At 49.1% G+C, this 72089-nt stretch overlaps 1 protein-coding gene across 1 annotated transcript; it reads left to right on the top strand.

Moving 5' to 3' along the window:
• The first annotated feature begins 9606 nt into the window (after positions 1-9606).
• Positions 9607-51793, top strand: LOC141264814 (5-beta-cholestane-3-alpha,7-alpha-diol 12-alpha-hydroxylase-like). The gene is made up of 2 exons (XM_073677155.1): positions 9607-9735; positions 49676-51793. Exon 2 carries the CDS (start codon positions 49684-49686, stop codon positions 51217-51219), a length of 1536 nt encoding a protein of 511 aa, XP_073533256.1. The 5' UTR covers positions 9607-9735; positions 49676-49683; the 3' UTR covers positions 51220-51793.
• The last annotated feature ends 20296 nt before the right edge of the window (positions 51794-72089 follow it).

A 72089-nucleotide genomic window follows, 5' to 3' on the forward strand; every position in this document is an offset into this window, starting at 1 on the left:
TTGATTTCGAAATGTTGCTTCAGGATTTTTAGAATGTTTTCTTTATCCCTTTCTTGTTTAAAACAAATCAAAATGTCGTCTACATATATGAGTACATAAATCCATCTATTAATCAGCCTTTTTGTGTACAAGCATGGATCAGCTTTGCTTCTTTGAAATTTTTCATTTGTAAGTACTTCCGTGATTTTGTCATTCCATGCTTTAGCTGCTTGCTTTAAACCATATATGCTTTTCTGTAGTTTGCAAACTTTGTTTGGATTTCTTTCATCTTTGAATCCTGGAGGTTGTTCCATGTAAATGTCTTCTGTTAAATCTCCATTTAGAAAAGCTGTCTTTACATCCAGATGTCTCAGTTCCATCTGTTTCATTGCTGCAACTGTAAGTAAAGTTCTTATTGTAGTGTGTTTGACAACTGGAGCAAATGTCTCATCATAGTCTTCTCCATATTTTTGAGAATACCCTTTTGCTACGAGTCTTGCTCGGTATCTTTCAGCTGTGCCATCTGTTTGGTATTTTACTTTAAAAATCCATTTACATCCTATGGCTTTTCTTCCTTCTGGCAAATCTGTTAGTGTCCATGTATTTGAATTATGCATGGATTTAATTTCTGTTTCTGTTGCTTCTATCCATTTATTAGCTTCTTCTTCAGGAAGTTTAGAAATGTCTTCCCAAGAGGTAGGCTCATAGATTTTTCTTATGCTTTATTGTATGAGAGACGTTTTGGTGGTTTTCCTTTGTTCTCTCTCATTGAACGTCTTGGTTCTGTGTCTGTTTGTAGTTGTGATTCTTCACTTTCAGTATTTTGTTCTTCATTGATTTCTACTTCTTTCTCATCAGATATTTCTTCAGTTATGTCACTATTGTTTTTCTCATTTTTTGTTTCAACTGAAATCATTATGTCTTCATTTAACTCTTCAATGAATGTCACACTGTTACTCACCGTAACTCTGTCTGTTTTGGGATCTAGGATTCTATAGCCTTTACAATTTTCACTATATCCAACAAATATTCCTTCCATGGATCTGTTTTGAAGTTTGGAACGTTTTTCTGTTGGAATGAATATAAAAACTTTACATTCAAAAACTGTTAAATGCTTGACACTTGGTTTCATACCTTGCCACAGTTCATATGGAGTTTTCGTCAGTTTTCTGGAAAAAAGTCGGTTCTGTAGATATGTAGCTGTCATTGCTGCCTCACCCCAATATTTCTCTGGTAGTTTGGAATCGGTCAGCATACATCTTATCATTTCTGTTAGAGTTCTGTTTTTCCTTTCTGCTACTCCATTTTGTTCAGGTGTCCATGGAACAGTTTTCTGGTGTTCTATTCCATTTTGTCTTAAGTATTCTTCTATTCTGTGACCTGTAAATTCACCTCCATTATCACTTCTGATGACAATTGGCTTCCTTTGAAATTTGTTACTTGATCTTGTTACATAGTCTACAAGTTTATCAAAAACTTCACTTTTGTTCTTAATTAAGTATGTGACTGTGTATCTTGAGTAGTCATCTATAAAAGTCAACATGTATCTATTGCCTCCTGATGTAGTCACTTTCATGGGTCCACATACGTCAGTATGCACCAAATCAAGTGGTCTTTCGCTTTTCATCTCACTTTCTTTTGGAATAGATATCCTTGTGGCTTTGGATTTTATACAACATTCACATCTTACGGTAATTGAGCAATCTGATATGTTTAAATCTTTTGTCAATTCTTTTCTCTGTAGTTCACTTATACTGTCAGGGTGTCTATGTCCTAGACGTCTATTCCACATATGAATACAGTTTTTGTGATCATGTGTACATACTTTCATCTGTTCCTTTGGTATGTCAAAATGATATAATTGTTCATCTGCCTTGACTTTGGTTATCACCTTGTTTCCTGCAATAATTGCACACTCATTGTATTTGAATTTTACTGTAAGTCCTTTTGCTGTTAAACGTTTCACAGATAATAATCCGCCTTCCAATTTTGGAACATACAACACATCCTGTACAAGTATCTTTGAATCTTGTCCGAACTTGTTTGAACAATTTAGCATACCTTGTCCGATACCTTCTGCGGTTATTTTGCTTCCATCTGCAAGATAAATGGCTTCTTTCTTATCTAAATCAAGATCAGTAAAGAAATTCTTGTCACTTGTCATATGACTCGTTGCTCCTGAATCAATAAACCAACCAAGTGATGATTTCTTGTCTGTTACTTTAAATGTGCCATTCCAATTATTCTCACATGAATCGGAAATTGTGTTTTTTACTTTCTGTGTATGCTTTTTATGTTGTAATTTTTGTTGTTCTGCTTTCCATATGGTACAGTCTTTCTTTAAATGACCTTTCTTCTTACAACTGAAGCATTCTCTTGTCTCTTGATTATAGGGTTTTTTAAATTCTGTAGCTTTAAGAGCGTTTTCACTGTCCTTTTCAGTAGAAGAATCATTTATTTGTTCTTTTCTTCTCTGATATTCATCTATTAGTCTTGTTTTCACAAAAGCTAATGTAATGTCAGTTTCTGGTCTCGTCTCAAGGGCATTTATCAAGGCTGTATATGAATCTGGTAAACTGCACAATAATATAGTTGCTACATGACTTTCTTTAATGTCTTCACCAATAGATCTTAGCTGTGATATCACTTCCATCATTGAGAATATGTGCTTCTGCATGTCGTCATTTGCACTCAATCTCATACTGTAAAGCTTTCTTAATAAAAAATAACTTGTGATTCAAGCTTTCATACAGTTTTCTTAATTCTTCCCACATTCCTATTGCTGTTTCTTCATTTCTTATATGTATTAATTGAGCATCATTAATGGTGGCTCTCGCTTGTCTATTCTTCTTATCCCATGTCTGATTATCTTGATCTGGTCTTTCTGTAACAATTACTTCCCATAAATCATCCTTAGATAACAAGAGCTCTACTTTGAATTTCCATAACTGATAATTTTCACTATTCAGTTTAGCTACTGTGAATTTCAGTTCTGTGTTATTCATCATCTTTATATAATCTTACTTGTTTACAGAGTTGTACTGAAGATATTCTCCTGTTTTTTTTTCTTGCTGATAGTTCCTGTATGTCCTGCCTGTGTTGAATTCTCTGTAATTATATCCAGCTCCTGGGATCATGAATTCCTCTGTCACTCTGTATCTGGATTTATTTCCTTCTGTTTACAGAGCTTATCACGGGTGCTCCGTTATCTGGGGTTATAAACCAGGATCCTCTTGTAGTGCGGGCCTGTAGTGTCTGGGCCCATAACCTGTCGCAGAGTGCGTCTTCTGTACTTACGAGAGCTTCAATCAGCAAGATATCTTGAGTAAACAGTATTTACTTCATACTGGTTAAACATGAGATACAATTCAGCGTCACACAGTCCGTGTGCTGCTGACATAACATAACACATTCAGGAAAGAAAGAAAAAAAACAATACAGGAAGTAAGAACTACCAACAATTGAGATCTTTCCTCCCCCACATTACAGCAAGCATATAACTATACACACTATCACCATCTGCTGTCTGGTTAGTATAAAGTCCTCCTTTCACTTATAATTAGTGTTGAGCATTCCGATACTGTAATATCGGGTATCGGCCGATATTCGCGGTATCGGAATTCCGATACTTAATTCCGATACTTTTACAATATCGGATACCGGAATCGGAAGTTCCCATAATGCCTGCGCTCTGCAGTGTCTGTGAAGGATGACAAGTTGGATGGCAGCGCGATCCAGCCTGTCATCAGAATGCCATCCCAGCGGGGGAGAATTCTCCTGATTGTTTAAAAGCCGGCGCGCGGTAAAAAGCCGCCGGCTTTTAAACAATCACACAGCCCCATACTGCTTCCCCGCAGCCTCCGACCCCGATCCTCCGCTCCCCTCGCCACCTCCCATCCCGATCGTAAGTTAGGACCGGGCGGTGAGCGCAGCACCAAGGAGCGGGGAGTGAAGGACCCGGGCAGGGAAGCCGGCAGTGAAAAGACTTCACCGCCGGCTTTCCCGTTCTGTGCTGCGCTTTCCCGCCGGTTATTTCAAATGAACAGCTGAGGTATCAGGTGATGCCGATCAGCTGTTCATTTGAAGTCGCCGCGTTGCCCTCAGAGGGTTCATGTGAGTTCATGCTTGACTGCATGAACTCACATGAACTTTCCCACGGCCGCACAGGTCAGCCTCACCTCCCAGACCCGTCATGATTAGTGTGTGTGCGGGGTGTGTGTGCGGGGTGTGTGTGCGGGTGTGCGCGGTGTCTGTGCGATGTGTGCGGGTGTGTGCGGTGTCTGTGCGGGTGTGTGCGTGCAGGCAGACATAGGCCGATGTGACACTACTACTCCCATCGGCCTATGTCTGTCCCCCGTCCACTCCTGCCAGCAGGATCAGCTCGATGGGAGCAGTAGTTCCCATCAGACTGATCCTGCTATATAAATTGCCCTACTGTGTCCCCAATAAATGTTAAATACATGTCATTGGTGGCCAGTGGTTGCCTACAATAAATTAGTTCATACATTACCTGTCCCCGCCGATCGCCACCTAAAATAAAGTAAAAAATAAAAAACTACACCTATAGTCACCAAGACACCTAATTCCCCGAAGCCATCGATCTCCTGTAATAAAATATAAAATAATAAACCACAACCTTATCCTTACCCCTCCGTAGTAGTCCACGAGTGTCCCACGAAGATCTCCAGTTCAGAGCAGCCACATAGAATGTGACCGCTCTGAACCGCTGCCGCCGCTAGAATGACGGGGCCGTAAGGGTTCACCGGAGTTCAGGCACCGCTGCTCCGGTTAGCTCCTTTACGGCACTGCTGTATCGTGAGAAATTCCCACGGTACAGCAGTGCCGTAAAGGAGGTCTCCGGAGCTGCGCTGACTGAATGCACTCCGGTGACCTCAGTCAGTGGCTCCCGCTGCCGGGAGCGGACGTGTTCCCGGCAGCGTGAGCTTACAGCAGCCATGCACAGCTGTCACCATCTCCAGATGTGACAGCTGTGCATGGGAGATCAGCGCAGGAACGTGGACAGGGAACTATTATTTTTAGTAAACTAAGAATTAAATAAAATTGTGTGTTTTATTTCAAATAAATTATTTTTTTCTGGGTGTAGTGTGTTTTTTCTTTTTAACACTTTGTAGGTTAGTAATGGGGGTGTCTTATAGACGCCCATCATTACTAACCTGGGCTTCATGGCAGCTGGCGCTTACATGAACCCCACCACTATTACCCCCTGCCACCGCACCAGGGCAGCGTGGAAGAGCGAGGCTAAGTGCCAGAGTTGGCGCATCCTATGAATGCGCCATTTCTGGGGCGGCTGACGGCTGGTGTTTCTAGCCTGGGAGGGGGCCAATATTCATGGCACCCTTCCTGGGCTATTAATATCAGCCCCCAGCTGTCTGCCTAGCCTTTGCTAGCTAATAAAATAGGGGGGACCCCACGTCATTTTTTTGGGGGGGGTCCCCCATTTTAATAGCTAGTAAAGGCTAGGTATTCAGCTGGGGGCTGATATTAGTAGCCTGGGAAGCTCCGTGGGTTTTACCCCCTTCCCAGGCTTCAAACATCTGCCCCAGCCGTCTGCTTAACCTCCGCTAGAGACTAAAATTATGGGGGATCCCACGCCATTTTTTTTTTTAAATAAATCCTTTATTTTAACACTAAATGACATTTGAGGAGTTAATAAAGATGCAGTCCCTAAATTATTATTTATTTTTTAATTAATTTTTCCCAAAACTTTTGACGTGGGCTTCGCCATATTTTTGTATGCCAGCCAGGTACAGCATCCAGCTTCTATGAACGCGCCATTTTCCGGGGCGGCTGCGGACTGCAATTTTCAGCGGGGGGGGGGGGCAGAAAGCTTGGGCCTCCCTGCGCTGCAGATTCCATCCCCCAGCTGCCTAGTTGTACCTGGCTGGACACAAAAATAGGGCGAAGCCCCACGTATTTTTTTTTTTAATTATTTCATGAAATTCATGGAATAATTAAGAAAAAAAGGGCTTCCCTATATTGTTGTGTCCGGCTAGGTACAAATAGGCAGCTGGTGGTTGGGGGCAGCCTGTTCCTGCCTGCTGTACCTGGCTGGACCCAAATATAGTGCAAAGCCCCACGTCAATTTTTTTTTAATTATTTCAGGAAATTCATGAAATAATTAAAAAAAAATACGTGGGGCTTCGCCCTATTTTTGTGTCCAGCCAGGTACAACAAGGCAGCTGGGGGCTGGAATCTGCAGCGCAGGGAGGCCCAAGCTTTCTGGGCCCCACCCGCTGCAAATTGCAGTCCGCAGCCGCCCCGGAAAATGGCGCGTTCATAGAAGCGCCATCTTCTGGCGCTGTACCCAACTCATCCAGGGCCCTGGTGCGGTGGCTCACTGGGTAATAAAGGGGTTAAGGCCAGCTTGGCATTATCAGCTGGCCCTAAGCCCGAAATTCATGGGGTCACGCCAATATTAGACATGACCACCATGAATTTCTAGTAAAGTATTTAAAAAAAACACAAACACCCAGAAAAAAGTCCTTTAATTGAAATAAAGACACAATTCTTTATTGTTCTAAATTAAACCATACTTACTGTCACGCCCATTCCAGCTGAAGCCAACGATCTCCTGCAATAAAAGTAAAATAATAAAGCAACCTCATCCTTACCTTTCCATGGTTCCCAGGACAGCTTCAGCTCTGCTACATCGAGATGACAGGCTGGACCGCAGCAGAACGCTGCCATCCAGCCTGTCATCCCGCAGACACTGAGAAGCGCAGGCTTGCTTGCGCTCCTCAGTGTCTCGCTGTGACGGCATCCAGATGAGCCGAGGTCATGTCCAATGAACTCAGCTCACCTCATGCACGTCACTGACAGCGTGGGAAAATTCTCCTGCACTCAGCGCTTCAGCGTGAGAATTCTCCCACGCTGTCAGTGACGTACATGAGGTGAGCTGAGTTCATTGGACATGACCTCACCTCATGCACGTCACTGACAGCGTGGGAAAATTCTCACGCTGAAGCGCTGAGTGCAGGAGAATTCTCCCACGCTGTCAGTGACGTACATGAGGTGAGCTGAGTTCATTGTCGGCTCATCTGGATGCCGTCACAGCCAGACACTGAGGAGCGCAAGCATGCCTGCGCTTCTCAGTGTCTGCGGGATGACAGGCTGGATGGCAGCGTTCTGCTGCGGTCCAGCCTGTCATGTGAATGTAGCAGAGCTGAAGCTGTCGTGGGAACCATGGAAAGGTAAGGATGAGGTTGCTTTATTATTTTACTTTTATTGCAGGAGATCGTTGGCTTCAGCTGGAATGGGCGTGACGGTAAGTATGGTTTAATTTAGAACAATAAAGAATTGTGTGTTTATTTCAATTAAAGGACTTTTTTCTGGGTGTTTGTGTTTTTTTTAAATACTTTACTAGAAATTCATGGTGGTCATGTCTAATATTGGCGTGACCCCATGAATTTTGGGCTTAGGGCCAGCTGATAATGCCAAGCTGGCCTTAACCCCTTTATTACCCAGTGAGCCACCGCACCAGGGCCCTGGATGAGTTGGGTACAGCGCCAGAAGATGGCGCTTCTATGAACGCGCCATTTTCCGGGGCGGCTGCGGACTGCAATTTGCAGCGGGGGGGGACCAGAAAGCTTGGGCCTCCCTGCGCTGCAGATTCCAGCCCCCAGCTGCCTAGTTGTACCTGGCTGGACACAAAAATAGGGCGAAGCTCCACGTTTTTTTTTTTTAAATTCATGAAATTCATGGAATAATTAAGAAAAAAAGGCCTTCCCTATATTGTTGTGTCCGGCTAGGTACAAATAGGCAGCTGGTGGTTGGGGGCAGCCCGTTCCTGCCTGCTGTACCTGACTGGACACAAATATAGGGCGAAGCCCCACATCAATTTTTTTTAATTATTTCATGAAATAATTTTTTTAAAAAAGGGCTTCCCTATATTGTTGGGAGGGAGGTAGCTGCTGGGTCCTAGAGTGAGACAGATCTAAGAAGGTGTTTGTAATGCCAAACAAAGAGAGCTCCTGCAATCAGCTGCAGGGTGACTGTCTGTCACATCTGACACACCCGTGACACTACTGATCTCCAATGAAGTGAAACGTATGCTGAATCTCGGAGTCATTGGGGAATCTAAGAGCGAGTGGTCTGATTGTCCTTGTTTCAAACCCGATGGCGAATGGATATTCTGAAATGATTATCGTAAGCTGAACGAAGTCTCCAAGTTCAACGCATATCCAATGCCGTGCGTCAATGAGCTGATTGAGAGACTTGGGCCAGTAAGGTATGTAGCCACCTTGGATCTAACAAAGGGATATTGGCAAATCCACTCCCAATGGGTGCTTCGAATATGTCCGAATGCCATTAGGACTGCAGGGAGCTACAGCTACCTTCCAGAGAGCCATGGACTGGATCCTCTCACCCCATAAAAATTACGCTGTGGCATACCTGGACGATATCACAATCTTCAGCCCAGATTGGGTAAGCCATCTGGAAAAGGTCCAGGCGGTGTTTGATTGTCTCAGGAAGGGATTCTCTATGAATGCAAAAAAATGTGCCACTGGGAAAGAGGAGGCCAAATATCTTGGATAAGTAATAGATAGAGGCGAAATCAAACCCCAGATCAATAAAGTGGACAAAATCCAGAACTAGCAGAAACCACTCTCAAACAAGGCAAGTTAGAGCCTTTCTGGGAATCGTGGGGAACTACAGGAGGTTGCTCCCAAACTTTGCTATGGTGGCCGCACTCCTGACCGACCTTAAGAGGACAAAATCAGTTATGGCCATATGGTTGTCGGAAGGGGAGATGGTCTTTCAAGAACTGAAAGTAGCTCTGTGTAAAGAGTAGGTCCTGGTAGCCCCCGATTTTAAGAAAGACTTTGTACTCCAAACGGACACCTCAGAAATCAGACTAGGAGCGGTCCTTTCACAGGAGATACACGGAGAGGAGAACCATATTCTCTAGCTGACTAGGAAACTGTTGGCATGTGAGAAAAATTATTCCATCATAGAAAAGGAATGCTTGGCCATAAAGTGGGGAGTGGACACATTGTGATACTATTTGTTAGAGCAAACATTTAAACTAGTGTCAGACCATGGTCCACTCAGATGGATAAGGGAGATAAAGGTGAAAAATGCTTGTGTCACCAGCTGGTTTCTAGCCCTGCAGGATTTCAGCTTCCATGTAGAACACAGAGCCAGGAAGTTACATGGTAATGCCGATGCTCTCTTGAGAATCTCGTGTCTAGTGGTAGAAGGTGCCAAACCCCATGGCTTTAGGCAGAGGGGGAGGTATGTAAGGTGGCTGCCGGACACATAGTGAATTGGAGATATGTATTTAAGTTTACAACGTGGTATATGATGAGTGAAATAAACCAGCTGGACTTTTTTTTGTATATAGAAACAGTTCCTGTGATACCTTATCCCGCTCCCAAGTGAGTAGCATTGTTACATTTGGTGGAGAATGCGAGCAGTGTTCTCTATACATGGTGGCATATCAACAGATGCCACTTCTTACCACAGAACCTCAGTCCATTAACTCGCATCGAACCTCATACACGCTGAATCGAATCTTCACTTGTACTGTATCACCCCGCGTTCTGCCGGATTGGCAAGGCAGTCTGGATCAGGTGATCGGTTCCAGACTTTGCTGTATATTTTTATTCTTCTAGTGCTGATCTCCTTGTGACTGATGTCTACTCCCAGAACAAACACTACGAGTGCTTAGCTGAAATACAGGAGCTGCCGTCCCCCGAGACTCACTGCAGCTGGGGAGAGTCCAAAAGAGAAGCGGTAAGGAGGCACTGACACACTGTAACAGCAGGGAGACTGAGCCAGACACACTGTAACAGGAGAGAGACTGAGCCAGACACACTGTAACAGGAGGGAGACTGAGCCAGACACACTGTAACAGGAGAGAGACTGAGCCAGACACACTGTAAAAGGAGGGAGACTGAGCCAGACACACTGTAACAGGGGGGAGACTGAGCCAGACACACTGTAACAGGAGAGAGACTGAGCCAGACACACTGTAACAGGAGGGAGACTGAGCCAGACACACTGTAACAGGAGGGAGACTGAGCCAGACACACTGTAACAGCAGGGAGACTGAGCCAGACACACTGTAACAGGAGGGAGACTGAGCCAGACACACTGTAACAGCAGAGAGACTGAGCCTGACACACTGTAACAGCAGAGAGACTGAGCCAGACACACTGTAACAGGAGGGAGACTGAGCCAGACACACTGTAACAGGAGGGAGACTGAGCCAGACACACTGTAACAGGAGGGAGACTGAGCCAGACACACTGTAACAGGAGGGAGACTGAGCCAGACACACTGTAACAGCAGAGAGACTGAGCCAGACACACTGTAACAGGAGGGAGACTGAGGAAAACACACTAAAACAGGAGGGAGACTGAGCCAGACACACTGTAACAGCAGAGAGACTGAGCCAGACACACTGTAACAGGAGGGAGACTGATCCTGACACACTGTAACAGCAGGGAGACTGAGCCAGACACACTGTAACAGGAGGGAGACTGAGCCAGACACACTGTAACAGGAGGGAGACTGAGCCAGACACACTGTAACAGCAGGGAGACTGAGCCAGACACACTGTAACAGGAGGGAGACTGAGCCAGACACACTGTAACAGGAGGGAGACTGAGCCAGACACACTGTAACAGCAGAGAGACTGAGCCAGACACACTGTAACAGGAGGGAGACTGAGCCAGACACACTGTAACAGCAGGGAGACTGAGCCAGACACACTGTAACAGGAGGGAGACTGAGCCAGACACACTGTAACAGGAGGGAGACTGATCCTGACACACTGTAACAGCAGGGAGACTGAGCCAGACACACTGTAACAGGAGGGAGACTGAGCCAGACACATTGTAACAGGAGGGAGACTGAGCCAGACACACTGTAACAGGAGGGAGACTGATCCTGACACACTGTAACAGCAGGGAGACTGAGCCAGACACACTGTAACAGGAGGGAGACTGAGCCAGACACACTGTAACAGCAGGGAGACTGAGCCAGACACACTGTAACAGGAGGGAGACTGATCCTGACACACTGTAACAGCAGGGAGACTGAGCCAGACACACTGTAACAGGAGGGAGACTGAGCCAGACACACTGTAACAGGAGGGAGACTGAGCCAGACACACTGTAACAGGAGGGAGACTGGTCCTAACACACTGTAACAGGAGGGAGACTGAGCCAGACACACTGTAACAGGAGGGAGACTGAGCCAGACACACTGTAACAGGAGGGAGACTGAGCCAGACACACTGTAACAGGAGGGAGACTGAGCCAGACACACTGTAACAGGAGGGAGACTGAGCCAGACACACTGTAACAGGAGGGAGACTGAGCCTGACACACTGTAACAGGAGGGAGACAGAGCCAGACACACTGTAACAGGAGGGAGACTGAGCCAGACACACTGTAACAGCAGAGAGACTGAGCCAGACACACTGTAACAGGAGGGAGACTGAGCCAGACACACACTAACAGGAGGGAGACTGAGCCAGACACACTGTAACAGGAGGGAGACTGAGCCAGACACACTGTAACAGGAGGGAGACTGAGCCAGACACACTGTAACAGCAGAGAGACTGAGCCAGACACACTGTAACAGGAGGGAGACTAAGCCAGACACACTGTAACAGGAGGGAGACTGAGCCAGACACACTGTAACAGGAGGGAGACTGAGCCAGACACACTGTAACAGGAGGGAGAATGAGCCAGACACACTGTAACAGGAGGGAGACTGAGCCAGACACACTGTAACAGGAGGGAGACTGAGCCAGACACACTGTAACAGGAGGGAGACTGAGCCAGACACACAGTAACAGGAGGGAGACTGAGCCAGACACACTGTAACAGGAGGGAGACTGAGCCAGACACACTGTAACAGGAGGGAGACTGAGCCAGACACACTGTAACAGGAGGGAGACTGAGCCAGACACACTGTAACAGGAGGGAGACTGAGCCAGACACACTGTAACAGGAGGGAGACTGAGCCAGACACACTGTAACAGGAGGGAGACTGAGCCAGACACACTGTAACAGGAGGGAGACTGAGCCAGACACACTGTAACAGGAGGGAGACTGAGCCAGACACATTGTAACAGGAGGGAGACTGAGCCAGACACACTGTAACAGGAGGGAGACTGATCCTGACACACTGTAACAGGAGGGAGACTGAGCCAGACACACTATAACAGGAGGGAGACTGAGCCAGACACACTGTAACAGGAGGGAGACTGAGCCAGACACACTGTAACAGGAGGGAGACTGAGCCAGACACACTGTAACAGAAGGGAGACTGATCCTGACACACTGTAACAGCAGAGAGACTGAGCCAGACACACTGTAACAGGAGGGAGACTGAGCCAGACACACTGTAACAGGAGGGAGACTGAGCCAGACACACTGTAACAGAAGGGAGACTGAGCCAGACACACTGTAACAGCAGGGAGACTGAGCCAGACACACTGTAACAGAAGGGAGACTGAGCCAGACACACTGTAACAGGAGGGAGACGGAGCCAGACACACTGTAACAGGAGGGAGACTGAGCCACACACATTGTAACAGGAGGGAGACTGAGCCAGACACACTGTAACAGGAGGGAGACTGAGCCAGACACACTGTAACAGGAGGGAGACGGAGCCAGACACACTGTAACAGGAGGGAGACTGAGCCAGACACACTGTAACAGGAGGGAGACTGAGCCAGACACACTGTAACAGAAGGGAGACTGAGCCAGACACACTGTAACAGGAGGGAGACGGAGCCAGACACACTGTAACAGGAGGGAGACTGAGCCAGACACACTGTAACAGGAGGGAGACGGAGCCAGACACACTGTAACAGGAGGGAGACTGAGCCAGACACACTGTAACAGGAGGGAGACTGAGCCAGACACACTATAACAGGAGGGAGACTGAGCCAGACACACTGTAACAGGAGGGAGACTGAGCCTGACACACTGTAACAGGAGGGAGACGGAGCCAGACACACTGTAACAGGAGGGAGACGGAGCCAGACACACTGTAACAGAAGGGAGACTGAGCCAGACACACTGTAACAGAAGGGAGACTGAGCCAGACACACTGTAACAGAAGGGAGACTGAGCCAGACACACTGTAACAGCAGGGAGACTGAGCCAGACACACTGTAACAGAAGGGAGACTGAGCCAGACACACTGTAACAGAAGGGAGACTGAGCCAGACACACTGTAACAGGAGGGAGACGGAGCCAGACACACTGTAACAGGAGGGAGACTGAGCCAGACACACTGTAACAGGAGGGAGACGGAGCCAGACACACTGTAACAGGAGGGAGACGGAGCCAGACACACTGTAACAGGAGGGAGACTGAGCCAGACACACTGTAACAGGAGGGAGACTGAGCCAGACACACTGTAACAGGAGGGAGACTGAGCCAGACACACTGTAACAGGAGGGAGACTGAGCCTGACACACTGTAACAGGAGGGAGACTGAGCCAGACACACTGTAACAGGAGGGAGACTGATCCTGACACACTGTAACAGGAGAGAGACTGAGCCTGACACACTGTAACAGGAGGGAGACTGAGCCAGACACACTGTAACAGGAGGGAGACTGAGCCAGACACACTGTAACAGGAGGGAGACTGAGCCTGACACACTGTAACAGGAGGGAGACTGAGCCAGACACACAGTAACAGGAGGGAGACTGATCCTGACACACTGTAACAGGAGGGAGACTGAGCCTGACACACTGTAACAGGAGGGAGACTGAGCCAGACACACTGTAACAGGAGGGAGACTGAGCCTGACACACTGTAACAGGAGGGAGACTGAGCCAGACACACTGTAACAGGAGGGAGACTGAGCCTGACACACTGTAACAGGAGGGAGACTGAGCCAGACACACTGTAACAGAAGGGAGACTGAGCCAGACACACTGTAACAGAAGGGAGACTGAGCCAGACACACTGTAACAGAAGGGAGACTGAGCCAGACACACTGTAACAGAAGGGAGACTGAGCCAGACACACTGTAACAGAAGGGAGACTGAGCCAGACACACTGTAACAGAAGGGAGACTGAGCCAGACACACTGTAACAGGAGGGAGACTGAGCCAGACACACTGTAACAGGAGGGAGACTGAGCCTGACACACTGTAACAGGAGGGAGACTGAGCCAGACACACTGTAACAGAAGGGAGACTGAGCCAGACACACTGTAACAGGAGGGAGACTGAGCCAGACACACTGTAACAGAAGGGAGACTGAGCCAGACACACTGTAACAGGAGAGAGACTGAGCCAGACACACTGTAACAGAAGGGAGACTGAGCCAGACACACTGTAACAGAAGGGAGACTGAGCCAGACACACTGTAACAGCAGGTAGACTGAGCCAGACACACTGTAACAGGAGGGAGACTGAGCCAGACACACTGTAACAGGAGAGAGACTGAGCCAGACACACTGTAACAGGAGAGAGACTGAGCCTGACACACTGTAACAGGAGAGAGACTGAGCCAGACACACTGTAACAGGAGAGAGACTGAGCCAGACACACTGTAACAGGAGGGAGACTGAGCCAGACACACTGTAACAGGAGGGAGACTGAGCCAGACACACTGTAACAGCAGGGAGACAGTCAGCAGTAACAGCAGGGAGACAGTCAGCAGTAACAGCAGGGAGACAGTCAGCAGTGACAACAGGGAGACAGTCAGCTAGTAGACTTTTTGGCGGTATTATTTCAGCACTATATGCAGCCGTTATTTCTGGGTTACATGGACGGCGCTGCACTTGCTCCGTATAACGCTCTTTTGATACTGTATGCCGCCATTCTTTTGGTGCTGGCACTGGATGGCAGTATATCTGGTACTGTAGGACATTGTATAGGACGGTATATTCAGGCATTAGTTATCCCTGTTATCTGGACATTCTGGTGGCACTATGAATGCACTGGATGGCAGTATTATTAGGGCACCCCATGATGTCTCCATTATTAGGGGCCATATATTGTGGTATTATGTCGGTTGTGTGCACGGTATGGGAGCACTATTTGGTGGTACTTGAGGCACTGTTACATATAGGCATTGTGGTGTTCCTGTTGTGTATGATGTAGACCCTCTATAGCGGGATTATTTATGCACTGTCTGGTGATACAGGTGTATACGGCTCTGTGGTAGCGCCACCTGCTGGTTTGGGGGGGTTTTAGCTCTGGTATTTGGGCAGTTTACTATGTGGCCACGGTTTGGTGTTGTTATTTGTTGGCGATGCTGGGGTCTCTGGATTCCAGGGGGCCGATGTGGGGGCAGTTACCCGCGCTCCGTGCACAGGAGGCCACTTAATACTGACCTGTTAGGCCACGGTCCCAACATGAGCACTTTGACTTTGTGTCTTTTCATTTGTTTTTATCGTGTTTTTCACGCTGCGATGTTTATCTCTTTTTAGCATCATGTTTTGCTTTTTTAGATTTCCTGGTATTTGGCTTTGACTGCACTTTATTGTCTGGTCATGTGCAGATTACGGGGGTTTTCTCTCACTTCTCTCCTCTGCTTCTTGCCTCCGGCCACACTCGGGGCCCCTCAGGCTTCAACTCGTGCTGTAGGCCTTGGCTCGCCTAAGCACAGCAGCCAGCGTGCTGCATCTTCACTGATCTCCTAGTGTCAGCACACTCTGACTACCTAACTCCACCCTCCAGTATATATATCCCTAACAGGGCTCCCTCTGGTGGTATCAGGTGGAGGTGTCTGTATGTAGTGAGGGCCTCTTGTGGAGAAGTCCACCCATGCACCCTGGGTCCAGTGGTACCTGTGAACAGCAGGGTGCCACATTCCCCCCTAGTACAATTCAGTACTCCTGGACTGAAGCATTTTGTAACAGGTTACAACAATAATTATAATAACAACAAGTATAATAACATTAATAAAGTTACAGTATGTCCCGTAACCAGGTGTCCATTTCACCGATGAAAGTGTAACAGGGAGAAACATGAGGGACCCGCCTGAAAACCCTCAACGTAGGCCCTGGGCGTGGCTACAGGGCATAAGTGATCCAGGTGCTGGACCACGTCTTCGGCCACGCCAAACGGGTTTTTGTTCTGTGGTCAAATAAAGGGGGGCACTTTTGATGAGTGCAACTATTTACAGGAACCGCTTTTGGCTGCTCACAGTCCTCAGCCTACAAGTCTCTGTACCCTGACGGGTAACTAAATGTACATATATTTTAAGTTTACATAATAAACAATATGCAATACCTACTGGGTAACTATTTATAATGTAGGCACTTTGTGCTTATTCCCTAAACCGGGCAGGGATTTGTCCTTGTGTGCTGCATGTGGACCTTCGTAGCACTGGGGTGTCACTAGTGTCTATGCATGCTCTCTCTGGTAATCTAGCAGGTGTACGTGCTGGTAGATTGTAGAACTGCCTTAATCTCTCTATGGGACTGGCAAGTACACTGTCCACTGGGCCTTCAGTCTCTGCTTCAACGGGTGATCCTCCTCTTACTGGGGACTCTTCCTGTTCCTGAGCAGGTTCTTCTAGGGCGCTTACAAGTTCTTCTTGTGGCTGATAGAAGTGTATTACGGGTATAATCACTGCTCCATCAAGTTGAGCCCAGTCCACAGGGAAATCTCCTAGAACTGTGTGAAGCACAATCGTCCTTGGGTTCTTCTGGTGCTATAGGAGGTACTTCTTCCTCCGTTGTCTTCAGTAGACCTGAGCACACTTTCAAATGGTCTCTTGAGACTGTTGCGGTTGTTTTACCTCCATCTTTACTGATCAGGCAGGTTTTACTGTTGTCAAATCTGGAGTTCAGCACTGTATAGGGCTCTCTTTCCCTCTGGTCATCGAGCTTGTGACCTCTCCTTTTCCGCTTTAGCACTATTTCTCCAGGTGCCAAGGGTTCTGCTGGTGCATGCTTATTGTACTGTTCTTCCTGTCTTTTCCTCACCTTGTTTAGACTGTCTTCGACACAGGCCTGTACTCTCCTGTTCTGCTCTTGCCGATTTGTATCCCAGTCTTTAGTGGACATATCTGCTTCCGGTTCTACCACTCCGAGTTCCAGGTCCATGGGCAATTTTCTAGGTCTTGCTCTCATGAGGTACGCTGGGGTACAATTAGTAGAACTCACAGGTATGTGATTGTACAGATCTACCAGGTCAGGTAGTTTGTCTGGCCACTGGTTCCTTTCTTCCAAGGGTAAGGTTTTCAGCAGGTCTATGACGATTTTGTTCATTTTCTCACACAAACCATTGGTCTGAGGGTGGTACGGCATAGTCCGGATCTTCTTGCACCCATACAGATGACAGAATTCTTTAAATAACTCGGCTTCAAAGGCAGGGCCTTGATCCGTCAGCACTTTGTCCGGGTATCCATGGGGCCTGCAGAAGTATGCTTGGAACGTTCTTGCTGCAGTTTCTGCTGTCAGATCCTTGACAGGGGCTACCACCAGGAACCGGGAATAGTGATCCACCATGGTCAGGGCATAGGAGTAGCCTGACCTGCTGGGTGACAGCTTGACGTGATCCAGAGCGACGATCTCCAGGGGTTGGTTTGTTTTGATGGACTGCAAGAGTGCTTTCTGGCTGCCGTAGTCTTTTCTTCTGAGGCTACAGGGTCCACAATTCCGGCACCACCTCTCTATGGAACTCTGCATTCCAACCCAATAGAACCAGTCCTTCAGCAGGGTTTCCAGCTTCTTCCAGCCAAAATGACCTGCCTGGTCGTGGTAGGCCTCTAACACCATCTGGATATCTGTTCTAGGTACAACAATCTGCCACACCATTTCATCGGTCTTGGGGTTGACATATCTTCTGCACAGCTTCTCTCTGTAGATGAACAGCCAGCTTCTCTCATTCCACAGGTGTTTGGCTTGTGGGGAAGCATTCTTCTCCAGGTGAGAACCTTCTTGGGTTATCAGTCTTTTGATGAGGCTGACAACCGGGTCACTATCCTGGGTCTCCCTCCAGCTGTGATGAGGTAAAGGGTTTGGCGTCCTACCATTACATCTTCTGGAGGCGTGCTGCTCGTGGACCCTTCCATTTCTGTGGAAAGCAGGTAGTTCGATTTCTTCGAGATCATCCACTTGATCCTCGGTGTCTAACTGGTGGAGCATCCTTGACAGGGCATCGGCATTGGTGTTCTTGTGACCTGCCCGGTACTTGATGGTGAACTGATAATTCGACAGTCTGGCCACCCAACGCTGTTCCATAGCTCCCAACCTGGCTGTCTCCAGGTGTGTCAAGGGATTGTTGTCAGTAAAGGCTGTGAATTTCGTTGAGGCTAGGTAATGCTTAAATCTTTCAGTGATAGCCCAGACCAAGGCCAGGAACTCCAGCTTGAAGGAACTGTAATTCTCCGGGTTCCTCTCAGTAGGGCGTAGCTTCCTACTGGCATATGCAATTACCTTCTCTCTGCCGTTTTGCTTCTGGGACAACACAGCTCCTAGTCCCTCGTTGCTGGCGTCGGTGTACAGCAGAAAAGGCTGGCTGTAGTCAGGGTAAGCCAGGATTTCTTCACCAGTTAGGACTTCCTTCATTTCTGCAAAGGATTCAGCCTGTTCCTTACCCCACTGGAATGGGGGACTTTTACCTCTCTTGGACTGTCCTACCAGGAGATCTTGTAGAGGTGCTGCCTTTTTGGAATAGTCCTTTATGAACCTCCTGTAGTACCCGACCATTCCCAGGAATTGCCGTACTTCTTTGATGCTTCTCGGTTCAGGCCACTTCTGGATGGCAGTGACCTTCTCCGGGTCTGGTGCTACCCCTTCTGAGCTGACCACGTGTCCCAGGAACTGAACCTTCTGCTTGAGCAAGTGGCATTTGGAAGGCTTTAGTTTCATCCCATACAAGGACAATGCTTCAAATACCTCCGCCAGGTGCTTCAGATTGTCCTCATACGTCCTCGAGTACACGATAACGTCATCCAGGTACAGCAGTACTGTCTCAAAGTTCCGGTGTCCCAAGCAACACTCCATCAACCTCTGGAACGTTCCGGGTGCGTTGCAGAGTCCAAACGGCATGCTGTTGAATTCGCATAATCCCATCGGGGTGGTGAAGGCTGTCTTCTCCTGGTCTTCCTCAGCAACAGAGACTTGCCAGTACCCGCTAGTGAGATCCAATGTAGAGAAGTAATTGGCAGATTTTAGTGCAGCCAGGGATTCCTCTATACGGGGCAAAGGGTATGCATCCTTATGTGTTATGCGATTAATCTGTCTATAATCTACACACATCCTCATGCTACCGTCCTTCTTTCTGACCAGGACCAGGGGAGCTGCCCAGGGGCTACAGCTATCCCTTACTACCCCTGCCTTTTTCATGTCGTGTAACATTTCCTTGGCTTTCTGATAATGTGCTGGTGGTATGGGTCGGTAACGCTCCTTAATGGGTGGATGGTTACTGGTGGGTATGTGGTGTTGTACCCCTTTAACCCTTCCAAAATCAAGTGGGTGCTTACTAAACACTTGTTCATATTCCTGAACCACTCTGTAAACACCGTGTTTTTGATGGACAGGAGTGGCGTCAGTCCCAACACGGAGCTGTTGACACCAATCCTCCAGCTGAGCTTCGGAGTCATTGTCCTCCACTGTATCTGGTGGGGGTCAAAGATTCCACTGTGTGTACGGCATCATTATTCACAGTACACAATCTGGCAACAGTGGAGTATCTTGGTAATTTAACTTCCTCCTCCCTACAATTTAGGAGACGTACGGGTACCCTTCCATTGCGTACATCAACAACCCTTCCAGCAGTTAGGAGTGTAGGTCTATGCTCTGAGCTAATGGGCTCCACTACCGCCTGGTAGTTTTGTCTCTTGAGACCTATTGCTGCCCTACAGCAAATCAGCATTTCACTCATTGGGGGAATCACAATGGGTATCGGGTCTGTCACCCGTACATTACCAATCTCACCACCTGTTAGCTTTACCTGTTACTGGTACAGGAGGGCTCGAATCTCTCTCTGGAGCACCCTCCTCTGTCCTGGTTTGGCAGTGTCAGCAATCTGTTGGACTAAAAACAACACTTCTCCAAAACAGTTACCAACAACATTTGTACCAAGTATCATATACAAGTCTGTATCATCAGAGTTAGATTCTATGACAATTAGTCCTTGGTCCTTTAGTTCCACTCTCCGCACCTTCACTGTCACGTCCTTAACCCCTACTAGGTTAAGAGGAAGGCCGTTAGAGGTATACACAGAGAGGTTCGGGGCTGGTGGCTGGAGTTCATCTATGGACCATACCTTTTGTAGAGGACATCAGGTATGATGGTTACCTGTGAGCCGGTGTCCAGTAATACAGGTGTGGCTATACCGTCCAGCACGATGAACAGGAAAGGCCTTCCTCCTACAAACCGGTCGTACCAGCTGGATGGGCTTGGTTGATTTACTCCTGGGTGTCGGCCCTTGGCCCCAGGGTTTGCCCGTTTAAAGGACAGTTCCGCGCGGTGTGGCCTGCCTTGTGGCAACAGTAGCAGATGAATTCTCCCGGAGGGCGACGTTGGTCGTTGGTCCTCCCAAGGGGTGGCATTGTCCTCCTACGGGGTGGCGTTGTCCTTCTTCTTCTCCTCATCCAGGGGACATCCTCAGGACTGTCGGGCTCCGTCTGTAGCTGCAGGGTGCTCAGGACAGTGGCCAGGGTTTTAGCTAGCTGACGCACTTCACAGCGCAGGCTGTCCAGCTCGCTAGGGGGCACTGTTTGCATTTTTGTTTCTGCCGTTAATGAAGGAGCAGTGAGTGCTGCGGGCACTGGCGTGGCCCCACCCTGGTAACGCTGGATAGAAGTATCTGATGGTTCCAGGGGCTGCAGACCCTTATTAGCCATGTCCTTCAGGGTGTCAAAGGTGGCATTTGGATGATCTAAGGTCCACCACCGTACAGTTCTGCTCTTGACGCGCCCCCTGGGCCAGTGCTGTTTGGGGATTACCCGGAGCCGGATCTGATGGGGGTTGTAGTCTCCGAGTGGCGGCGACCCGGTCCGTGCCCAGGGTGTGAAACTCAGTGTGTGGCAGTCTTTACAGATGTTATTAGTTGTTCTTAGTGTCGACTACGCCACCCGTTGATTTGCGGTCAAAAGGCCGCCGCTGCAGCAGGGTCCGCTGAGGCTGGTGGTATATGTGCAGCTGTGGTAGTATAACCCCCAACGGGAGGGGTATAGCCTCAGGGGGTCAGGTGTAGAGGATGGTGGTAGTGGTGGTGCAGTGTGGATGGTAAGAAGACTCAGAGTCGGGCTGTGCAGTTCAGGGTTTTTACTTACTGCTGTTCTGTTGGTCACTCTGGCCTTGAGTGACCGCCCGAGCCGCGCTGCGTCCACCAGGTCCTGGACTCGGCCAACCCCCAAGCAATTCTGGAGCGTGGTCCTGAGCTCCCTTTCTGACTGTCCTCTCTACTGGCCGTTCCCACCAGGGGTCCACTTATGTCCGGCTCCCTTGGGTCTCCTGTTGGGTGAACCTTCTTTGGCTTCCCTGACCCTATGCTCGGTGTGCCTTCTTAGTGGACTTGGTGAGGGGCTGCTCCACATGTAATGTCGCAGCCTCCGGTTCTTAGTTGAGGGTAGTTTCTCTCCTCCACTAATTTGGGATCCGGTTCCCTTGCGTGCCAACCCTTCACCCTTCTGGTTATATACTGGGTTCTTGGGGTTCCTTCTTCTCCCCCTCTGGGTCCTTCTCTTCTCCTCTCTCTCTTCTCTCTGCAGGCGCTCCTGGACCTCTCTCAGGACTGACTGACCCTCTACAGAAGACTGACCCTGATCTAAGATGGTGCCCACCTTATATACTCCCTCTATGTGTGAGCTCAGGTGACCAGCACCCAATGAGCTCCTAGCCTTACCCAGACTGCTCCCCCTATCTGCCCCTACACTACTGGGATGTTCCACCCCCCCTCCCACTCCAGCCAGGGACAGACTCTGTCGTACCTGCACATATACTGGTGGGAGTACCGTCGGTCTGTCCCCCGGAAATGGGATGTATGTAGTGTATGCAGCTATCTGAGCTCAGTTCCACACTCCATCCTTACCCGGGAGTGGAATACCACACCTCTGGCTTGAGGTGTAATACCCCTGTAGCAGCCGAGTCCTCAGGGTGCTACATTCCCCCCTGGTAAATCACAGCACGTCCTCGGGCTGTAAGAGAATAAAACATCCATAAACATACAATTTTTTTTTATAACAACATAAACATATAAAACATTATATATATATTTCTGCAGCATAAAACTTTTTCATAATAAACATTCTTGTAAACTTTCTTGTTCCTCCGGCCACGGTGCAACTTGTGACCGGGTAAAGTGCGACAGTCTCTTGTAGAATAACACAGCTTTCCTATAAAACCAGTAGGGGGCGCCTTAAAAAGCGCAACTATATACAAGGGGAAATATGGCCGCTCTCAGTCCTCGGCCAGGTATTAGGAAAGGAATGACCGCTCTTAGTCCTCGGTCAGTGGGAATAGGGACACACGGGTTTCAGTTCAATTTGCTGGTCCCAACGGGGACTATATTTTAACTAGCAGCAGTAACAGTTCTTATACCCTGACGGGTAACTATGTACAGTCTCTTTACCGTACTTTAATGACGGCGTACTCCTGCTCCTCCTTCAGACCCGTCCGGATCCTCTTGCTCCTCTTCACACCGTAGCTCCTCCTCCGTCAGCCGGTGTACATGGAGGGTGTAGGGTCCTTTGGCACACTTGTGCCGGGTGAACGTGACCTCGTCCCCTACATATAGGTCACGCCCTCTGTGTCCCTCCGGCAGATGGGACTCCACGTCTCTTCTGGTCACAAAGACGTCGCCGGGGGTGTGGTGATCCCTGATGAAGCCCCACCCGTGCTGCAATTGAAACTTAATCACAGTCCCGGTGGCACGGGGACCATGAGCTGCACGGGGGTCTCTCCTGGTCCTGCTCTTCTGCCCTGCGCTCTGTTCCTGCAGCCGCTGCTCACGGACCCGCCTCTCTCTCCGTTCTTGCTCGAAGACTGCCAACTGCTGGCGGCAGCACTCCACACGCTCCGCTGCGGCTGCCCGAGTTTCCTGAGTGAACCCCATGAGGTCTCCTCCGGTGGGGTCCCACTCGAACTGCGCTTCTTCCAGCGGGAGCGGGGTCCTCTTAACGGGCTTCGGAGCCGGAATCAGGGGCTCGCACAGGGGCCTTGCTTTTTGGAGTTCCAGTTGGTAGTACTCCGGTGGCCATCTAAAGGGCTGCCCATCCGGGCACGTATGCTGGGCAGATAGGTCTTCACCCAGGTGTGGCGCTGTGGATGTTGAGGGCGCGGTGGTGGTAGCGGCGCCCGGGTTCGCCAGGCCTTGCGACCAGGCCTGGGGTACCCTGAACGTAAAGGGCACCGTGAAGACGGCGGCGCCCGGGGTTACTTGGCCCAGCGACCAGGCCGGTGGCTCAGTGGAGGTAGAGGGCGCTGTTGGTACTGCGGCGCCCGGGGGTACTAGACCTTGCGACCAGGCCGGTGGTGTTTCCTGCTTTGCCGCGCTCAGGGTTGAGGCGCGTGACGTCACAGGGGTCGCGGCCGCGGCTTCTGCTTGAGGCCTTGTCTGGAGCGGTGACGATGCAGCGACGGGCACGGCAGGGGGAATTTTGGGCTCTGCGACGGGGAGCTGGGGCAGGCACGTGGTTTCTCGGCTCGGGGTAGTGACGTCCCCTTTACCTGCCTCCATCTGTTCAGCTCCCTTCTCGGCGCCGTCTCCGGCCTTCACTCCTCCTGCACCATCCTCAGAGGCGGTCTGTCTCCTCGTCTCGGGTGGCATGCTTCGCTGGCGGGTTCTTGCCTGCAGGGCCATCTCTCGGCTCCACTCCGTCAGCGTCTCTCGCTGCACCTGGGCCATCCTCCATGCGAGGCGCTCCAGCGCGGTCTGCGCACACTCCCGGTCTCGGGGGAGCTGTGCCAGGATCTCCACTAAGCCTAGTGGGGTTGTTGCTTGCAGCAGGCTCCTGACCACAGGGTCGGTGCTGCCTGACTCTCCTTCCATCTCCGGGTACGACTTCTCCGGAGTCCTCTCCAGACTTCTTGTCTCCGGGTGCGCTCTCTCCAGACTCCTCCAGGCTGCACCCATCTTCTCTGGTTTGTTCGGTCTCCGCCCACATTCAAGGTGGTCCCGGGGCAACTTTGTGATTGTCAGTTCCAGGGGCAGTTCTCTCACGCTGATGGACATCTCTAGCATCACAGTCTCCGTTGGTGGGGGCGGTTTCCGCTTTTGGTGCCATTCCTTGACCTGGCCCACGATGGGAGGTGACCTCTTGCCACCCTCTGGCACGCCCATAATGGCGTCTGCTCTTCCAAGGCGGGAAATCTTCTGGAAATGGCGGGAATCGTCTCCCAGTGGCGGGAAACTCCGTGGATGGCGGGAAAAAGCTGCAGATGGCGGGCAACCGGCGGGAAACGATCCGTGATGGCGTCCCATGGCGGGGACCCTCTGGAACCGGCGGGAGACTTCTTCTTGAGGTAAATTTGAACTTTTCTTCAGGCACGCAGTACCCGGTGGTTGCGGGCACGAAATCCTGCCGACTACGCCAAAGTTGACGCGCCCCCTGGGCCAGTGCTGTTTGGGGATTACCCGGAGCCGGATCTGATGGGGGTTGTAGTCTCCGAGTGGCGGCGACCCGGTCCGTGCCCAGGGTGTCAAACTCAGTGTGTGGCAGTCTTTACAGATGTTATTAGTTGTTCTTAGTGTCGACTACGCCACCCGTTGATTTGCGGTCAAAAGGCCGCCGCTGCAGCAGGGTCCGCTGAGGCTGGTGGTATATGTGCAGCTGTGGTAGTATAACCCCCAACGGGAGGGGTATAGCCTCAGGGGGTCAGGTGTAGAGGATGGTGGTAGTGGTGGTGCAGTGTGGATGGTAAGAAGACTCAGAGTCGGGCTGTGCAGTTCAAGGTTTTTACTTACTGCTGTTCTGTTGGTCACTCTGGCCTTGAGTGACCGCCCGAGCCGCGCTGCGTCCACCAGGTCCTGGACTCGGCCAACCCCCAAGCAATTCTGGAGCGTGGTCCTGAGCTCCCTTTCTGACTGTCCTCTCTACTGGCCGTTCCCACCAGGGGTCCACTTATGTCCGGCTCCCTTGGGTCTCCTGTTGGGTGAACCTTCTTTGGCTTCCCTGACCCTATGCTCGGTGTGCCTTCTTAGTGGACTTGGTGAGGGGCTGCTCCACATGTAATGTCGCAGCCTCCGGTTCTTAGTTGAGGGTAGTTTCTCTCCTCCACTAATTTGGGATCCGGTTCCCTTGCGTGCCAACCCTTCACCCTTCTGGTTATATACTGGGTTCTTGGGGTTCCTTCTTCTCCCCCTCTGGGTCCTTCTCTTCTCCTCTCTCTCTTCTCTCTGCAGGCGCTCCTGGACCTCTCTCAGGACTGACTGACCCTCTACAGAAGACTGACCCTGATCTAAGATGGTGCCCACCTTATATACTCCCTCTATGTGTGAGCTCAGGTGACCAGCACCCAATGAGCTCCTAGCCTTACCCAGACTGCTCCCCCTATCTGCCCCTACACTACTGGGATGTTCCACCCCCCCTCCCACTCCAGCCAGGGACAGACTCTGTCGTACCTGCACATATACTGGTGGGAGTACCGTCGGTCTGTCCCCCGGAAATGGGATGTATGTAGTGTATGCAGCTATCTGAGCTCAGTTCCACACTCCATCCTTACCCGGGAGTGGAATACCACACCTCTGGCTTGAGGTGTAATACCCCTGTAGCAGCCGAGTCCTCAGGGTGCTACACTCTCCTCCTGGGACCTCAACCCCTGGATGAATTGTTCTGTCAGCATTTTATTTTCATCTTGTATGCTGGCTGGAATAACCTGTTTCAGGGCCCGCAGGGCCTCTTGTAGATGCCAGGCATAGTCCCGGATACTGTCCTCAGGTTTCTGGACACAGTGGTAGAACCTCATCCAGAGATCTGTCTCAGTGCGGTTTTCAAAGACAGTTAGCAGTCTCTTAAAGATAATGGATACTGATTCCTGGTCTGCGGCTGGTCAGGTTTCAACTTCCCGCTCGGCGGCACCAGTCAATTGTCCCAGCACCACAGCAGCTCTCTGCTTACCAGTCATTGAATACATATCCAGTACACCGCATATTTTCCTTTTAAATCCAGACAGGGTGTCTGGTTTGCCATCATACTGGGGAAGCCATTTTGCTCCAGGGATATACGGCAGGGCCATGGGTATTAACAGAGTCACGACCCCTGCTGGTGGGGAGGCCGCTCCGGCCTGAGCAGCGCCGGGTGCGAGTTGAACATCGGGAGCATTAACGGGTGCTCCGGCGTTTTGCTGGTCGTCGGCCATGGTTGCGCCCCCCTAGTGAACCCTAGCCTACTTCCTTTACTTTTAATCGGGTAGGCCGCAGCTCCGCAGGCAACGGTCTCCTTCCAGGACCTGACGCTTCCTGGTGCTGCGTCAGAGCGCGAGGCGGGGCTTGAGCTTCACGTGCTTCCTACGGCCACGCCTCTCTGGTTCCCGCGGTTACGCCCCTCTTCTTCCCGCGTGGCGACGCGGTAATGGCGGCGATGTTCACCACAGTTCAAACACAGTTCAAATACGGCACACAGTACCCGGTGGCAATGGGCACGAAATCCTGTTCATGACGCCAGGAAAGAGAGATGTGTCACCCAGGGGAATATAGGGGACTCGGTACCCGGGCCTTTTACCTTGTTTAGGAGGTCACGGCAGTCGGCTCCCGGGGCCCGTACTCTGGGTCTCTCTTTAAAAAGGGGTTTTAGTGTACAGTTTGTCTCGTGATGCCACCTGTGGTTTCCGGTAATGGTTACCGATGCTGCTGCAGACCTCCGGGGGGTGATGGGATGGCAGCTGGGATGTTTCTGCTCCCCACAGGTGGGTCGGGCCCCCGGGGCAGTGTGGAGTTTGGTGGTGGGTGGTGATGCTGGGACCTGTAGTGCAGGCGAAATGGCGCAGCAGGAGTAACTGACAGAGACAGAGGATTCGCTTCAATACCTTTACTGGTGCGGATGTCAGGTACGGTCCAGGGTACTCAGTAGGATGGGTGCACTTCAGGACTTCTCCCCAGTGAGCGGGTATAAGGCCTCCTGGTCCGTGTCTCCCTCTCTCTAAGCTCCTGGCCAGCCTGCAATTGGGCCTAGCTTATGTGTCGTGCTGTTCCTTCACCTGTCGCTCGGTAGTAGGACCTTCTGCTGGTAACCACTATCCCTGGGCGCCGGGGCCTTCGTGGTTCCTGGTCCTGTGTGGGTCTAGCTTCAGGTCGGCCAGGGACTTGTAGTCCTCCTGGTATGAAGGTGATCCCTACTGGGTATAAAGGGACCCTGTAGGCGTGGACCCGGTGTCCGGTTTGTATACTCGGGGGTGAGCCTATGATGCTCCTCTGCCCCCTTATCACTTCTCTCCTCTGCTTCTTGCCTCCGGCCACACTCGGGGCCCCTTAGGCTTCAATTCGTGCTGTAGGCCTTGGCTCGCCTAAGCACAGCAGCCAGCGTGCTGCATCTTCACTGATCTCCTAGAGTCAGCACACTCTGACTACCTAACTCCACCCTCCAGTATATATATCCCTAACAGGGCTCCCTCTGGTGGTCTGAGGTGGAAGAGTGGAGGTGTTTGTATGTAGTGAGGGCCTCTTGTGGAGAAGTCCATCCATGCACCCTTTTGGATCCTGTGGTACCTGTGCGCAGCAGGGTGCCACAAACACATGATGTAACAGCAGAATAGTGTGTCAATTGCAAAAAGAACTTCGGCACTCCATACATGAAAATATAAGAAATATTGTATCTAGACTAATGTCACTTTGAAAAATGAAGGTTTTTTGCGCATAATTTGGCCAATTTATGTGTGCCCATTCTTTTTGCAATTGAGATTACTTTTTTCTTCAGAGCACCCGAATAGACCAGTGAGCGACCCCTCTCTTTTTTTCTATTAATCATTTTTGGGATCCCGCTCCTGGAGCATTGCAGCAGGTACGTGTTCACACTATTAGAAGTTTGACAGCCTTTTTTCTGACCATGTGTCCCTCCCATTCAGTCACAGGTGGTTTTAACTAGCTCTACCAGCCCATACATTGTAGGTTAAAAGCCCAAGCAGAGACATATTGTCCATACAGGCTTACAGCCCAAGAGTGGCATATCCAGTGGTAGTGTAGCGTAGTTTCCCATCATACGAAGGTGACCTTGTCGTGGTTGATGGGCACACATAAATTGGCCAAATTATGCGCAAAAAACCTTCATTTTTCAAAGTGACATTAGTCTAGATACAATATTTCTTATATTTTCATGTATGGAGTGCCGAAGTTCTTTTTGCAATTGAGATTACTTTTTTCTTCAGAGCACCCGAATAGACCAGTGAGCGACCCCTCTCTTTTTTTCTATCAGCAGAATAGTGTGTGCCGCTGTGAAGGTGACTGGAGGTTAAGACACGATATAACAGCAGAATAGTGAGTGCAGCTCTGGAGGTGACTGGAGGATAACACATGATGTAACCGCAAAATAGTAACTGCAGCTCTGGAGGTGACTGGAGCATAAGACCTGATGTAACAGAATAGTGACTGCAGCTCTGGAGGTGACTGGAGGATAAGACATGATGTAACAACAGAATAGTGATTGCAGCTCTGGAGGTGACAGGAGGATAACACATGATATAACAGCAGAATAGTGACTGCAGCTCTGGAGGTGACTGGAGGACAAGACATGATGTAACAGCAGAATAGTGACTGCAGCTCTGGAGGTGACTGGAGGATAACATATGATGTAACAGCCGAATAGTGACTGCAGCTCTGGAGGTGACTGGCGGATAAGACCTGATGTAAGAGCAGAATAGTGACTACAGCTCTGGAGGTGACTGGAGGATAAGACACGATATACAGTAACAGCAGAATAGTGAGTGCAGCTCTGGAGGTGACTGGAGGATAACAGTTGACTGGAGGATAACATGATGTAACAACAGAATAGTGACTGCAGCTCTGAAGGTGACTCGAGGATAAGGCATGATGTAACAGCAGAATAGTGACTGCAGCTCTGGAGGTGACTGGAGAGTAAGAAATGATATAACAGCAGAATAGTGAGTGAAGCTCTGGAGGTGACTGGAAGATAAGACATGATGTAACAGAAGAATAGTGAGTGCAGCTCTGGAGGTGACTGGAGGATAAGACATGATGTACCAGCAGAATAGTGACTGCAGCTCTGGAGGTGACTGGAGGATAAGACATGATGTAACAGAAGAATAGTGAGTGCAGCTCTGGAGGTGACTGGAGGATAAGACGATGTAACAGCAGAATAGTGACTGCAGCTCTGAAGGTGACTGGAGGATAACACATGATGTAACAGCAGAATAGTGAGTACAGCTCTGGAGGTGACTGGAGGATAACACATGATGTAACAGCAGAATAGTGACTGCAGCTCTGGAGGTGACTGGAGGATAATACATGATGTAACAGCAGAATAGTGACTGCAGCTCTGGAGGTGACTGGAGGATAACACATGATGTAACAGCAGAATAGTGACTGCAGCTCTGGAGGTGACTGGAGGATAATACATGATGTAACAGCAGAATAGTGACTGCAGCTCTGGAGGCGACTGGAGGATAACACATGATATAACAGCAGAATAGTGACTGCAGCTCTGGAAGTGACTGGAGGATAAGACATGATGTAACAGCATAATAGTGACTGCAGCTCTGGAAGTGACTGGAGGATAAGACATGACATAACAGCAGAATAGTGACTGCAGCTCTGGAGGTGACTGGAGGATAACACATGATGTAACAGCAGAATAGTGAGTGCAGCTCTGGAGGTGAATGAAGGATAAGACACGATGTAATAGCAGAATAGTGACCGCAGCTCTGGAGGTGACTGGAGGATAAGACACGATGTAACAGCAGAATAGTGACTGCAGCTCTGGAAGTGACTGGACGATAAGACACGATGTAACAGCAGAATAGTGACTGCAGCTCTGGAGGTGACCATAGCATGAGACACGATGTAACAGCAGAATAGTGACTGCAGCTCTGAAAGTGACTGGAGGTTAAGTCATTATGTAACAGCAGAATAGTGACTGCAGCTCTGAAGGTGACTGGAGGATAAGGCACGATGTAACAGCAGAATAGTGACTGCAGCTCTGAAAGTGACTGGAGGATAAGACCTGATGAACCAGCAGAAAAGTGACTGGAGGATAAGACACGATGTAACAGCAGAATAGTGACTGCAGCTCTGAAGGTGACTGGAGGATAAGACATGATGTAACAGCAGAATAGTGACTGCAGCTCTGGAGGTGAATGGAGGATAAGACACGACGTAGCAGCAGAATAGTGACTGCAGCTCTGTAGGTGACTGGAGGATAACACATGATGTAACAGCAGAATAGTGACTGCAGCTCTGGAGGTGACTGGAGGATAACACATGATGTAACAGCAGAATAGTGACTGCAGCTCTGGAGGTGACTGGAGGATAATACATGATGTAACAGCAGAATAGTGACTGCAGCTCTGGAGGTGACTGGAGGATAACACATGATATAACAGCAGAATAGTGGCTGCAGCTCTGGAAGTGACTGGAGGATAAGACATGATGTAACAGCAGAATAGTGACTGCAGCTCTGAAGGTGACTGGAGGATAAGACATGATGTAATAGCAGAATAGTGGCTGCAGCTCTGGAGGTGACTGGAGGATAAGACCTAATGTAACAGCAGAATAGTGACTGCAGCTCTGGAGGTGAATGGAGGATAAGACACGATGTAACAGCAGAATAGTGGCTGCAGCTCTGAAGGTGACTGGAGGATAAGACATGATGTAACAGCAGAATAGTGAGTGCAGCTCTGGAGGTGAATGGAGGATAAGACACGATGTAACAGCAGAATAGTGACTGCCGCTCTGGAGGTGACTGGAGGATAAGACATGATGTAACAGCAGAATAGTGACTGCAGCTCTGGAGGTGAATGGAGGATAAGACACGATGTAACAGCAGAATAGTGGCTGCAGCTCTGAAGGTGACTGGAGGATAAGACATGATGTAACAGCAGAATAGTGACTGCAGCTCTGGAGGTGAATGGAGGATAAGACACGATGTAATAGCAGAATAGTTACCGCAGCTCTGGAGGTGACTGAAGGATAAGACACGATGTAACAGCAGAATAGTGACTGCAGCTCTGGAGGTGACTGGAGGATAAGACACGATGTAACAGCAGAATAGTGACTGCAGCTCTGGAAGTGAATGGAGGATAAGACATGACGTAACTGTGGCGCCCCTGAGGGTTTGATCGCCACAGGGATGCTGCACCTCTTCAATGGGGTGTGGTATCCCTCCTTCGAGGTAAGAACGGTGCAATGTTCAGGACCCCACCTCCACATCCAACACCACACTTCTCCCACCAGAGGGGGCTAATAGACACTAGCGTGCTGTCCCTCCCAGGAAAATGGGAGACTGGGGAACCAAAAGATAGGGGGAACCATGTAGAGGGTGAGGGTGGAGGACGCACATTTAGTTTGCACTTAATATTTTATATTTAATACACAGCCATCTTGGGCTTATGGTCCTTTGATTGTGATCTCCGTCCCCGAACGTGGCTTCTGGGTGAAGCTGCAGTGGACGGGGACACGGCCCTCGTACTCTGGCCTTGAGTCGAGGGGCAGGTTGGAGTTAATGTATGTCTCAACCCGGTCAAGGTCCATACCCAAGAAGGCCTGGAGCTGAGGAGTGTAGATCCACCGCAAATGGATCCCAGGGGGATGCAGACGGAGCGGTGTACGCCACCTGTCCTCGCTATTCTGGCCTAGTAAGAGGGATTCCGGCTGTAAGAGGGGTACCGGCCCCCGACACCTGACTTTGCTACTCTACATCCTAGTCAGGGAAGCCCGGCAGGCCCAGAGGATCCCACCGGGTAATGGAAGGAGCGGAGCTGCCACTCGTACCCTTTTTCTGAGCGTAGTCCAGAGGGAGACCCGGCCTATCTACACACACACAGACAGGAAAGGACGCGGTCTGAAGTCTAGGAACACTCTGGTGCGGGGTCCTGATTAAGCACTTGAATTACTCGGAGGTTGTCGGACCCCCGTCCCTGGTGACCGCAGAACTCTGTGAGGAGCAGGGAGAAGCCTTGCAGCTGTACGCTACACCGTGAGTAAAAACTCTGGAAGTCGACCGCTATGGCCTCTGGACTCTTTATTTCGGCACCGCACCGCGTAGCACCAGACCTACACTACAACCCCCTTCATCCTCTTCTCTGCCCTGAGGCCCTGCTCCGCCTGTGGGGAGTAGTGTCAACGTCACTGGTGGCCTTCACCAGGTACCACAGGTGGCGTAGTCGATAAGAACCACTCAACCCTGTAAGCCCATTACTTTTATGTGACGGCCCTGGGCACGGAGTGGGTCCAGGCCACGACTGCTCCCCCAACATCTGACCCGGCTCCGAGTTCCCCATCTCCCAGGGAGGGCTGTGAGCGTCACATAACAGCAGAATAGTGACTGCAGCTCTGAAGGTGACTGGAGCATAAAACCTGATGTAACAGCAAAATTGTGAACGCAGCTCTTTATGTGACTGGAGGATAAGACATGATGTATCAGCTATAGTAAGACGACTCGCTCGGCCGCTTCTGGAAATAGACTCAGGAACCCGGGTTTTCTCTGCAGGCTTGATTATATGGCATAAAGCTTTGCTGCTCCAGCAGAATAAACACGGCCTTACTGGCAAAACGACAAAAGAAAAGAATAAACGATAGCACAATCCATAGCAGTGTGGGGTTCGCCCACACAGGTTGTAGTCCCAGCCTCCACCTCTGTCCTGACTAGACATGAGCGTTGTTCTACTCGAACTGTTCGCCAATCTCAAATTCGAGCTGTTTTGGGCGGTGTTCGAGCCGTTCGGCGAACACGAACGATTTGAGAAAAATTCGGCTGTTCGAGGTTATGTTCGATAACTGTTCGTGCACCAAAATCATAACTGGATTTTTTCTCAGTAATGCTGAAAATTAATGTTAATCCGCAGTTTGAGTGTACAGCGGGGCGGGGGGAGGGGCAGGGGATGGATCTCTGCAGGAACAATGAAGATCTCCATTTTTTTTTCTCTTTCCCGCATTTGCAGTGGGGAGGTGCAATCTGTCAGCCTATCAGCAGTGCACACACGGAGCAAAGTGCTTTTTTTCACACAAGCAAGGGCATGTGTGATTGGCAGTGTATGTCACATGTCCTTGCCCTATAAGACCAAGCCATTTTCCCCGTCGCCACCATTTTCTCACTGCTGCAGCTGCGTGTTAGACGGCACCGCTGTTGCTGTGTGCGCTATACCTTGTTAATTTCAAGCCAATTTGTGCACAAATCTACAGATAGCTTGGGAGTAGGGAATAGTTGTGATTGCAGTCCTTTTAAGGACTAGGTTACAGCATTTCCTATGACTTTTATCAGGCAGGTCTGTGCTCTTAAATAGATAGGTTGTGGGAGTAAAGACTAATTGTAATTGCAGTCCTTTTCAGGACTAGGTTACATCAGTTCCTATCAGTTTTTGCCAGGCAGGTCTGTGCCAGTGCTGTGCAAGTTTTTTTCACAGCATTTGGCTGAATCTAGCAAAGCTAATCCTTTTTGGCCTATTGCAGAGTGTGTTAGTCAGTGGAGTAGCCTATCTGTGTTGCAAGATATACCACCTGTGTATAGAATACACATTTTTTTACTGCACCTAGTGAAGTAAAATCTTTTGGGCATAGCATCATTCTATTAGTCCATCTATACTGACCTCCATCAGGTTGCAAATTCAATCTATTTTTTTTCTGCATCTAGCTCTGAAAAAATATTTGGGCTTCTAGCAGTATGTGGGACTTTCTCTATTAGTCCATCTATACTGACCTCCATCAGGTTGCAAATTAAAAATAATTTTTTGTCTGCATCTAGCTCTGAAAAAATATTTGGGCTTCTAGCTGTGTGTGGGACTTTCTCTATTAGTCCATCTATACTGACCTCCATCAGGTTGCAAATTGAATATAATTTTTTTCTGCATCTAACCCAGCCAATAGTTTTGGCCTAATACCACAGTTTGGCCACTCAGCTCTGCTCGGTTCCCATCCATTGTTTTTTTGTGCAAACAACTCCAGAGTTGTGAATTAGTTAACCACCAAAATGAGTGGAAAAAGGCCTGCTGCTGGTGGAAAGGGGAATAGGCGTGTTGGGAAGGGGAAAAAAGGTTGTGTCCGTGGGGTAGGTGCAGAAGAAAGACCATCTTCCAGCCAAACTAAGATGTCTACTTCTTTTAGCGGACAATGTGATAAGATCCCTTTCTTACGGCCACGCCAATCGCTACAAATTCCAGATGAGGCACAAAAACAGCAGGTGCTTCAACGGATATCAAGTGCTCCTTTAAGTGGGCTCTCCTCCACCTCAACTTCAACATCACAAATACTCCAGTCCTCAGAGGTGTCACCCAAATCGCACTTGCTTCCTCACAGCTCCCAAATCTCCAGCTGCCCGTCTGAGTATGAGGTAGAACAGATGGTTGAGTCTGCAGAGCTGTTTACTCATACTATAGCCTGGGAATCAGAGGTCGACTCCAGAGCTTCTGTGAATCCAGACGAGGAAATGATCTGCACTGATGCCCAGAATCTTTATGAGTCGGATCCAGGACCAGACGCAGAAGGTTCTGACCATAATGTAGACCCTCATTCCCAAACTGTAACTCCTGTTGGTGGAGACAATGAGGAAGACGATGATGAGACTCAAATACCTGAATGGAGCGACAACTTTAGTTTTTTGTCAGGGCAGGAACAGGTTGGCTCTGAGGATGACGGGTGTGATAACGCACAGGGTGATGATGATGAGGTTGGAGATCCCACTTACTGTCAACCCACAGTCAGCCAAGAGATGAGGTCAGCAGAGGAGGTGGAGGAAGATGCTAGTGACGACGAGGTCAGGTTGCGCCTTCCTGGACAGAGACGTAGTACTGGAAGCACGTCAACAACTGCATCCTCAAACACAACTCTGCCTCTCACCACAAGTCGTGGTGGCTCTTCAGGTCGCATGGGTGCTAAGCCTTGCATAGCCTGGGCATTTTTTCAGATCGATAAAGATGACCCAACTCGTGTTATCTGTAACATTTGTCAGCAAAAGCTAAGTAGAGGCCAAAAAATACATAGTTTGAGTACTTCATGCATGAACCGGCACATGGATATGAAGCATAAGTTGCAGTGGGAAGCTCAGTGTGCTACAATGCGGCCTAGCCGGCCGGGCCAACCACCGTCTGCCATATCTTGTGCATCCGCGGCCTCTTCATCCTCTGTGACTGGGGGGACAGCAGTCACACCTGTTTTGGGACGCAGACCTGCCACCTCTTTACCCGCAACAGCCAGCGTGATTGGCAGGTCATCATTTTCTTTGGAGGTGGTAACACCAGCTGGTGTTCAGCGCTGTCCGACATCGATAGCACCACCTTTGGATCAAGGCAACCTAACATGTCCGCCTGCATCTTCCTCACAGACTGGCAGTTTGCCGGGGACGCCCTACTCAACCCCGTCTAAGCACAACAGCCAGCCCTCGGTCCCTCAGATGTGGACAAGTAAAAGACCATTTCCTCCTAGCCATGAGAAAGCTAAGAGGTTGAATTTCACCATCTGCAAGCTCTTGGCTACAGAAATGCTGCCTTTCCGCCTGGTGGACACAGAGGATTTTTGAGACCTTATGTCCGTCGCAGTGCCCCAGTACCAGATGCCCAGTCGGCACTACTTCTCAAAGAAAGGTGTGCCTGCGCTCCACCAGCATGTCGCACACAACATCACCGCTTCTTTGAGAAACTCTGTGTGTGACAGGGTGCATTTCACCACAGACACTTGGACGAGTAAGCATGGACAGGGGCTTTACATGTCGCTGACTGGGCACTGGGTAACTATGGTGACAGCAGGACAAGGGGCTGCTGTCCAAGTCTTGCCGTCCCCACGAGTTGTGCGTCAATCCTCTTTATCTCAAAGTTCCTCCACTGCTTCTGCCTCCTCAACCTCCTCTCGGTCCTCCACCTGCACCCAAAGCCTGTCTGGTCATGCCACAAGCTTTCTAACTGCGCAGAAGGGATCCTGCACACCTCCTTACTATGCTGGCAGTAGGGCTCAACGTCATCAGGCGGTTTTTACTTTGAAATGTCTGGGAAATGTGAGTCACACAGCTGAGGAGTTGTGGTCAGCTCTAGAGAACCAGTTTCATGAATGGTTGTCTCCACTGGACCTGAAACCAGGGAAGGCCGTGTGCGACAATGCTGCAAACCTGGGTGCGGCCCTTCGCCGGGGCAATGTCACACATGTGCCTTGTATGGCTCACGTGTTGAACCTGGTAGTCCAGCAATTTTTAGCCCACTATCCCGGACTAGATGGCCTTCTGCAGAGGGCACGGTCGCTGTGTGCTCACTTCCGCCGTTCGCATCCCGCAGCTCAGCGACTTACATCACTACAGAAGTCGTTGGGCCTGCCACTTCACCGGCTAAAATGTGATGTGCCTACCCGGTGGAATTCAACTCTGCACATGTTGCAGCGACTGTGGCAGCACCGACAAGCCCTGGTGCAATACGTTCTGACGTATAGCCTGGGCCAACGAGATTCAGAGGTGGGGCAAATCACGCTGGAGGAGTGGTCTCAGATCAGGGACCTATGCACCCTTCTGCACAGTTTTGAAATGGCGACGAAGATGTTTAGTGCTGACGATGCCATTATCAGCATGACTATTCCGGTGATTTACATGCTGGAGCACATGTTAAACAGAATTCGGAGTCAGGTGGTGCGACAAGAGGAGGTGGAGGAAGTAGAGGAGGAGGAGTTGTATGCGGAAGGGCTAACATCTGCAAGGTCCAGACGGTCGGCAGCACCAAGGCGGCAGGCATGTGAGGGTGGGGGAGATGGATTTACCAGGGCGCATGGTAGCAGCCAAACTAGTGAGGAAGGTGCAGGAGCCCAGGAAGGAGTGGAGGACGAACTGATGGAAGACTCATCAGATGAGGGAGACCTTGATCACATTTCTGTTGTGCGAGGTTGGGGGGAGAGGACAGAGGAAGGAAGCATGATTGTTACCTCGCCACCAACACAACAGGGACTTGGTGCTCCTGGATGCGCAAGACACATGAGTGCCTTCTTGCTGCACTACCTGCAACATGACCCTCGAATTGTGAGAATTAGAAATAATCCTGACTACTGGGTTGCCACACTGTTAGATCCCCGGTACAAAAGTAAATTTGCAGAAATTATTCCTGCCATAGAAAGGGATGCACGCATGAAGGAGTATCAGCAGAGACTGTTGCAGAATCTTACATGTGCTTTTCCACAAAACACCAGTGGTGCACGTAGTGAATCTCACAGTTCCAACTTGCCAACCGTGGGACCGTCGAGTGTTCAGCACTCAAACCGTAACAGAACCACAGTATCTGCTGGTAACATCAATTTTGCGGAATCATTTCACCACTTTTTTAGCCCATCCTTTGCAAGGCCACAGGAGACAAGAAGTCTGACACATAGTCAACGCCTAGAGACGATGGTACAGGAGTATCTCCAAGTAAACATTGAAGGCATGACTGTGTCACTGGACCCTTGCTCTTTTTGGGCTTCCAATCTGGATAAATGGCCGGAGCTCGCCACTTACGCCTTGGAGATCTTGTCATGCCCCGCAGCCATCGTTCTGTCTGAACGTGTGTTCAGCGCTGCTGGTGGTGTGCTGACAGATAAGCGCACGCGGCTCTCCACTGATAATGTAGACAGACTCACGTTCATAAAGATGAACAAATCGTGGATCCGAAACGACTTTTCTACCCCTGTGTCATCCTGGGGAGAGTAAAAGCTTGATGATTTGTTAAAATCACCTCACCAACCGTTTTAAGCTTTAAAATTACTAATCATGTTTATCTGTATCTTGGCTGGAAAATAATTTGGGCTTTGTAGCAGTGTGCAGTACTGATTCTATTAGGCCATCTATACTAAGCTCCACCAGATTTAAAATTACTAATCATGTTTATCTGTATCTTGGCTGGAAAATAATTTGGGCTTTGTAGCAGTGTGCAGTACTGATTCTATTAGGCCATCTATACTAAGCTCCACCAGATTTAAAATTACTAATCATGTTTATCTGTATCTTGGCTGGAAAATAATTTGGGCTTTGTAGCAGTGTGCAGTACTGATTCTATTAGGCCATCTATACTAAGCTCCACCAGATTTAAAATTACTAATCATGTTTATCTGTATCTTGGCTGGAAAATAATTTGGGCTTTGTAGCAGTGTGCAGTACTGATTCTATTAGGCCATCTATACTAAGCTCCACCAGCTTTCAAATTAATAATAATTTTTAGCTGCATCTAGCCCGGAAAATAATTTTGGGGCTCCTAGATGCGCAAAACACATGAGTGCCTTCTTGCTGCACTACCTGCAACATGACCCTCAGATTGTCAGAATTCGAAGTAATCCTGACTACTGGGTTGCCACACTCTTAGATCCCCCACACTCTTCGATCAACCTTTTCATTTTAATAAAGAACAAAAAAATGGTCATTTTTGAAATTATAAGCATTAGCAGGTTATTAGAAACTGAAATCAAACAGTTTTCAACTCAAAACTTTATTCTAGGTGATGTTACATTTGCACATAGGACCCCTTGTTCGAAAGGAGCTTCTGAACTCTCTCGTCCATTGAATTTGTCAGGTTTTGGATGGTTTCTGCTTCAATTGTTTTGCATGAGGACAGAATATCCTCCCAGAGCTGTTGCTTAGATGTGAACTGCCTCCCGCCATCATAGACACTCCTTTTGATGATGCTCCAGAGGTTCTCAATGGGGTTGAGGTCAGGGGAGCATGGGGGCCACACCATAAGTTTGTCCTCTTTTATGCCCATATCAGCTAGAGATGCAGATGTGTTATGTGCAGCATGAGACGGTGCATTATCATGCATGAAAATGATCTTGCTGTGGAATGCACGGTTCTTCTTCTTGAACCATGGCAGGAAGTGCTGTTTGAGAAACTCCACATACATTATGGAGTTCATCTTTACCCCTTCAGGGATCCTAAAGGGGCCGACAATCTCTCTCCCCATGATTCCAGCCCAAAACATTACTCCACCTCCTCCTTGTTGGCGCTGTAGCCGTGTTTGCGTGGGGTGTCCATCAACCAGCCATCCTCCACTCCATCCATCTGGACCATCGAGCGTTGCACGGCACTCATCGGTGAACAAAACAGTTTTGAAGTCAGTCTTCATGTATTGTTTGGCCCACTGGAGCCATTTCTGCTTGTGTGCAGTGGATAGAGGAGGTCGACAGGATGGCTTACGCACAGCTGCAAACCTCTGAAGAACCCTGCATCTTGTTGTTCGGGGGACGATGGAGGCATCAGCAGCTTCAAAAACTTGTCTGCTGCTATGACAAGGCTTTTTTGCCGCTGCTCTTTTAACCTGATGTAATTGCCTGTAGGAAAGAGTCCTCAATTTTCCCTTTTCAGCACGCACACGTGTGTACTGTGAATCAGCTACATGCTTCTTGATTGTGCGATGATCAGGATGAAGTGTCTTGGCAATGTTGATTGTAGTCATGCCTTGACCTAAACACTCCATAATTTGTTGCTTCTCAGCAGCCGACACATCCTTTATCCTTCCCATTTTGGCAGAAAATGTAGGCTGCTTAATAATGTGGGACAGCCTTCTTAAGTAGTCTTGCCTTTCAGTGGACACACCTGCCAAACTAATTAGCACAGGTGTCTGCAATTGCTTACAGTGATATAAAGAGCCCTGACACACATCACCATCAATGAGTTTAACTGACAAACAAAAAAATTCTTCCCTTATCACTCCTAAACACTTTCTGTATAATAATTTGGAACACAGTGTACATGTGCTTTTCCACAAAACACCAGTGGTTCACGTAGTGAATCTTACAGTTCTAACTTGCCAACCGTGGTCTGTATGGAGTTGTTCAATAAAGGGCCCAAATGTTATGAACTGCTACAAGCACTAAGGAAAGATAGGAAGACTGTCCCTACGATAGGACTAAGCTGATTCCCTACGATGCAGCGGGGGACCTGTTCCTTGTGAACAGACCCGCCTCAGTCCTCGGCTAGTCTGAACGCAGACCTATAGATATAAGGGAGGGGTCCCTACAAGAACTAAGGACTGGGAAAAGTTGGACACCTCCTAGCAGAAATTGTAGCAGGAAAAAGACAAACAAACAAAAAGTACAAAGTGGTCCAAGGACCAAACAAACTACTGAGTAAGGTACAAGGCACCTGGCTAGCTCAAGAGTAAAAGTAACACTGAAGTCCAGCAAGGCCAGAAGGGCGGAGCTGGATTATAAAGGCAAAAAGTCATGTGACCAGCAAAATAGAAAAAACTAACAGGAGGGTTCTAACACCAAAATTAAGATAACATAGACGGGAGAGGTCTCTATGAATAGGAATTCCTAAGTATTTGATACCCTGTGAGGGCCAGGCAAAGGGAAAGTTGGACTGGATGGAATCCTGTATGGATTTGGGGAGGGAGACATCGAGGGCCTCAGACTTCGCTGCATTGATTTTAAAATTTGACCATGTAACAAAGTGATCTATTTCAGCCATAACAGCAGGGATGGATATATGTGATTGAGTGATATATACTAGGACATCATCAGCAAATAGAGAGCACTTGTACTCGGTGCCTCCCACCTCAATCCACCTAATATTGGGGTTATGGCGAATTGATGAGAGCAGGTGCTCCGTCACTAGGATGTATAAGAGAGGGGACAGAGGACATCCCTGCCTTGTCCCATTGGTGATTGTGAAAGGTGATGAAAATGTTCTGACGCACCCCCTGGGCCTTGGGACACCCGGAGCCGGACCCTTTTTGGTGGATGCTGGTGGTTGTAGTCTTCGTGGCGGCGATCCGGTTCCGTGGCTCAGGGCGGTCAAACCAGTGGCGGAACTATTTATGTGGTTTTGATGTTTAAATGTCCGACTACGCCACCCGTAGATTGCGGTCAGAGTGAACCGCTGCTGCAGGGCAGACCGCTGAGGCTGGTGTTGTGGGTGCAGCAGAGCGTAGTATAACTCCCCACGGGAGGAGTATAGCCTCAGGGCAGTGTATGCGGAGGATGGGGGTGATGGTGCAGGGCAGCAGCAGTAACGACACGGAGTCAGTGATGCAGTCCAGGGCCTTTACTCACAGTTCTTATTATCCAGACCACTTCTGCAGGTAACGGCTGCCCACGTCGTACTGTGCTCCCCAGGTGAGGGTCTCAGACAACTCCCAGATAACTTTGGAGCACTTCACAGGACCCCCTTTGTGTGTCCTTTGTCTGGCCTTTCTTACCAACGCTTCTGTCCGGCTGCCTCGGGCCTCCTCTTGGTAAACTTGGCGCCAGTTTCCCTGACCCTATGTGGTGCCTTCCTAGCGGGTGTAGCGAGGGGCTGCGCCACATAAAATGTCACAGCCTCCGGTTTCTAGCTGAGGGTCGTTTCCCGCCTCCACTAGTTTCGGGGACCGGTCTCCCCCTTTGTCCTGAGCCCTCCATGCAGGTGGATTCGGGCGTGCGGTGGCGACTCGGCCGTCCGCACCCCTGGGATCCCTTCGTTCCTGGAGCCTTCTCCGCTCCTCTTCCTTCCTTCTCCCTCTTCCAGGCCCGGGCCTCTGTTACTAGGCCCGCCTCCGGAGCAGAGCTCATGCAGAGCCCCTGCTCCCTGCCACTTCTGCTCAGACTTCTCTGCACTGAACTAAGATGGTGCCCACCTTTTATACTCCCTTGTCAATGCACCCAGGAACTGCTTCCTCCCTGCTCCTGCACTACAGGGTTCCCCTTCCTCGGTGTTCCCTCCCCCCACTCCAGCCAGGGACAGGGACTGTCGTGCCCATCTCAGGGGCATATTGGTTGCCCTGCCCCACGGCAATGTGTTGTAATGCATGCAGGTGTCGGGGTCCTGATCCACACTCCATCCTTACCTGAGAGTGAGATTTCACACCTCTGGGTGAGGTGCAATACCTCTGTAGCAACCGAGCCCTCAGGGTGCTACAGTTCCATTTATCTTCAGCCTAGGTGACGTATTGCGATACAGGGCCGTGATTTTGGCTATAAAAGGGTCCCCTAGACCCCTACCCCAAGCTTTTTAAGAGAATAATATATGGCGTGCCAGGAGACTCTATGGAATGCTTTCTCAGCATCCAACGAGAGTATCTAATTACAAATTTTTAACTGCATCTAGCCCAGGAAATACTTTGTGCCTAGTAGCAGTGTCTGCTAGTCAGCGGATTATCCCAGCTGTTAAGCAAGCTACACCACCTGTAGTTTGGACACTTAATTTTTTCAAAGGAAATGCTTCGGGACCCTGGGATACTCAGTGAAGAGCATCAGGAGGCACCCCAAGGCATAGGGGCTGGGACTGGCGGTAGGACGCCTTGCGGTGGACCGCCGAGCTGGATCCTTATAAAAGCTTTTTAACTGCAGCAGCTTTAGTGGACGCTACTGGAGCTGGAATTACGCGGCTGCTGGCATGAGACTTGCCCTCCAATAGATCCTTGTAAAAGGATTTAAAGTGTATTCATTCAAATTAGAGAGACAATTTAAATTAAAAAGCTTAGACCTGCCTCCACCGCAGGGGGGCTCGCTCGACCCACCAGCGGACAGGCACCAGTATTGGGAGAGGGGGGCTGGCCGTCAGGGTCCACCGCAGCTCTGGCACAAAGCCGGCGACACGGAGGTCGCACGGGCAGGAACGGACTGGCTGTGTCGGCTTCGCACTTTTTTGGTTTTAGAAGGGCATGACATGCCTATATCTGTGTCTCCCCCTCCTTTTATGTAAAGAGAGGAGAGAACAAGGCGCAATGGGTGACTCAGTATTGCAATTATAGGAGGGGTGTGGGGATGGCTACTAACCTTATGAAGTTGTGCACCTCTGCACAACCCCAGTGTAAAGCTCCACAAGCTCCGCTCTGCTGGTGGCTGTCATCTATTTCCAGCAGCGTTCACAGATCCTGATCTCTCGGTGGTGGATCACATGGTCAGGTTAGTTGCATGTAACGCCGAGATGGACGCCCAGCTTCACCAACACCCCCGGCAGCGCTCCGGAGGGGTTAGGGCAGCGCAGCTTGGAAAACCAGGGTAGTAATTCTAATTGACACCTGATGAAGGTGGCTGTGTCCACTGAAACGCGTTGTGTGTATTAATAAATCAGTCCTTTTAATATTTTTGCCCTGTTATTGGTGCTCTGGTACCGCTATTTATATTCACTGATTCCCCCTCCTTTTACTCCTCCACCTCTTTTCTTTTCGCATGACTATATGTACTTGTCACTTTTCCATGTGTTAGTTGTGTCTTCTGAGCAGTTTGTCAGCTTTTGGACACCTTTGAAGGTGTTTTCTATCTGTTTCTATGTGTTTTTGTTTGCCTGCCATTGGTTTTAACGGTGTTCGAAGGTGTTCGACGAACAGTTCGACGAACAGTTCGGCGAACATACGGGTGTTCGACTAACCGAATCGAACTCGAACACTACGGGGGTGCCTCAACACTAGTCCTGAGCTGAAGCTCTCCCTGTCTAGAGTCTTTGCCTCTCCAAACCACAACAGAGAAAAAAAAACAGGACTGAACATTTAAACATTGCTCAGCCACACCCTGAGGTGGACGTATGGGGAATGACGTTTCTCCCATCTCTATGTCATTCCCATAAAACCACACCCTTTAAAAGAGTTAACCCCCAGCATATAACATGCTGGCAGAAAGTTTATTGGTTTCAGTTCACACAGGCTAGCAACCTGTGCGACACATACCTCCCGTCATATATCATACCAGTGACTCTGTCACATATTCCCCCCCTCTGCCCAAAGCCGGGGGTTTGGGCACCTTCCGACACCAGACAAGGAATTCTAGAAAGGGCATCAGCGTCCCGTGTAACTTCTCGGGCCTATGCTCTACGTGAACGTTGAAGTCCTGAAGAGTTAGGAACCATCTAGTTACCCTGGCATTTTTACCCCTCTTTTCCCTCAACCATCTCAAAGGGGCATGGTCTGACACCAACTTAAACTTCCGGCCTAGCAGGTAGTATCTCAGTGTATCTACTGCCCACTTTATGGCTAAACACTCCTTTTCTACTATTGCGTAGTTTTTCTCGCAGGACTAAAGCTTCCGGCTTAGATAGAGAATGGGATGCTCTTCCCCATTTATCTCTTGAGAGAGTACGGCTCCTAGACCAACCTCTGAAGCGTCTGTCTGGACCACAAACTCTTTCTTGAAGTCGGGTGCGACCAGGACCGGCTTTTACACAGTGCTGACTTCATCAGTTGAAACGCAGTCTCTATTTCCTCCGTCCACTTCACCATGGTTGATCTGGTGCCTTTTAGGAGATAGCGCAGCCATCATGGCAAAATTTGGGATAAACCGCCGGTAATATCCCACCATTCCCAGGAACGCTCTTACTTGCTTCTTGGGGAGCGGTTGCGGGCAGGTCTGGATTGCCTCCACTTTATTTACTTGTTGCTTTATTTCGCCTCTCCCGATGACACAGCCCAAGTACTTGGCCTCCTCTTTTCTGACGGTGCATTTTTTTGGATTTATTGTAAATCCAGCCTTCCTTAGAGCATCGAGAACGGCCTGTAGTTTAGTTAGATGACTAGCCCAGTCTGGGCGAAAGACTACAATGTCGTCAAGGTAGGCTGCGGCATACTTCTTATGTGGGGCTAGGATCCTATCCATAGCCCACTGGAAGGTGGCTGGGGCCCCAAATAGCCCGAACGGCATCCGAGTGTATTGAAAGCACCCATCCGGTGTCGAGAAAGCTGTCTTCTCCTTGGCCATCTGGGACATGGGTATCTGCCAATAGCCCTTCGTCAGGTCGAGAGTGGTGATGTACCTCGCAGGTCCAAGCCTCTCGATGAGTTTGTCGACACGGGGCATCGGGTATACGTCACACTTGGACACCTCACTCAGCTGGCGGTAGTCATTACAAAACCTCCACTCTCCGTTGGGTTTTGGCACAAGGACGATTGGGCTCGACCTCCCACTCTTTGACTCCTCTATCACACCAAGGTCTAACATCCTCTTCATCTCAGTCGAGATCACCTCCAGGTGTGCTTCCGGAATCCGATACAGCTTCAGATTCACTCTTACATGTGGTTCTGTTAGCACTTCATGCTCTACCACCTGAGTAAGCCCTGGCAACTCTGAGAACAGCTCCCGATTCCACTGTAGTAGTTCTCGACACTGCTGCTTCTGGGCTGGCGATAGAATCTCTGCTATAGTGACCTCTTCAACCTTGCTTCGGGAGCGGCTCCCAGGCAAGGAGTTTCCACAGGTTCCCGATCCCGCCACGGCTTGAGCAAGTTCACATGGTATACTTGGTGCAGTTTTCTTCGGACAGCCTGGTGGACTCGGTAGTTCACTTCACTGAGTTACTCCACCACCTCATACGGGCTTTGCCACTTGACCAGGAACTTACTTTCTACAGTGGGAATGAGAACCAGAACACGATCCCCAGGCTGGAACGGTCTCAGCCTTGCCGACCGGTTATACACCCTCGCCTGGGCTTCCTGCGCCTGGAGGAGATGTTCCGTCATGATGGGCATCACTTTCGCCATTCTCTCCTGTAACTGGGCGACATGTTTGATGATGCGCCGGTGGGGCGTGACCTCGGCCACCCAGGTTTCCTTGGCGATGTCTAGGAGACCCCTTGGATGCCGGCCATACAGAAGCTCGAATGGAGAGGAGCCAGTGGACGCTTGGGGAACTTCTCTGATGGAGAAAAGTAGAAACGGAAGCAGGTAGTCCCAGTCTCGACCATCCTTCTAGACGACCTTTTTGAGCATCGCTTTCAGGGTCTTGTTAAAGCGCTCCGGTCTGCGGATGGTAAACGGAGGTTTGTAGCTGGGTAATCTGAAGCACTTTACACAGCTCCTTCATCACCTTACTCATGAATGGGGTTCCTTGGTCCGTCAGGATTTCCTTCGGGAGGCCGGTCCTTGCAAAGATGTGGACCACTTCCCGGGCTATGCTCCTACTGGACGAGTTCCTTAGGGGTACCGCTTCGAGGTACCGGGTCGCATAGTCCATGACGACCAACATGTATTGATGGCCCCGGGCTGATTTAACTGAGGGACCAACGAGGTCCATGGCAATCCTCTCAAAGGGAACTTCTATCACAGGTAGTAGAACTAAGGGACTACGGAAGTGGGAGGTGGGCGTGGTTATCTGGCAGTTGGGGCACGACCTACAATAGTTTGACATCCCTCGGTAACATCCTGGCCAATAAAACCTCCTCACTATTCTCTCCTGAGATTTTTCAACCCCTAGGTGTACCCCCAAAATATGTGATTGGGCCATGTCTAATACCCTCCGATGGTATGGCCCTGGAACAGCTGTTCCACTACCTCTTCACCTTTCAATTTGGTTTCCCGGTATAATAGCTCCCCCTGAACTGCAAAGTGTGGGTACCTGGTGTCCGCCCCCGGCTCTTGGGCAACACCATTACAAACCGTAACATTGTCCCACGACCCTTTAAAGGTCAAGTTCCGAACTTGAGCTGCCCCAAAGTTCTCTCTGGGCACCTCTAATTCAAGGAGGTCGGCCTCAGTCAAAGTCTCATCCTCGTAACCGACAAGAACACACAGTGGAAACTCATCCACTTCCGAAGGCGACTGGGGTATTTCTCTAGGGTCCTGGCTTTTGCTCCCGTGATTGAATCTGGATCCCTTCCCCCACAAATCCCAGAACAAGGGAAAATCACGCCCCAATATGACGGGATGTATCAGGTCCTTGACCACCCCGACCTCGTGGGATTGGGTGCCACAGTCTGTTCCGACTTTCAGTCTGGCCACCGGGTAGTTCTTGACGTCCCCATGATGCAGCGGACGCCCACAGATCTGGCGGGGATCAGCTGGTGGGGAAGGGCGCCACTGATCAAGGTCACCAGACTCCCGGAGTCCAACAGCCCCAGGACCATCACTCCATTAAAGGACAGGGCACACGCCTGCGGCCCCTCGCCACTTTGATAGTCCACACTGCAGGCTGGGTAAGCATAGTATGAACATCGTCTGCCTAGGCTGCAGTCCATTGGCTCAGTAGATGTATGACACTGGGCGGCTACGTGTCCCGGATTGCGACATCGCCAACAGATCACATCCTTCACAACAGTCCTTGCAGCCCCTTCAGTGGAAGTGGAAAGCCCCCCAGTTGTGACTCTGAACCCCTTCCGTGGTGAACCCACCCACTTTTGGGCACTCCGGTAAGGGGAGGTGGGTATGTCGGGTTTCCCTAGGAATTTTTCGGACACTTGGTATCTCTCTACCAGACCTACGAGGTCGTCTGCATTCCGAGGGTCGCCCTGGGCCAACCAGGTCTGCACTGGCCTGAGTAGGGAATGGATGAACCTGTCCATCACCACACGCTCAACCATCTGGGCAGGAGTGGAAGACTCTGGCTGCAGCCATTTCTGTACAAGATGTAACAAGTCAAGCATCTGTGAGTGTGGAGGTCTCACGCCAGCATATGCCCAGTGGTGGACCCTTTGTGCTTTGCCAGACATAGTCACTAGTGATGAGCGAGTATGTTTTGTTAACCCTTTCGCCGAATATACTCGGGCGAGCACTGAGTATTTACAGCGTGCTCGGTGATATGTTTGACTCACTCCCGTGTGCATGATTTGCGACGGTTTGACAGCTTTAATACATGTGAGGAATGGGTAAGAAGCAGACATTCCTCACATGTATTAAAGCTGTCAAACCGTCGCAAATCATGCACACGGGAGTGAGTCAAACATATCACCGAGCAGCTGTAAATACTCGGAGCTCGCCCGAGTATACTCGGCGAAAAGGTTAACAAAACATACTCGCTCATCACTAATAGTCACTCCTGAGTGTGCCAATATTTCGGTTTTTAATTTGGCTTATTCCTTTGCGTCCTGTAAAGTCAGATCATAATAAGCCTTCTGCGGCTCCCCAGTCAAATATGGTGGCAGAACCTCTGCCCACTGCTCCAGCGGCAATTTCTACCATTCCGCCACCTTCTGAAAAACAGTCAGGAATGCCTCAACGTCACCCCCCTGGGTCATCTTCTGTAACGCTCTCCTTACCATCTTCCTGACGTGTGCGTCCTCACCTGGACTTGTCGGAGCCGTCGCCTTGTCACTGATCGCCTCTGCAAGTAACTTGACCTGCTGTTGCTGTTGGCGATGCTGATCCTGTTGCTGCTGTTTCTGGAGCTGAACCTGTTGTATCAGCAGCTTACTGGTCTCTTGCTGCTGTAGCTGCTTATGGTGCTGCTGCTGCATGCTCTGCTGGCTCTGCAAGTGCTGCATGCTCTACACTAGGTGCTTAATTAGCTCTTCCATGCTGCCAGACGTCTCCTGCTGGCTGGCAGCCTTCATCCAAGAAATTCCCCGTTCTCTGTAGCAGGTACACGTGTTCCTGGAATCTTGCACGCACTCTCGCACCAACTATGGTAAGACGACTAGCTCGGCCACTTCCGGAAGTAGACTCAGGAACCCGGGTTTCTATGCAGGGTTTATTATATGGTATAAAGCCCTGCAGCTCCAACACAATAAACACAGCCTTACTGACAAAACGACAAAACAAAATGATCCATAGCATTGTGGGGTTCGCCCACACAGGTTGTAGTCCCAGCCTTCACCTCTGTCCTGAGCTGAAGCTCTCCCTGTTTGGAGTCTTTGTCTCTCCAAACCACAACAGAGAAAAAAAAAAACAGGACTGAACATATAAATGTTGCTCAGCCACACCCTGAGGTAGAGGTATGGTGAATGACATCCCTCCCATCTCTATGTCATTCCCATGTAACCACACCCTTTAAAAGAGTTAACCCCCAGCATATAACATGTTGGCAGAAAGTTTATTGGTTTCAGTTCACATGGGCTAGCAACCTGCATGACACATACCTCCCCTCATATATAGTGAATACAGAAAGTATTCAGACCCCTTTAAAATTTTCACTCTTTGTTTCATTGCAGCCATTTGGTAAATTCTTAAAAGTTCATTTTTTTTCTCATTAAAGTACAGTCTGCACCCCATGTTGACTGAAAAAAACAGAAATGTAGAAATTTTTGCAAATTTATTAAAAAAGAAAAACTGAAATATCACCTGGTCATAAGTGTTCAGACCATTTGCTTAGTATTGAGTAGAAGCCCCCTTTTGAGCAGTACAGCCATGAGTCTTCTTGGGAATGATGCAACAAGTTTTTCACACCTGGATTTGGGGATCCTCTGCCATTCTTCCTTGCAGATCCTCTCCAGTTCCGGCAGGTTGGATGGTGAATGTTGAACTTTTTAGAATTTACCAAATGGCAGCAATGAAACAAAGAGTGAAAAATTTAAAGGGGTCTGAATACTTTCCGTACCCACTGTATCATACCAGTAACTCTGTCACACAGCAGAATAGTGACTACAGCTCTGGAGGTGAGAGGAGCATAAGAACGGATGTACCAGCAGCATAGTGACTGCAGCTCTGGTGGTGACTGGAGCATAAGAACGGATGTACCAGCACAACAGTGACTGCAGCTCTAGAGTTAACTGGAGGATAAGACCTGATGTAAAAGCAGAATAGTGACTGCAGCACTGGAGGTGACTGGAGGATAAGACTCAATGGAACAGCAGAATAGTGACCGCAGCTGTGGAGGTGACTGGAGTATAAGGTATGAGCAGATTAATGAGTGCAGCACTAGCTGTAACAGCAAATCCTGAGTGTGTGACCATTTTCCCAATATGAAGTATGTTATTACTTTATTAGATACTTCCCGTCTCTTTTTATGCTTGTCGCTCGGATATTCTGGATCTTTCTTATTGTGCCTCATCCCTACATTGATTTCTTTCTCGTTGCAGTACTGGACATGGCTCTGTTGCTCCCGATACTCCTGGCCGTGTTGGCTTCAGTTATTGGAGGTCTCTACATGTTGGGGATGTTCCGGAAGAGAAGACCCAACGAGCCCCCTCTAGATAAAGGCACCATCCCATGGCTGGGATACGCTCTCGACTTCCGGAAAAACACTGCAGGGTTTTTAAAAAAGATGCAAAAAAAGCATGGAGACATCTTCACCGTCCAGATCGGAGGCTATTACTTCACCTTCATCACTGACCCATTATCATTTGGTCCCATCGTGAAAGAGGCCAGGTCCAGGCTGGACTTTGAGAAATTTGCTATTGAGTTGGTGGCTAGAGTGTTCGGCTACCATTCTGGAACCAATGATCACAAATTGCTGGAGAAGGCAAGTACGAAGCACCTTATGGGAGATGGTCTAGTGCTCATGACCCAGGCCATGATGGACAACCTTCAGAACTTGATGCTTCATAGTGTTGGCTCTGTGGACAGTGAGAAAAAGTGGCAGCAGGATGGACTATTCAACTACAGCTACAACATAGTCTTCCGGGCAGGGTATCTTGCCTTATTCGGGAATGAGTCTACAAAAAGTCAAGGAAACTCAGAAAAAGCCAAGAAACATGACAGAGACCACTCAGAGGAGTTGTTTGGTGAGTTTAGAAAGTACGATAAACTGTTCCCACGCCTGGCCTATGCCGTACTCCCACCAAAAAACAAGCTGGAGGCCGAGAGACTGAAGAGGCTTTTCTGGAACATTTTGTCTATAAAGAAAACCCTACAGAAGGAAAACATCAGTGGCTGGATTACTGACCAGCTCCAGGACCGAGCAGAGAATGGGATGCCAGAATACATGCAGGACAGGTTCATGCTCCTGCTTCTGTGGGCCTCTCAAGGTAACACTGGACCTGCCTGCTTCTGGCTCCTGCTCTACTTAATGAAGCATCCAGAGGCCATGAAGGCCGTCAGGGAAGAGGTCGATAGAGTTCTGAAGGAAAATGGACAAGAGGTAAAACCAGGAGGTGCCCTGATCAACCTGACCAGAGATATGCTGCTGAAGACGCCTGTTCTGGACAGTGCCGTAGAAGAGACCTTGAGGCTAACCGCTGCCCCAGTGCTGATCAGAGCCGTCAAGGAGAACATGAACCTCAAAATGTCATCTGGAAAGGAATATGCCATACGTAAAGGAGACCGCGTTGCCCTTTTCCCATACACTGCCGTTCAGATGGATCCAGAAGTTCATCCAGAACCCGAGAAGTTCAAATACAACAGATTCCTGAATGAAGACGGCACCAAAAAGTCTGAGTTCTTCAAGAATGGGAAGCGGCTGAAGTATTTCACCATGCCTTGGGGGGCCGGCACCACCATATGCCCTGGTCGCTTTTTTGCTGTCAATGAACTGAAACAGTTTGTCTTCCTGATGCTGAGCTACTTCGAATTTGAGCTGGTCAATCCGAAAGAAGAGATTCCAGACATTGATCCGAACCGGTGGGGATTTGGCACCATGCAGCCCACCCATGACGTCCCATTCAAATATCGGTTGCGTTACTAGCTCCACGAGAGACGGTCCAGGTGCAAAAAGAAGCCACCTACTGATGATTCCAGAATACCTGACACCCTGGATCAGGCGACTCTGCAGGAGGCGCCCTTTCTAGAGAAGGGCCTACTGGGAGAAATTTAATTTATTATATTTATTTGGTGTTAGTGTCAGCCACACTCAAGTATCCTGCACCCCCTCCATCATGACCCTACAATTTATACTACTGGCTATGGCCACCTGAGATTCTTGTATTGTATATATTGAGTTTAAGAGGAACCCTAGCTAGTTAGATCTTCTTCCACGTTAAGGATGGATTGAGTAAATGTCTTCTGTGTAGTCTGTGAGCTTGGACCGCCATTGATGCCTAGAGCACAGGTCCTCTATTGATGGGTATGGTGGAGTTCCAGGTCGCACACTACACTAATGGGATCTTCTCACCTGACCCTATGGTATATAGGAGTCTATTTGTGGTGGAGCTCCCCTCTATATACAGTATAGCAGCGTTATGTTCTCACTCCTCCCATCTCTCCATGAAACATGAGCTATGATTATAATGTTATCTCTAATAAACCTAATTTGGATACAATTTTGTTTTCTTTGTGTTTTGTGGCTGAAGAGGAAGACAGGAATATGGAGGAGACAGAGGGGTCTGGAAGAGGACAGAGGGGTCTGGAAGAGGACAGAGGGGTCTGGAAGAGGACAGATGGGTCTGGAAGAGGACAGATGGGTCTGGATAAGGAAGATACAGTATAGTGGTCTGTTGGAGGATTCCGGAGAAGGAGAACAGAGATGTGTAGAGGGGACACGGAGATCTGGTGGGGAACAGAGGAGCTTGGAGAAAGGATGGGGACAGGAGAGTCTGACTGGGGACCTGGAGTAGGGCAAGGAGGGTCTAGAGGAAAACAGAGTTGTACGAGGACCGATGGGTCTGGAGACGGAGGTCAGATAAATGTGGAGGAGGACATGAGTTTAAGGCTATGTGCGCACGTTCAGGATTTGATTGCAGAAATTTCTGCATCTCTTGGCAGGAAAAACGCTGCAGAACAAAACATGCGTTTTGCCATGATTTTGATGCATTTTTAATGCATTTTTGAACATCAATGAATGCTTTTTGGAGCTAAATAAAGTTATTTGAAAAAAGAAACGTTGGACATTGCTTTAACTCTTGGATTACCGTCAGAACTTGGGTGAGTATATTGGTTAATTTAAATGATTAAAGAATGTGTCTGTTGTATTTCAAATAAAGTGTTTACTCTGTGTCTGTGTGTTTATTTAACTTTACTTTACTTTAGTTAAATTAGGTTTGGTAATGAAAGGGTCTGCCTGGCACCTTGTCATCACCAAACAAAAGAGCTAGGTGTCAGCTTATCCCATACACCCAAGCATTTCCATACAAGTCATTTCTGGGGCAGCTGAGAGCTGCTATTTTCAGCCTAGGAAGGTGCCATTAGGCAAACTTGTTCCCTGACTTTAATAACAGCTCACAGCTATTTCGTTAGCAGCTAAGTCCCCCCGATCAGAACTCAGAAGCGCTTTGGATGCAACATATTTTAGCTGCGTCCAAAACACTATGTTCCAATGCCGCACTTTTGTTGTCGGTACATGTGAATCCACTGCATATAATGACATTTCAATGTATCAAAATCTGCAGCGGAGACTAGCGTGTCCGCTACAGAAATTGACATGCTGCGGGTGAGTTTGGGTACGTGCCCATGATCAGGAAATGCTGCGGGTTTGATGCTGCATATTTATACAGCGTTGAACCCGCAGCATCCAGATGTTACAGCATAGTGGATGGTATTTCTAGAAATCCCATGTCCACTATGCGTGCATCTGAGGCAGCGGATCACCCGTGGGCACTGATGTGCTGCACATCTTTCATGACCGCAGCATGTCAAATTTTCTTACAGAGTCGCTAGTTTCTGCAACAGAAATTTGACCCCTAGAATGTAGAGAATGCAGTAAATCCGCATGGTTCAGTAAACACATCTGGATTTACCTGCGTTCAATATAATGCAATGTTTTGGACACAGCAAAAATATGCGTCCAAAGCGCTGCCAAGTCTGAATCGTGGACACATAGCCTAAAATGTAAAAAAAAATGGCATGGGCTCCCGCGTCATTTTCATAACCAGCAGAGAGAAAGTCGACCGCTGGGGGCTGATATTAGTAGCTGGGGAGGGGGCCATTTGCCAAAAATGTTCCCTGGCTATTAATAACAGCCCACAGCTGTTTGATTAGCCTTTACTGGCTAGATTACAGGGGGACACCAGAAAAAATTTGACGTAAGGTCACCCTATAAAATCTAACCAGCAAAGGCTAAACAGACAGCTGTGGGCTGATATTAATAGCCATGGAAGGGGCCATGGATCTTGGCCCCCTCTGAGGCTAATAATATCAGCTCTCAGCAGTCTCAGAAATGGTGCATTCATAAGATGCGTCAAATCTGGCTCCTAGCCTTTGCTCTTCCCACTGCCCTGTAGCGGTGGCGAGTGGGGTAATGGAGTTGGGGTTCATGTCAGCCTTGTATTGGCGGCTGACATGAAGCCCAGGTTAGTAATAGGGAGGAGTTTATAAGACGTCCCCATTACTAACCCTGTAGTAAGGTTTACGACACTTTTTCTTTAAAAGACACAGCCAGAATAGAGTATTTTATTGAAATAAAACGACACACGGTTTTAATAATTTATTATACTGCCAATCCCTGAAGCCCTTGATCTTCCGTAAAAAAAACACAAAAAGAACCCATATCCCTCACCTGTCCGCCGTCACGACGTAATCCAGATTGTCCCTCAGCGATCCGGGTCACTTCTACAGCAGCCACATCAATTATTGATGGGAGTGCTGTAGAAGTCAGCAATATACACTGACAGGAGTGTAATTACTCCTGTCAGTGTACATGGCTGTGCTGTAGGAGTGAGATCACTTGGGTTCATCAGCTGAACATCAGCTGATCAGCCCCGGTGACCTCAGCATCAGTGGTACGTGGGAATATTCTCACCAATGTTCCCACGCAGCACCGATGCCATAAAGTGAGGTCCCGGAGCTCTCAGCTGATCTCCAGGTGTGAACTCGCGTGACCTCAGCCGGCAGCAGCAATGTACACTGCCAGGAACGTCAGTTTACCGCCGGTCGCCGAGGGATCAGGATGCCGGAGGACATCGTGAGGACACCGGGGGATGCCGGACAGGTGAGCATAGGTTTTTTTTATTTCTTTTTCTTTTAGACTCACCGCGTACACGGCGGTGCAGCTGAGGAGACTACTGCTCCCCCCAGCCGCGCCACTCTCGTTAACAGCAGGAGGTCGGATGATGGGAGAAGTAGTCTTCTTCAGCCAACCTGTGTACCATTCTATGTGCGTTTTTGCAGCGTATTTGACCCACTGATTAGTCAAATATGCAACAAACAACCGCAGCAAATCCGCAAATATATTTATACCTGCAGGTTTGCTGCAGTTCAATTAAAGTCAATGGGTAAGAAATACTGCATTTAGGCTACATAAAATGGACATGCTGCGTATTTAACCCCTTTCTGACGCGGTCAGTAATAGTACTTCGCACTGTCCCGGGCCTATTGGACCAGGTACGTACTATTACATGTGATCTTTAATGCCCACAATCGAAGTTGCGGTGATCGCATTAAATTTCCGGCGCCATCTTACCTTCGGGTAGATGGTGTCATCATCCTGGGGGGTGTCGCCGCCCCCCCACAACCACGATTGCTGTGATTAGCTGTTGAATTCTGAACAACCAATCACAGCACTTCTCAATGTTACAGGCAATCATATTGCCTGAAACAGTGATGTGCAGCCTAGGATCGGCGCTCTTAGGAGCCTAGCATCGCTAGCCCTGGCCCCAATAGCCGCAGTATCCCGCTCTTCAAGTCCCTCTCTGCGTGACGTACCGCAGCCTGCGGTGCTGCCCGCAGAAATCAGAGAGGCCCCCCGAAGATGCTAATTGGACAGCTGCTCAGAAGGGATGAGAGCAGAGCCCAATGTAGAGACCACCTGTTGGTGGTCAAGTACAAGGACAAGAGGGATGTCCTTCTCTTGACCACCATATATGGTGATGGCAGCACCCTCAGCACTGTACGAGATCCCACTACACAGGTCGTCAAACCAGACTGTGTAGTGGGGTACAACAAGTACATGGGGGGAGTTGATCTCTCTGATCACGTCCTCCAGCCGTACAGTGCTTTGAGAAAGGCCAAGGTGTGGTATAAGAAGCTGGCCGTGCATATTGTACAGATGGCAATGCACAACGCTTTCCTTCTGTCACAATGTGCAGGCCAGACTTCTACGTCGTACCTTCACTTCCAGGAGACAGTTATCACGGCCCTGATATTTGGCAGTGGTGACGGAGTGGGCCCCAGTACTTCCGGAACTGAAGGATCTCGAATTGTACCAGGCCAGCATTTCCCGGGGAGGTCCCTCACAGCGGAAAAAAAGGTAAGTCACAAAAGAGGTGCCGAGTGTGTTACAAAAGGGGAATACGCAAGGACATCACTTATCAATGCTACGTAGTGTTCGTCAGGTTGTCCTACATCAGTTGTATAGTGTTTGTCAAGTTGTCCTACACAACTGACGTATGACACTACATTATAACATTCACAAATCAGGTATTAGTTCCAAAAAGGGGGCACTTGTTGTGCATTTCCACTGTTTAGGCACATCAGGGGATCTGAGAACGTGACATGATGCCCGCAGACCATTCCATCAAAGTCTGCATTTCAAAGCGTCCCCCCATTCCCCTCCGAGCCCTGACAATTCCAAAACGTCAGTCCGTTCCTTCCAAGCCCTGCCATGAACCCAAACAGTAGTTTTCTCCAACACATGGGGTATCAGCGTACTCAGGAGAAATTGCACTACAGATTTTGAGGTCCACTTTCTCCTGTTACCCTTGTGAATATATAATTTTTTAACATTTTGTGGAAAAATTGTGTTTTTGTTCATTTTCACAAGACAACCTTATAATTTTCTGTGAAGCACCTGGGGGTTCAAAGTGCTCACCACACATTTAGATAAATTCATTGGGGGGTCTAGTTTTCCAAAAAGAGGGCACTTGTTTGGCATTTCCACTGTTTAAGCACATCAGGGGCTCTGAAAACGTGACATGATGCCGGCAGACCATTCCATTCAAATTTTCGCCAAATTTCAGATTTTTTCACAAATAAACACAAGTGATATTGAAGAAATGTTACCACTACCATGATGTGCAATATGTCACGAAAAAACAATCTCAGAATCAGGGGGATCCGTTGAAGCTTCAGAGTAATTACCTCATTAAGTGACAGTGGGCATAATTGTAAACGCATCAAAAACGCATCAAAAACGCACAGTGTGCACTTAACCTAAAAGAGACAAAAAAGTGTGGAGAAGACAGAAGAGTCCAAAAGGGTCAGAACTGTTTGGTGGGCAGCAATTGATGGTGTATGGGCAGGGGCGTACATAGAAGTCATGGGGCCCCATAGCAGAAGCTCTAATTGCCCCCCCCCCCTACAAAAAAAAAATATTTGTCAGTGTCACAGAAGAGCAGATCTCATAACTTTCCAGCCTTTACATAGTAATTTACCTCCTTCTGAAGTCGTAGATTCCTCCGTCATTGCCTCCATAAAGTATGTTGCCAACAAAAGTGCCCCCCAAATAGTATGATACCCCTATGGTGCATTCCTCCACATGCACAGTATAATGACCCTATTGTACCCCACTTCAACTCCCACGGCAAAGTATGGTGACCCTAACACAGTATGATCCCCCAACTGTGACTCCCACACAGCCCTCCATACACTCTCATGGCCCCCACACAGCCCTCCAAACAGTATAATGGCCCCCACACAGCCCTCCAAACAGTATAATGGCCCCCACACAGCCCTCCAAACAGTATAATGGCCCCCACACAGCCCTCCAAACAGTATAATGGCCCCCACACAGCCCTCCAAACAGTATAATGGCCCCCACACAGCCCTCCAAACAGTATAATGACCCCACACAAACATTCACACTGTATAATTGCTTTCATACAGTATAATGGCCCCCCACATAGCCCTCAAAATATTATAATGGCCCCACATAGCCTTCCATATAGTATAATGCACCACCAATAATCTTCCATATAGTATAATGCGCCCCCATAATCCTCCATATAGTATAATGCTCCCCCCATAAACCTCCATATAGTATAATGCGCCCCCCATAATCCTCCATATAGTATAATGAACTTCCCATGGTCCTCCATAGAATATAATGCACTCCCCATAGTCCTCCATACAGTATATTACACACCCCATAGGGTAAAATGCAGCCCCCATATAGTATAATGCACGCCACAGTCCTGCAGTATTATGGGCACCACGTACTCACTGAATTTAAAATACCGTATATTTTAAATAAGCCGACCCGAATATAAGCTGAGGCCCCTAATTTTACCACATAAAAATGGGAAAACCTATTGACTTGAGTATAAGCCTAGGGTGGGAAATGCAGCAGCTACAGGTAAATTTCCCCATCCTCGTATGTGTGGCCCCCTCAATCCCACAATCCCTGGTATGTGTGGCCCCCACAATCCCTGGTATGTGTGGCTCCCGCAATCCCTGGTATGTGTGGCCCCCACAATCCCTGGTATGTGTAGCCTCCTCAATCCCCCAATTCTGGTATGTGTGGCCTCCTCAATCCCCCATTCCTGGTATGTGTGGCCTCCTCAATCCCCCATTCCTGGTATGTGTGGCCTCCTCAATCCCCCATTCCTGGTATGTGTGGCCTCCTCAACCCCCCAATCCTGGTATGTGTGGCCTCCTCAATCCCCCATTCCTGGTATGTGTGGCCTCCTCAATCCCCCATTCCTGGTATGTGTGGCCTCCTCAATCCCCCATTCCTGGTATGTGTGGCCTCCTCAATCCCCCAATCCTGGTATGTGTGGCCTCCTCAATCCCCCAATCCTGGTATGTGTAGCCTCCTCAATCCAAGTATCCTGGTATGTGTGGCCTCCTCAATCCCCCAATCCTGGTAAGTGTGGCCTCCTCAATCCCAAAATCCTGGTATGTGTGGCCTCCTCAATCCAAGTATCCTGGTATGTGTGGCCTCCTCAATCCCCTAATCCCTGGTATGTGTGGCCTCCTCAATTCCCAAATCCTAGTAAGTGTGGCCTCCTCAATCCCCCATTCCTGGTATGTGTGGCCTCCTCAATCCCCCATTCCTGGTATGTGTGACCTCCTCAATCCAAGTATCCTGGTATGTGTGGCCTCCTCAATCCCCCATTCCTGGTATGTGTGGCCTCCTCAATCCCCCATTCCTGGTATGTGTGGCCTCCTCAATCCAAGTACCCTGGTATGTGTGGCCTCCTCAATCCCCCATTCCTGGTATGTGTGGCCTCCTCAATTCAAGTATCCTGGTATGTGTGGCCTCCTCAATCCCCCATTCCTGGTATGTGTGGCCTCCTCAATCCCCCAATCCTGGTAGGTGTGGCCTCCTCAATCCCCCAATCCTGGTATGTGTAGCCTCCTCAATCCAAGTATCCTGGTATGTGTGGCCTCCTCAATCCCCCAATCCTGGTAAGTGTGGCCTCCTCAATCCCCAAATCCTGGTATGTGTGGCCTCCTCAATCCAAGTATCCTGGTATGTGTGGCCTCCTCAATCCCCTAATCCCTGGTATGTGTGGCCTCCTCAATCCCCAAATCCTGGTAAGTGTGGCCTCCTCAATCCCCCATTCCTGGTATGTGTGGTCTCCTCAATCCCCCATTCCTGGTATGTGTGGCCTCCTCAATCCAAGTATCCTGGTATGTGTGGCCTCCTCAATCCCCCATTCCTGGTATGTGTGGCCTCCTCAATCCCCCATTCCTGGTATGTGTGGGCTCCTCAATCCAAGTATCCTGGTATGTGTGGCCTCCTCAATCCAAGTATCCTGGTATGTGTGGCCTCCTCAATCCAAGTATCCTGGTATGTGTGGCTTCCTCAATCCAAGTATCCTGGTATGTGTGGCCTCCTCAATCCCCCATTCCTGGTATGTGTGGCCTCCTCAATCCAAGTATCCTGGTATGTGTGGCCTCCTCAATCCAAGTATCCTGGTATGTGTGGCCTCCTCAATCCCCCATTCCTGGTATGTGTGGCCTCCTCAATCCAAGTATCCTGGTATGTGTGGCCTCCTCAACCCCCAATCACTGCACAGAAAACAATAAACACTTATACTCACCTGCCTTCCTCACCTCTGCTCCAGCGCTGCGTCCTGTCTGCAGGTGCTGCCGGCACATTCACTCCTCTGCACTGACAGCAGGAGCCGCGGCTCAGCGCTCCTCCGTGCCCACTACTAAAGACAATGAATACTTATTCTTCTCCACGCCCATGGGAGTGGAGAAGAGGGAATATTCATGTCCCTTTAGCAGCGGGCACACGTGGTAGCTGGAGCAACGGCTACTGTGTGTGCTCCGCTCCTCCACTGCGCAACCCGCTCCTCTGCCGCCGCAACCTCCTACTCACCTATCCTCCTCGTTCCCACGCTGCTTGGGGCCCTCACGGGCCCCCTCCGGCCACGGGCCCCATAGCAGTGGCGTGGTCTGCCTTGAAAAAGTGTTCATACCCCGTGAACTTTTCCATATTTTTTCAAGTTTCACCCACAAACTTAAATGTATTTTATGTGACACTACAACAAAGTAGAAAGCATTTGCGAAGTGTAAAGGAAATGATAAGAGGTTTTCTAATTATTTTAAAATTATAAATCAGAAAATTGTGAGAAGCATTTGTATTCAGCCCCCTGTGGTCTGATGCCCCTAAATAAAATCCCGAGTGACCAATTACCCACGGAAGTCACATAATTAGTACATTGTGTCCACCCTGTGTAATTTCTTCTCAGTTCAACTACAGCTGTTCTGTGAAGGCCTCAGAGGTTTGTGTGAGAGTATTGGAGATCAAACATAAAGTGGTGGAGAAGAGGAAAGCGGGGTTAGGTTATAGAAAATAGCCCAAGCTCTGAACATCTCACGGAGCACTGTGCAATCCATCATCCAAAAATGGAAGGAGTATGGCACAACTGCAAACCTACCAAGACATGGCCATCCACCTAAAATGACATCCCAAGGAGGAGAGCACTAATTAGAGAAATAGTCAAGAGACCCATGGTCACCCAGGAGGAGCTGCAGAGTTCCACAGCTCAGGGGGGGGAGAATCTGTCCACAGGACAACTATTAGTAGTATACTTCACAAATCTGGCCTTTATGGAAGAGCAGCAAGAAGAAGCCATTTCTGAAAGCCATAAGAATAACCGTTTGCAGTTTGCAAAAAGCCATGTAGGGGACACAGAGAGCATGTGGAAGAAGGGGCTCGGTCAGATGAGACCAAAGGAGAACATTTTGGTCTAAATGCAAAACGCTGTGTGACGGAAGATTAACACTGCACCATCACCCTGAGAACACTATCCCCGCCATCACACATGGTGGCAACATCATACTGTGGGGAGGCTTTTCTTCAGCAGGAACAGGGAAGCTGGTCAGAGTTGATGGGAAGATGGATGGAGTTAAATATAGGGCAATTCTGGAGGAAAACCTGTTACAGGCTGCAGGAGACATGAGACCGGGGTGTAGGTTCACCTTTCAGCAGGACAATGCTGACAATGACACGATCTGCTGGAAGTGTAACGGTCTTTGACACATAGCCACCTGTTGTCCTCCTAAGAAATGGACTGCAGCATAGGGAGGCGGTGCTCATTCTATGCCTATCCTGCCTGCAGCGTGAACTATCAGCCCGCCGGGGGGCTGCAGGCATGTCCCGTGACCATAACTGGAGTATTAGTGTAGGGTTTTCAGGACTCAGGAAGTTTGGTGACCCTCGTCAGGGCCACACTCCCCCACCAATTGATCCCAGGAAAACAGGTGGGCGTCCGCTGTATCCACGGGGATGCCAAGGACTACCCCGTCGCCCAAGTGACTATAAAAATAAACCATGGCAATTGGGGGTTTCTGGGGGGAATTTTCGTACTGCACAAATGCAGGATCTTACATTGAAAGGTGCATTTGACAATGTGACTGTAATAAATGGGGTTGCTCAAGAGACGGGGGCTGACACCAGGTTCCCATATTTCACCTTAAATGAGGACCAGCTTTATCGAGTCACTAAACCAAGAGGGGAAGTGATAGAGCAGTTGTTGGTGCTGGGTCCCTATAGACATAGGGTATTAGATTTGGCCCATTCGCATATCTTGGGTGGGCATCTGGAAGTAGACAAAACCCAAGAGCGGGTCCTGCAGAGTTTCTACTGGTCTGGATGTCACTGAGACATTGTTAATTTCTGTCGATCCTGCCCTACCTGTCAACTAACTGCTCCAGTGTCCCACTTCCACAGCCCTCTAGTGCCATTGCAGATTATAGAGGTCCCATTTGACCGGATTGCCATGGACCTTGTTGGACACCTGGTTAAGTTCGCCAAGGGGCACCAGTACATCCTAGGGGTGATGGACTATGCAACACAGTACCCGGAGGTGGTACCACTGAGAAACTCCTCTGGCAGGAGTATAGTGCGAGAGCTAGTCCATATCTTCTCACGGACAGGCCTGCCAAAGGAGATCCTGACGGACCAGGAAACTCCGTTCATGTCCAAAGTGATGAGTGAATTGTGTAAGACTCTACAGATTACACAACTCAAGACGCCCGTGTACCATCCACAGATGGATAGTGTGGCGGAGAAGTTCAACAAGACCCTAAAGTCCATGCTAAAGAAGGTCGTGGAAAAGTATGGCCGAGACTGGGATTGCCCACTCCCCTACCTACTAAGTAAGTTCCCCAGGCCACTACAGAGTTCTCACCCTTCGAGCTGCTTTACGGTCGGCACCCTCGGGGACTTCTGGACACTGCGAAGAAGACATGGGAAGCAGATGTAACACCCCACTAGAGCTTCATCGAGCATGTGGCCCAGATGCAGGACCAGATCGCGAGGGTAATGCTGATTGTAAGGGAGAGCCTCCTGCAAGCACAAGAGGCACAGGCAAGGGTCTACAATTGGTCGGCGAGACTGAGACAGTTTAGGCGGCTGGAGACCGGGTGTTGGTGTTGATCCCCACGGTTGAAAGTAAGCTCCTGGCCAAGTGGCAAAGGCCATACGAGGTGGTCGAAAAGTTGAGTGACGTCAACTACAAGGTCCACCAACCAAGGAGAAGAAAGCCGTATCAGGCGTACCGCATTAACCTGCTCAAACCTTGGCGAGACAGGGAACAGGTGGAAGCTACGTGCCTGGAGGCCCATCCTGAAGCCCGAGTTGAGGATGCCACAGTGGCAAACACGCTGTCACCGGCCCAGAAGCAACAGTGTAGAGAACTGCTTCAGCAGAAAAAAAAAACTGTTTTTTTCAGAGTTCCCAGGTTGTATGCAGGTGGTCGAGCATGAATTCCTGACAGAACCGCATGTGAATGTGAACCAAAAGCAGTATCGGATTCCGGAAGCCCGTTGCAAGGTGATCTCCAAGGAAGTGAGGAGCATGTTGAGCCTGGGTGTCATTGAGGAATCAAAGAACGGCTGGTCTAGCCCCATTGTCCTTGTGCCAAAACTGGACTAAAAGTGGCGTTTCTGTAATGACTACAGAAAATTGAATGAGGTGTCCAAGTTCGACGCATATCTGATGCCCAGAGTCGATGAGCTCATTGAGAGGATAGGGTCAGCCAAATATATCACCACCATGGACCTAACGAAAGGGTACTGGCAAATTCTCCTGTCCTCAAAGGCTAAGGAGAAAACGGCCTTCTCTACATCTGACGAGTGCTTCCAGTATACCCGGATGCTGTTCGGTCTGCAGAGAGCCCCAGCTAACTTCCATAGGGCCATGGATCGAATCCTAGCCTCTCACAAAATATGTATGCCGCAGCTTATCTGGACGACATCGTGATCTTCAGCCCGGATTGGGGATGTCACCTGCAGAAGGTCCAAGCGGTACTGGATGCACTGAGAAAGGCAGGGTTTACCATAAACCCAAAGAAGTGCACCATGGGGAAAGAAAAGACAAAATACTTGGGCTACATCATCGGCAGGGGCAAAATAAAGCCGCAAGTAAATAAGGTAGATGCAACCCAAAATTGGCCGCAACCGGTCTCCAAGAAGCAAGTTCAGGCGTTTCTGGGAATTGTGGGATACTATCGGCAATTTATCCCGAATTTTGACATCATAGCCACCCCTCTGACTGATCTTCTTTGGGACACGAAGACGTTGATGGCCAAATGGTCCTCTGAAGTAGAGATGGTGTTCCAGGAGTTGAAGCTCGCCCTATGTAAACAGCCGGCCTTGGTCGCACCTGACTTCGCTAAGGAGTTTGTGGTTCAGATGGATGCTTCCAAGGTCGGTTTGGGAGCTGTGTTGTCCCAGGAAATAGATGGGGACAAACATCCAATGCTATTCATGAGTAGGAAACTCTCCTTTTGTGAAAAGAACTATGCCATCGTAGAGAAAGAGTGCTTGGCTATCAAATGGGCAATTGACACACTGACGTACTACCTGTTAGGCTGGAAGTTCAGGCTAGTGTCAGATCATGCGCCCCTGAGATGAATAAGGGAAAGGAAGGGGAAGAATGTCCGGGTGACTAGGTGGTTTCTAGTGCTCCAGGACTTTAGTTTTCATGTGGAGCACAGGTAATGCAGATGCCCTGTTCAGACTTCCCTGTTTAGCGAGTGAAGGTGCCAAAAACCTCCAGCCTTGGGCAGAGCACTGACAAAGTGCTGGAGGGGAGGTATGTTTCACTAAGGCTTTTAGCTTAGTCCAGACTTCCCTGTTTAGCGAGTGAAGGTGCCAAAACCTTCAGCCTTTGGCAGGGCACTGACAAAGTGCTGGAGGGGAGGTATGTTTCACTAAGGCTTTTAGCTTCAGTGTTTGAAACCCAGAAGTTTTTCTCCAGCACACTAAGTGTCTAGGAGTTATTTAGCCATTTTAAGGGCTGGATTTTTGAGAACAACCATAGAGCGAGTGGGAGGTTGTTCTCCATATCTCCACCCCAGGGTGTAGTCTGGGGTTTAAATAGACGGCATGCTGAGGCATTAGTTGTTCAGTATGTCTGGAAGAGGCTAGCTCCAAAGAGGTTCTAGTGTTTGTGCTGCAACTGAATCAGTGTGTTTGCTAAACCCTGAGTGGGCGGATCCCCGCTACCCCAAGGACTGTGCTTTGTGTTACCACTTTGTTTTCCTGTTTTTTCCAAAGGGCCGTGTTTACTTTGATGAACTCTATGTTGGTTTATACTGCATTCTAATAAACCAACGAGAAATTTAAAGAGACAGCGTACCAGTGTCTACCTCCGTGCGCAGTTGAGTGAGCTGATCTACCACAATGTGCAAAGCAGGGGAGAGACAGACCCCAAAAAACTGCAGCAGTAACTGCTGAAAAAGGTTGTCCTACAAAGTACTGACTCAGGGGGCTGAAGACAAATGCACCTCCCAATGTTCAGATTTATATTTTTACAATATTTAGAAAATCTTGTATCATTTTCTTTACATGTCACAAATACTTGCTACTTTCTGTTGGTATCACATAAAGTCCAAATAAAATACATTTAGGATTGAGGGTGTAATGTGAAAAAGTTCACGGGGCATGAAGACTTTTTGAAGGAACTGTAAGTCTCTGTATGCAGCTCTTCGGCCGCTCTGTGATCTCTGGGGCAGGGGCTGATCTCCATCACTTACTGAAGACTGTAATAATTTCTCCGTCTGTCGACTTCCAATCACATTTGATTCCATGTACCTCGCTGCACTGTGTATAAGGGGATGTTTACCAGAGCACTAAAATAAGAACTCATCACGTCTCCTCTAAAGTGACCTCGGTTACCCACTAGTAGGTCCCCTGTGGGAGCAAGGTCTGCACCAAGTCCTGGGATCATCTACATGGAGACTATGGAGGACTCGGCCACATTACAAATGTCCTGTTCTCACATCACGGTGTAAGATCACGGACACAGGAGAAAAGCTCGATCTATTCAAGGCCCGAAAATGAGCGATAATGAAAGCAAGCGAATAAGTCCGCAACTCTTATAATAAAACAGACAAAGTCCTATCTTAAAAGTGCGGCTGGAGGATAGCGACAGCGCAGCGTTTAAGGCCGGGGGACACAGCACAGGATGACAGTTACATGTTCACATCGCACAAGACTTTATGTTGTCAGTCTCATTGTTACGCCATTGTAAAATCCCTGGCGGCGTGCTGGCAAGGCTTACCATCTCCCACCATGCAAGACCGCCAACTTACCTACCTCTAGGCTGCGCATTATGCTCCTCTACCTGCTGTGAGCTTGTCTCTTGTCTGCTGGCTTAGGGCGTCGGCGCTGGAACTTCCTGATTCTTAAAGTTACAGTGTGCGCAGTCCTAATGCGTCCCTAGCCTATTGCTGTGAGTCACTGGATACTTAAAGCTCCTCCACCCAATAGGAGGTGCCTGAGAAACACTTTCTTACAGAGTGTTCTGTGCAACTGTGAGTTGCCAGGTCCTGTCCTGAAGCCTGTCTATTTCCGGCACCCTGGGGGCTGTATACCCTGGCCCGTTAACTGTATCTGTGACTTCTTGCCTGTTTCTGCCACCTGGGGGCTGAGTACCCAGGCTCCTTACCTGTATCTGTGACTTCTTATCTCTTTCTGCCATCCTGGGGGCTGAGTACCCAGGCCCGTTACCGGTATCTGTGACTTCTTGTCTGTTTCCGCCACCAGGCCCGTTACCTGTATCTGTGACTTCTAGTCTATTTCCGCCACCTTGGGGGCTCTATGCCCAGGTTCATTCCTGTATCTCGTTCCTGTGTCAGTTCCTGTCTGAACTACAGTACAGACCAAAAGTTTAGACACACCTTCTCATTTAAAGATTTTTCTGTATTTTCATGACTTTGAAAATTGTACATTCACACTGAAGGCATCAAAACTATGAATTAACACATGTGGAATTATATACTTAACAAAAAAGTGTGAAGCAACTGAAAATATGTCTTATATTCTAGGTTCTTCAAAGTAGCCACCTTTTGCTTTGATGACTGCTTTGCACACTCTTGGCATTCTCTTTATGAGCTTCAAGAGGTAGCGACCGGAAATGGTTTTCACTTCACAGGTGTGCCCTATCAGGTTTAATAAGTGGGATTTCTTGCCTTATAAATGGGGTTGGGACCATCAGTTGTGTTGTGCAGAAGTCTGGTGGATACACAGCTGATAGTCCTACTGAATAGACAGTTAGAATTTGTATTATGGCAAGAAAAAAGCAGCTAAGTAATGAAAAATGAGTGGCCATCATTACATTAAGAAATGAAGGTCAGTCAGTGCGAAAAATTGGGCAAACTTTGAATGTGTCCCCAAGTGCAGTTGCAAAAACCATCAAGGGCTACAAAGAAACTGGCTCACATGAGGACCACCCCAGGAAAGGAAGACCAAGAGTCACCTCTGCTTCTGAGGATAAGCTTATCCGAGTCACCAGCCTCAGAAATCGTAGGTTAACAGCAGCTCAGATTAGAGACCAGGTCAATGCCACACAGAGTTCTAGCAACAGACACATCTCTACAACAACTGTTAAGAGGAGACTTTGTGCAGCAGGCCTTCATGGTAAAATAGCTGCTAGGAAACCACTGCTAAGGACAGGCAACAAGCAGAAGAGACTTGTTTGGGCTAAAGAACACAAGGAATGGACATTAGACCAGTGGAAATCTGTGCTTTGGTGTGATGAGTCCAAATTTGAGATCTTTGGTTCCAACCACCATGTGTTTGTGCGATGCAGAAAAGGTGAACAGATGGACTCTACATGCCTGGTTCCCACCGTGAAGCATGGAGGAGGAGGTGTGATGGTGTGGGGGTGCTTTGCTGGTGACACTGTTGGGGATTTATTCAAAATTGAAGGCATACTAAACCAGCATGGCTACCACAGCATCTTGCAGCGGCATGCTATTCCATCCAGTTTGCATTTAGTTGGACCATCATTTATTTTTCAACAGGACAATGACCCCAAACACACCTCCAGGCTATGTAAGGACTGTTTTACCAAGAAGGAGAGTGATGGGGTGCTACGCCAGATGACCTGGCCTCCACAGTCACCAGACCTGAGCCCAATCGAGATGGTTTGGGGTGAACTGGACCGCAGAGTGAAGGAAAAAGGGCCAACAAGTGCTAAGCATCTCTGGTAACTCCTTCAAGACTTTTGGAAGACCATTTCTGGTGACTACCTCTTGAAGCTAATCAAGAAAATGCCAAGAGTGTGCAAAGCAGTCATCAAAGCAAAAGGTGGCTACTTTGAAGAACCTAGAATATAAGACATATTTTCAGTTGTTTCACACTTTTTTGTTAAGTATATAATTCCACATATGTTAATTCATAGTTTTGATGCCTTCAGTGTGAATGTACAATTTTCAAAGTCAAGAAAATACAGAAAAATCTTTAAATAAGAAGGTGTGTCCAAACTTTTGGTCTGTACTGTATGTCCTAGCCCGTTACCTGTTTGTCTCTATGTCCGATCCTTCCCTTCTCCTGCAGTGTCTGAACCAGTACCTAACTCCTACTTGTTGTCTCTGTACTTCTGTTTGTGAGTTTTGTGTCCACTCGCTACTTCATAGCAAGTACCTTGTGTGTATCTGGTTCTGCTTGTCCCGTTTTCCTGCCTCCGCATCTACTTCCTGTGTTCTGGCTATCTTCCTGTGTTCCCTGGTCCCTGTCTGTTCCATGTGAACAGAGCCCTGTCCTGTCTGTCCACTCCTGCGGCTCTGCTCTGCCCTGCTCCGCTTGCCCTCCGCACTTGTGGCTCTGCTCCGCTTCCCCTCTGCACCTGCGGCTCTGCTCTGCCTTGCTCTGCTTCCCCTCCCACCTGCGGCTCTGCTCTGCTTGCCCTCCGCACCTGCGGCTCTGCTCTGCTCTGCCCTACTCCACTTGCCCTCCGCACCTGCGGCTCTGCTTTGCTCCGCTTGCCCTCTGCACCTGCGGCTCTGCTCTGCCCTGCTCTGCTTGCACTCTGCACCTGCGGCTCTGCTCTGCCCTGCTTCCTTTGCCCTCTGCACCTGCGGATCTGCCCTGCTCCGCTTGCCCTCTGCACCTACGGCTCTGCTCTGCCCTGCTCCGCTTGCCCTCTGCACCTACTGCTCTGCTCTGCCCTGCTCCGCTTTCCCTCCGCACCTGCGGCTCTGTTCCTGTATCCCAGTCTGTACTGGTCCCTATCCAGCCTGTTTACCTACCTACCAGTACCCGCCTGTCTGTAAACCAGCCGTGCCTGCCAGTACCCGCCTGTCTGCATAGCACCCGTGCCTGCCTGTCTGCATATCAGCCAAACCTGCCCGTTCCTGCATTCCCCGATGTAGGTCAACAGCTGTGTGACCCGGGTCTGATCTGGAGTACCACCTGGGTCACCTCCCACGTCCCTCCTCGGACCACGGAGTCGATTAATCCGCCATGCATCCGTGGTCGGATCTGGCGAGGTCCCTAGTCACGCCCCTCCAGGCACTCCTCAGTTTGTGGCCCAGTGGGACCACTAACCACACTCATGCCAAACAGTCCGGGAGTGAGCGTAACAGCCATTAATAGGCCTTATGGTCATAAAAGGGTTAACAGAGTCACAGACACAAGCTCCATCCACAGAGGAGGCACACCAGGTAAAAGCGTGCTTGGGGCGGCATCGTCCACAGTTCTTATGTGCTGGTGATTACCAGCTGCGCTTCAGATGGCCATTGTCAGTGTTATGATCTGCAACAAGTACTAAGGAAAGATAGGGAAAAGCTGTCCCTACAGTAAGACTAAGCTGAATCCCTACGATGTAGCGGGCTGCCTGTTCCTTGCGAACAGACCCGCCTTAGTCCTCGGCTAGTCTGAACGAAGACCTATAGCATAAACAAAGGGGTCCCTAAAAGAACTAAGGACTGGAACAAAAATGGGACACCTCCTGAACAGAGAAGGCTGTTGCAAAACACAAAAAGATAAACTGACAAAAAGGTACTAGAGGTCTCAGAAGGACCAAGCAAACTGACAGAGATAGGCACAGAAGCACCTGGCTAGAGAAACAGTCAAACAACACTGAAGTCCAGTACAGCCAGGAGGGCGGAGCTGGAATATAAAGGCAGATGGTCACGTGACCACAAAACACAAGATGGAAAAAACAAACAGGAGGGTTCTAACAGTACCCCCTCTTTTATAAGGATCCTCCGGATCCTCCAGGCCCAGGCCTATCCGGAAACCTCTTGTGGAAAGCTCTAACAAGCCTAGGAGCAGAGACATCATCCGTCCTTACCCAGGAGTTGTCTTCGGGACTGAAACCCTTCCAGGAGACAAGATACTGTAATCTCCCTCTATGCCATCTAGAATTCAAGATACGAGAAATTTCATATTTGCCGTCTTCCACCACAGGACGAACAGTGACAGTGGCGTCCCTATCAGATACGTTAGCCTTTTTCAACAAGGAAACATGAAACACAGGATTAATCTTCCAGGAAGTAGGGACATCCAACCTAACAGCAGACGGGTTAACAACCTGAAGCACTTTAAATGGACCCACAAACTTAGGACCCAGTTTTTAGAGGGAATCCTCAACCGCAGGTTCCTTGAGGACAACCAAACCATGTCACCAACCGTAAACAAAACCTCCTTACGTTTCCTGTCAAAATGCTTCTTGGTCTTCTTGTTAGCCTCTTGAAGGTTGCAATGTACATTAGTCCAAACTCTCTCCAAATCATCGGAAAAATTCTCCTCCTCCGGCACCGCCGACCCCAATTTGGAGAACGAACCAAACGACGGATGTCTCCCAGTACAACAAAAAAAAGGAGAACACCCAGCAGAAGAGGATGTATGGTTGTTAAGAGCAAATTCTGCGAGAGGCAGAAACTCAGACCACAACTCTTGATTGTCTGCCACAAAACAACGCAAAAACTGTTCAACATCCTGGTTCTTTCTGTCTGGCCATTAGACTCAGGATGATACCCAGACGAAAATGACAAATGGACTCCCAATCTGTCACAAAAAGCACGCCAAAAGCAAGCCACAAACTGAGGTCCCCTATCAGAAACAATATCCGTGGGAACTACATTGTCAGGGAAACTTGCCGGCCGGTGGGTGCCGCTCTCTGGCGCCCCCTTACCTCTCAGGTCAGTCAAGGTACTGCACCTAGAGTAAGTAGTGCCAGGAAGCTGCCACCAGCGGGGGAAGACACTGTGGGGTGTGTGTTGTCCCTTACACGTCACTAATCCGCGAAGCCATGATACGGGCACAGCTCTCTGGCGCCCCCTTGCCTCTCAGGTCAGTCAAGGTACTGCACCTAGAGTGAGTGGTCGCCGGAGAGGCCGTCCTGTAGCCCACTGGGTATTTGAGGCCCTCTGCAGTGAGGGCGGTATATATATATTTCCCTGGCCGCGGCAGTAATATATATCCACACCTCCGACCGTCACTGCCAGCCTTCCTCAAATCCCCCAGATGGTATGCTGCCACCAATCCTCGTTTGATACAAGTCCGTTAAAAGACTGATATTGGGTCAGGAACCAACCCGGTAGCGTTTATGGCTTCGGGGAGGAGAACGATTACAGAACAAAAGAAACAGAACTATTAAATTTTATATTTAATCCAAAAAGGAGGCAGTGTTTAGGAAAGATATATACAAGGATGTTACAAAGGGGACATTAAAATACATAAACAGTTACATAAAATAAACAGGAGGAAAGAGAAGATAAATTACTTACACTATACGATCGCGGAGACGATTCGATATAGGTGGAGGAGGGGCTCTCCAGATTATGCTGTTATTGAACAGGACCCGTTGCTTATAATTCTTATTCCCCCCTGGCAATGAGTGCTTCTGTCTTCCCCCTAGATTACTTTAAACCTAAGGAGAGACCTGGCCACACGCCCCTTGCGGTGACATCATGTGGGCCGGTCTTCAGTCTGTAGATTTTTATTAGAAATGCTGACTTTTGCGATAACTCATCGCTCGTTAATCGCAGAAGCTCGCAAACTACGCCATATTTTCCCTCATGATTTTATCTTTATTTTGACATCACGCATCACATTGCGGCAGTCTGCTATTCTGGGGTTCTTGCACTAAGGCCCCCCGATGTTGGTTACGGCCCTGGAAAGTGACCTACATAATCCGGGGCTGATTTGGTCACTACACATATGGGTCCCGTTACTGTCGGACCTATAGAACTCATATTATTTCATAACTAATATTGGAGTCAGTTCGTCTACAAACTTTCCTTTGAGGCTCGGGAACTAGTCTTCACAAGTACACGTAAATTAGTGCAAGCCTGCGGTTGTAATTACCTCCTGCTCTCTCAGAGACAAGAGGCTTGGTTCCCTAACGAAGTTTTAACACTTCTTCCCTGGCCGTGTGTGAATAACTATTTATCAGTCGTGCGTTAATTGGGGCTTTGTGCTGGCAGAAGGAGTGGGTGAGGGAGGGGGTGAACATGTGTGTCACGCAGATGGAAGGACATTTTCCTGATATTAATATTTTCTAATATTCCTGACAGCCATGGAGCTTGACAATCTCCTTAACAAACGCCTTAGCGAGTGTCTTGGTGCAGGGCAACTTATGAATGGAACCAAATGACACACCTTACTAAAAAGGTCCACGACCACCCAGATGACAGTAAAACCCTCAGACACAGGAAGATCAGTAATAAAATCCATAGAGAGATGCGTCCAAGGTGCACTAGGAACCTCCAGAGGGCAAAGCAACCCCGCAGCAGGAGGTTCCCATCTTTTGAAATACGAGATGAATGCTTTAGGCAAAAATGGGAGGAGGCAGCTACATCTTGCTCCTTGACCTTCTTAGGCTTACTATCTCAGCTCAACTCAGAGTGTATTACAGAGATGGATGGAGAAATTGAGGAACTACAGAAAAATCTGCAGGAGACTCTTGATAAGGAAGCCTTAAGCAAGCTAAATCAAGAATTGAAGACTAGCTTCAAAAAATGGGAGACAGAAATCTATGAGAGTAAGATCAAG

Source organism: Phyllobates terribilis, unplaced genomic scaffold, assembly GCF_046119375.1.
Source record: "Phyllobates terribilis strain yellow unplaced genomic scaffold, ASM4611937v1 Scaffold_4__5_contigs__length_816908805, whole genome shotgun sequence".
NCBI lineage: Eukaryota > Metazoa > Chordata > Amphibia > Anura > Dendrobatidae > Phyllobates > Phyllobates terribilis.

Excerpts from the sequence above, each read along its gene's own strand:
- LOC141264814 (XM_073677155.1), top strand. The coding sequence starts at position 49,684 with ATGGCTCTGTTGCTCCCGATACTCCTGGCCGTGTTGGCTTCAGTTATT.